The 51279-nt window shown below is 56.3% G+C and overlaps 1 protein-coding gene across 2 annotated transcripts; it reads left to right on the forward strand.

Moving 5' to 3' along the window:
* The first annotated feature begins 6340 nt into the window (after positions 1-6340).
* On the forward strand, positions 6341-48634 carry Tpst2 (tyrosylprotein sulfotransferase 2). 2 transcript variants are annotated; one of them, XM_026408530.2, is made up of 7 exons: positions 6341-6411; positions 32211-32282; positions 35351-36271; positions 38800-38998; positions 43467-43517; positions 46340-46388; positions 48147-48634. In XM_026408530.2, exons 3-6 carry the CDS (start codon positions 35430-35432, stop codon positions 46379-46381), a joined length of 1134 nt encoding a protein of 377 aa, XP_026264315.1. In that variant the 5' UTR covers positions 6341-6411; positions 32211-32282; positions 35351-35429; the 3' UTR covers positions 46382-46388; positions 48147-48634. The 2 variants fall into 2 exon arrangements, 1 of the variants encoding a protein (XP_026264315.1); XR_003302565.1 differs by lacking the exons at positions 6341-6411; positions 32211-32282 and having other exon boundaries at positions 35357-36271; positions 48147-48373; positions 48468-48634.
* The last annotated feature ends 2645 nt before the right edge of the window (positions 48635-51279 follow it).

Below are 51279 nucleotides of genomic sequence, written 5' to 3' on the forward strand. Positions count from 1 at the left end.
CCCTACTTGCTCCCTGGATTAGCAAGCATCAGAGAAGAAGGCCCCGCCCCCCATGCCTGATTCAATCAATGAAGATCGAACATTGTGTTGTGTGTGTGTTTGGTGTTGTTGAATCCTGCTCCAGGTTCTACCGGGAGCTATCTCTGTTGGAAGTCCCCACCAGTGGTTATTGACTCCTGTGTCAACAGTGGACAGTAACCATATATCCATGCAGGAAGCCTGGGGGGTGTTGCTATGGAGATCTCCCGGGAGGAGGGAGTGCGTCAAGGACCAAGTGGGAGCTCGCTTGGTGGAGAATGAGGAAGACGATACTCCAGGCCTAGTGAACAGCAGGTCCTTCTGCACAGATGATAGAAAAGATGTCTCGAACTCAAGACGTTCTACCGCCATCTGCCAGAAATTATTGGTATGGATCTGCATTGTCTAGAACATCTCTGTGGCACCTTGTACTGTGCCCAACTTGCACAGCTGTACTTGGCGGCCCTGCAGCACCATGTGTGAAAGGATGTGTGAATTCTCTTCCTTTGTTGGATGCTGGGAAGTGTCAGGCAAAGAGCTTCGGTCTCCAGGGTCTCATTCTTTCCATTGGTAAAGTAGCAGCTCAAATGTCCTTCTAGCCCCAGGACTCTGAAGCTGGGATTCTATGGTTCCAAAGCCCCACGAGTCTCTAAGACTCTGTTATTTAGCTCTAATCTTCTGTGAGTCTGGTTTTAAAGTCAAGCTACAAAAGATTCCCATCTCAAGTTTCCCCCCCTCCTTTTTTTTTGGTGTGTGGGGGTATTAAGGATTGATCTCAAAGGCACTCGACCACGGAGCCCTATCTTGTACTTTATTTAGAGACAGGGTCTCACTGAGTTGCTTAGTGCCTTGCTGTTGCTGAGGCTGGTTTTGAACTCGCGATCCTCCTGACTCAGCCTCCCAAGAGCCGCTGGGAAGACAGGCGTGTGCCACCATGCCTGGCCTACCCTGAATTTTATAAGGTTTTGAAAAAACAGAACTGTGCTTTTTGATCATCAGAACTTTTATTTTATACATCGTCTTTTAAAAAATATATATATTTTTAGTTGTAGTTGGACACCATACCTTTATTTTATTTATTTGTTTTTATGTGGTGCTGAGGCTGGAACCCAGTGCCTCACACATGCTAGGCGAGTGCTCTATGCTGAGCCACAACCCCAGCCCCTATTTTATACTTCTCAGAAGAACTATTTTGGACTTATTTAGACAGCACAGTTTTCTTTTCAGTGTATCAATCTGGCGGGTTCTATAAAAAGAAAACATGCAAGAAATTTCACCTGTTAACGTTAGTCCTAAGACTTCTTTGCCGTCATAGTACAGAGCTCCTGGATTGCTTTCTACTCAGGACATCTTCATTTTCTCCCTGGCGCTAACCTGGGAAAACAGGGGCCTAGCAGCACGGCTGACGCAAGGCGCATCGCTGGCCAAAACAAACAGCAGACAGGACCGGAGGAAGGAAGAAAGTCATTATTTTTTATTTAATGTATTGTTTTGATAGCAAGTTGACGAACACAGAACATGTTGTCATCAAAACAGAGAACGTTTAAAATTAGAAGCAAAAATAAGCAATAAACCTGAAAGAAACCAGTGAAAAATAACACATCCAAAGGCCTCAGTGAGTGTCACCGGGGAGCAGTACCCCTGCTGTCCCTGCCTCCGTCCCAGTTCCAACCAGCCCTCGAAATGGCAGCAGCTCGAAAATAGAGCCACCACATGACCCAGTTGGACCACTCCTCGGTATTTACCCTGGAGAATTAAAGTCACCTTACTACAGGGACACATGCGTACCCATGTTTATAGCAGCACAAATCATGGTAGGCAAAGTATGAACCAGCCTAGGAGTCCACCACGGGGTGAATGGATAAAGAAAATGTGGTGTGCATACACAATGGGGGTGGATTTTTTGTTGTTGTTGTTGTTGTTTTTGTGGTACCGAAGATTGAACTCGGGACACTGGACCACTGAGCCACATCCCAGCCCTATTTTACATTTTATTTAGAGTCAGGGTCTCACTGAGCTGCTTAGGGCCTTGCTGTTGCTAAGGCTGGCTTTGAACTCTCGATCCTCCTGCCTCAGCCTCCTGAGCTGCTAGGATGACAGGCATGGGCTACTGTGCCCGGCCAGAATGGGATTTTATTGGGCCATAAGGAAGCGCAAAATTAGGTCATTTGTAGCAAAATGGATGGAACTGGAGAACGTGATTTTGAGTGAGATAAGTCAGAATCAGAAAATGATCTTTATGGTTTTTTTTTTCCTCATTTGTAGAAATTAAGGAGAAAAAAAAGGATACCATAAAAGCAGCAGGGAGACCGTTATGATGGAGGAAGGGGGCAGGGAGGGAGAGGGCAGGGAGAGGAAGGCGTCAGGGAATTGAGCAAATGATGTTTTATGTAGATGGGAGCAGGCCGCCACGAAATCCACCATCTGTATAAAATATGGGGTAGTAAAAAAGGAGGGGGCCGGGCTGGGGCTCAGAGCTAGAGCACTTGCCCAGCACACGTGAGGCACTGGCTTCGATTCTCAGCTCCACATAAAAAAATAAAGTCATTTTTAAAAAAGGAGATGATACATTAGAAAAAAGAAATATGGGACCAGCTCCCCACCTGAAGCCGAGCTACAGAAACCAAACATCAGTAACATTCTTGCCTTAAACTAAAACTTCCAGTTTCAATTTCATCAGGTGTCCCACTCAAAACAAATAAAGTGCTGTTGGGGGAGACCTTGGAGGGAGAGCTGGGATTGCAGGTGCCCACATGTCCCCCTTCTTGGGAGCTTCATCACGGTGGTTTTGCCCGGGCAGGGACTGTGCCCTGGACACCGGCCTCAGAGCTCCAGGCTTGGGGAAGCTGGGAACCTGCCATGTCTCCAGGCTCTCATCCCAGGTCCCAGATCTTTGAGTGACAGGCCTCTGGGAGGATAAGGCATCGGAGTTACAGGACATCCGTTCCTCTCCATGGTAAGAGAAGGACACTCACAGTCTTTCAGGCACTGAGGTATGACCCAAGGACAGTGTTGCCTAGGCTACGGGGACAAGGGGACCACTCTCGAAGAGATCAGAGGCACCGACCACTGCTGAACAGACAGTGGATGCTGATAGACACGCAGCAGCTGAGTTTCAGGGGAAATCCGTGGTTCTGGGGTGCCCCGGATGTTCTAAAGGGATGGGCATCTTGTTGAGAGTCACGTTGCCAGGACAACCTTTCCCCTGGGGCTGATACCCAGGATCCAAGAGTGACAACCTGGATATCCAGCTAGGAACAGAGAGTCCACCTTCCTCTCCCCTCACCTCCTGCCCACAGTGGAGTCACCTCCTGCAGCCAATGTGCTGGCAACGGGGAGAGAGGCCCAAGTTCAGATTCGTGATGGAGCCTCTGTTTTTCCACCTGTTTGATGGAAGAGATGGTCATAAATCCTCAGAAGCATGCAGAGAAGAGTCAATGATCAAGTTGATCCTAACACTCAAGAGTCAAGTGCACAGTAACTGCATAAAGCAAGTGTAGCTATTGACACAGCATCTGCATCGTCTTCTCCAACATCCGAGCTGGGACGAGTTTTAGAATTGATGTGTTTTCTGCTACAGTGATGCTTCCTGCCTTTGACAAATACTGATCCAGGATCTTCTAAGTGCCAAGCGCTTCTAAGTGTCTTCGATCTGGAGAATCAGGTTGGGGGAGAGGACGGAGGAGGCCCCCATTCTGGGTGTCGCCGGGCTGGCGATGCAGACAGGAAGGAGCTCTTTCATCTTCCTTGAAGTCACATCAAATTCCTGGACTGTGTGGTCCAGGGTCTAATCCATGTGTGAGTGGGGGAGGTTAGGGTTCCTCAAGGAGTTGACAGGCAGATTGAGTCCTGCATGGTGGGCTGAGCTGGAGGTCTGGGAGGAGAAGCCCCAACTCAGACATCAAAGAGCCATTCTGGTCCACCTCTCTTTGCCCTGATGCTGACAGCTGCCTGTTCTGTCTTCCAGACATCTCTGGAACTAGAACACTTCAATCCCTCCCTGGGCTGGCTAACCTGCCCTGGATTCTTTCTTTCTTATCTATTTATTTGCTACTGGTGATTGAACACAGGGGCACTCGACCACGGAGCCAGGGAGCCACAATTCACAGTCCTATTTTGTGTTTTTATTGAGAGACAGGGTCTCACTGAGTTGCTTAGTACCTCGCTGTTGCTGAGGCTGGCTTTGAACTCGAGATCTTCCTGCCTCAGCCTCCTGAATCACTGAGATTACAGGCATGCATCCCCCCGGATTATTTCAACAACCTCCCAAATCATCTCCCTGTCTGCTTATCCATGCAGCAGCCAGAGGGGTCTTTGCAGAAAGCACAGCTAACCACACCCTTCCCTAGGAACACCTTCCCTTGTCTCTCTAGGCTGCAAGATAAAGCCCTAATTCCTTCCCCTGCCCATGAAGCCTTGCGGCATCCAGCTGTGCAGACCCCTCTGATCTCTTTTCACCTCTACCGCATCCTGTCCACTCTGCACTTCCTGCAAGTCCTCCTGCTCATCTCCTTCCTGCGATGCCTTTGCATCTGCATCTATCCACCCACACCCAAGCTCAGGCGTCAGCTTAAACACCCCTGGCTCCTTCTCCCTGGATCAGGTCCCCTGGCTCCAGCATCGACTGGTGCATGTACTCACTTTACTGGGATGTCTTGCTGGAGGATCCAGTTTCCCCCATTTGGTGGCAGGGCTCCACTCACCTTGTTATCTGCTGAATTTCAGCTCCAGCATCGAGGCGACCAGCAAATGCTATTACTGCAGTGCTATTAAACAAACACCCTCATTCTGACCGCTTTTCTTTGATCTCCATTTCTTTACCCACAAAGCAACATGATAAAAGGTTCCCTGTTAGTTTTTAAGTTGTGTGCCCATCGATCAGACCCAGGAAGTTGCTAATATGCTCTCAATAAATACAATATGATGTTGTTTTTATTGATTCCAGACCAATAATGACCTGCTTCATGGAGGCAGCGGATTTCATTTTGTCAACCTGAGCATCTCCTACATGGCAGGTGCTGTTTATGGGACACAGGAATGAGTTTGGACACATGATCAAATTACTATCTGTGTGCCTTGATTTTGTGTGTGCATGTGTGTACATGTTTGCTGTTTTATTATCACAGAAATTCACTTTAGGTAATATACACATATATGCATATGGTAAAAAAAAAAGTTAAAAGAGAAGAAAGGTCTACGGTGACAAATTAGTATGTATCCCTTTCTCTCCTTTCCATCAGGCATTCAGTGGATATACATATAATGCATAGACAAGTCTATTGTTTTCTCCATTTTGCAAATGGAAACAGACACAGGAGTTATAGATCTTAGGCTCAATTGAGATTTACCAGCCTGGATTTTATTTTATTTTATTTTTTTAATTTTGAATTTTTAACATTTATTTATTAGTTCTCGGCGGCCACAACATCTTTGTTGGTATGTGGTGCTGAGGATCGAACCCGGGCCACACGAATGCCAGGCGAGCGCGCTACCGCTGAGCCACATCCCCAGCCCCATGGATTTTTTTTTTTTTAAACCAGGGATTAAACCCAGGGGACTTAACCACTGAGCCTCATTCCAGCCCTTTCATTGCTATCTTTTATTTTGAGACAGGTTTTCTCTAAGTTGCTTAGGGCCTAGCTAAGTTGCTGAGGCCAGTTTTGAACTTGCAATCTTCCTCCCTCTGCCCAGCCGCTGGGATTACAGGCGTGCTCCTCCACGCCTGGCTAGCCACGAGTTTTATTTCATTCTTGCATGTCAGGGTTTCCTGAACTCTTGCACTATTTATGTTTTAGGCTGGAGAGTTCTATGTATGTGTGTATGTGCGTGTGTGTGTGTGGGGGGGGCTGTCTTATGCACTGTAGAAACCCAGGCTTTCTACCCTCTCCAAGTCAGTAGTCCCCCTTGCCACATCTCCAGTCGCAACACCCCAAATTTGCCAATCTTGGGGCGAGGAGGATGTTTGGGTAACGTCGCCCCTCCCTTGTAACCACTGATGCTATGACTACTCCTCTGAACCCTCCCTCTTTTATTTCTGTTTTACACAAACAGTGGCACAAACGCACCCTGTCTGGCTCTAGTGTTTTCCTCGACACTACTTTTTGGTGATCCTTCCCCGTCGCTGCGAGGTAGAGGCTCTGAGCGGGCTGCGGACGTAACAGCTTGCAGACCGGCTCCCAGGCCGAGAGGCCAGAGGCCCGCCCCTGACTCCTCTGCGCTACGCGCGCTCGGAAGGCGGGCTTGGGGCGTGGCTTGGACGTGGGCGGGGCCACGATGGGACCGCCCCTCGTGGCGTCACGGCGCCGCGGCCCCGCCCCGCGCGGGCGCCAGCCCCTCCCCGGCGGGGCGGCTGGCGAGCGGGGAGAGCGCGGCAGCGGCGCGGCGTTTGGCACGGTAGGTGGTCCCGGGCGGCGCTGGGGGCCCTGGGCTGCAGCGGGGCGCGGGCTGGTCGGCCTTGGGCTCGGGAGCCCCGTCCCCGCGGCTTCCTCCGGGCCTCGCTCGCTGCGGGGCTCGGGGCTGCGAGCCGGGAGGCGGGCGCGCGGGCGTCCGAGACTCCGCACCCGCCCGGCTCCCCGAGCGCCTCCCGCGGGGCGCGACACACGCGGGCCCAGGCGACCGCGCCCCCGCCCCGGAGAGACCGGGAGACGCTCAGCTCCGTGTGTGCGCCGGAGGGCGGGCGCGACAGTGGCGTGTCACCGCCTTCGGAGTCCCCAGCCCCGCCCCGGCGCGCGGGGACCCCCAGGCGGCCGCCGGGGCGCGTGGAAGTTAACTTGCGGCCGCCGAGTAGCGCGGCGGGGCAGAAGTGGAGGCGCGCGGGGGGCGGAAATTGCTGGGTGGGGAGCGGAGCGCCGAGCTCGGGGAAGGGGAGCCCTGGTGGACTCGGAGGTCACTCGCGAGGGGGGGCCCGAACTTGGCCCGAGGATCCCACTCCGTCCCACTCCCGGGGAGCTTCTCCCTCTCACTGTGAGCCGCACAGAGGTGCTTCCTGAAGGCAGGATTGGCGGCAGAGCAAGGGGGACACGGTCACCAAGGCTGGCATGCCTGACCTGGCAAAGTCATTTATTATGTGAGCAGAGATCAAGGTCTGACTTTCCCACTCAGAGGCCCATCCCCTCGGAGGGAGGATGGAATCCTTAAATGGCACTATACCTATCACTGTGCCCCATCCCGTTTTACAGATGGGGAAACCGAGGCTTGGGAAGATCACATGATTGTAGCCCTAGGACTCACAGGTAGGATAGAGAGAGGTGACGCTCACCCGCCGCCTCCTGACTTCTTGTGCTGCAGGGATGTTGGGAAGGGGGCTGGCGAACTCCTGCTCATCCTTCAGAAGCCCCTTGGACAACACAGCCTCCTGGAAGTCTCCTCTGGCTCTGCCCTGACATGTGCTTCCTGCTTTGAACCCCATCTGTGTAGAGGCAGCACATCCCTTTGCTCATTATCAGCTCCTTTGTGAGTCTCTCCTGGACTGGGCTGCGGACCCCCTTCCCGTCTCCTGTCCCATATGCCTTTCATTTCAGCCAGGTGGCCTGATGGTTAGGCCAGACCTCTGAGTTTGGACAGATCCAGGTGTGAAAACCTGGTCTAGTAGTATGTGGCCTGGATGAGTCATCCCCGTCCCCAGCATCGGTTTCCATGAGTGCAAAATTTTGTCGCCTCTTCTAAAGGAATTGTTCCCTCGTTTGTGCACCATTCCTCCCATCAAACCCCATTGGTGCTTTTATTTGCTTCATATATATAATACATACCATACAGTCCACCCTTTTCAATTATGCACTTGGCAGGTTTTAGGATATTCACAGAGTTGTGCAACCATCACCACGGTGTTATTTAACAACAGTCTCATCATCCCCAAAAGAAATGCTCTGCTTATCTGTCCTTATCTCTGGCAGCACGATCTATTCTCTGTCTGAATTTGCCTGTGCTGGACATTCCCTATAGATGGAGTGAACACTGTGTGGCCTTTTGGGATGGGTGCTTTCCACTTGGGATAATGTTTCCAAGGCTTATCCCATTGTGGCACTTAGCAGTACTTCATTGCTTTTCTTGTTTTAGTACTTTGTTGCTTTTCATGGCTGTATGATATTTCTTCATGTTGCTATTACCCATCTTTTATTTGTCCCTTTATCAGTTAACAGACAGTTGGGTTGTTCAAAGCTGCTGTGAACATTCATGTACAAGTCATTGTGTGTACATGTTTTCAATCCTCTTGGGTATCTAAACCTCAGAGTGGAATTGCTAGGTCATAGGGTGACTGACCTTTGGAGGGACAGCCACACTGTTTCCAAAATGACTGCACTGTTTTACATTCTTTCCAGCAGCATACAAAGTTTCTGCGAATCTTAAATAAATTTAGTCTCTTAAGCAGTCAGAATCCTTGACATTACTGACTTTGATGTGTTAGTTATAAATTACTTTCTAATTCACATTCCATTAAGTGCCTCATTAGCAGGATGAGGGATGTCCTGCCTGTCACCCAGAATGTGGGCCTGATGTCTGGCTGAAGCCTGTGCAGAGAGATTAAGTGAGATATGTGTGCGCTCCCATTCCTCCCAGTTAGAGCCAGTGCTTGCTCATTCTCGGGGAGGGAGCAAGGGCCTGGGGTACACCGTGGGAGGGGGGTGAGGGAACATGGGAAGTGCTCAGATCTCTTCTCTCCTGGTCATCCCAGGGTCCCCCGACAGCTGAGGCTTATGGAGACCAGGAGAGCCTTGCTGGGTTTCCTAGCCTGTCCTCTAAGTCCTGTCTCTCGGCCCTGAAGTCAAGCCTGCTCCTGCCTGTACCATAGGTGGACCCCCGTGCTCACTCTGAATGTGACTCCCCCGTTGGCCACAGGAGGTGGCTCCCATGAGGGGCCCACGTCTTGTTTCTAGAGGTGCCACCCCAGGCTGGAGATGAGCAGTTCCAGACACGTGTGTGTGGGCGCCGGCCCCACAGACCCCCCACCTCCCGGCTCAGGGCACCTGTTCCCCGCCAGTCCCTGTGCTCTTCCCGTCAAGTGAGGCGAGGAAGGGCTCAGGTCAGACTCTGCGTTTTCATGGAGGAACTAAGTTTCCTGAAGGTGGTCAGTTCTCCTGAGGGTCACCCTGCGTCAGCCGAGTCACTCACTTAAGCCAACACCCCTGTTCACCATCCAGGTTCCCAGCAGTCAGCCGGGTATTTGGGAGGGACACTGTGTCCACGCTGCCTGCTTGTATTCAGCTCTGCAATCTTGCCCTTTTGGAATCCTCAATTCCTGAGCATTATTAAGAAAATAATTGCTGGGCACGATGGCGCTTGCCTATCATCCCAGCAGCTCAGGAGGCTGAGGCAGGAGGATCACGAGTTCAAAGCCAGCCTCAGCAAATGCGAAGTGCTAAGCAACTCAGTGACACTCTGTCTCTAAGTAAAATACAAAATAGGGCTGGGGATGGGCTCAGTGATTGAGGGCCCCTGAGTTCAATCCTGGGTACCAAAAAAGAAAAGAATCAAGCCAGTTGTGGTGGTGCACATCTGTAATCCCAGCAGCTGGGGAGGCTGAGGCAGGAGGCTCCCAAGTTCGAGGCCAGCTGCAGAAACTTTGTGAGACCCTGTATCAAAAAATAAAAAGGGTTAGGGAATGTAGCTCAGTGATAAAATGGCCTTGGATTAAATCTTCAGTACCAAAAGAAAGAGAGAAAGAAAGGAAAGAAAGAAAGAAAGCCATGTAGAGTCTAGGGAGATGACAGTGAGGACGCCTGGGCAAGGGACTGCCTCTCTCTGGGCCTCAGTGTGTCCACTGGGGAATGGGCATGGGCCTGTTAGCGCTCAGATGTGAGGTGCCTGAGGACCAGGAAGGCCAGCCAAGTGCACTGTCCGTGGCTCTGCACACGAATTTGGAGCAAATGCACTAGGTCCAGTATGGCTCAGCCAGGTTTAGTGATGAGAATGTGCCTTTCTGGGTTTCCGGTGTGGCTTGGTGGCTTTCGCTGGCCATGTGGCATTGCGGAGGCTCCCTGGGAGGCAGCAGCCCCTGGCTGGCCCTCTTGCTGCCTGTTCCTGCTGCCCACAGGTCCCTTGCTGTGTGCAGACACATCTTCCCTCCTGGGAGGTTCCAGAGGTCACCGGGGGGCCCCCTGCTCGCCCTCTCCTAGGTCTTCCGCACCCCCGGCTGCAACCTGGGGAGGACTCATGGGGGTGATTCATCCAGAGCAGCCCGAGAGCCGGACCAGGCCCCAGCAACTGCAGGGGAGGGCTGGGAGGGCTGTGCCCATGCGCCCGGGAGCGTCTGGGCTGCTGGCCTCAGGGGACGCCTCATCCGATCCTGCCTGCTCTAGTGGCAGGCGGCCAGCCCGTCTGCCAAGTGAATTCTTGCATCGACCAGACTTTTGACCCAGGCTGCTGCTGTGGCCAGAGAGCGAGTAGGGTGGGTGGTATTCGAGGGGACGCAGGTCTGTGTTAGAACCTGCTGCTCCGCTCAGGAGCCCGCATCCCGCTGGGGGCGACATTGTTCTCTGCAAAATAGAGGTACCAGTACCTCCTGGGGATATGGGATGGGAGCAGACCGTGGCAAAGCGCTTACTCTGATGCCAGGAGGAAACTAAGGCCCTGGGGTCGGGCAGGCTCTTCGGAATCTTGAGCCTGTCCCTTTTGAGCCTCAGCTTCTCGCCTGTCAAAAGGCAGCCGCTATCACAGGGCTCGCTGGGTGCCGGGCGCTGGCCTAGGCACTGAGGTACTTTGTTTAGTTCTCCCAGCAGTCCTCTGAGACGAACAGACTGAGGCACAGAGAGGTTAAGTGATTGGCACAAGGTCACCCAGCTCGGAGTGAGAGAGAGGATTTGGAAGCCAAAGTCTTACCCATCATAAGGCCCAGTATGTAGAAACCATTCCGTAAATGTCAGTGGTTGTTACATTATTTATTAATGTTCTTCTGCTCCCTGTCTATCTGTCTGCACTCCCCCGATGTTCCCCCTCCCCACACTGCTGGAGTTGATCAGGGCCTCACTCTTCCTTCCAACACCCCCACCCCCGCCCCCGAGGGACCGGAGCAAGGTGCTTCCTCCTCTGAACCTCAGTTTCCCTACCTGCGAATTGGTTGCTTTGGCCTGCAGCGTGGCTCTTGTCCAGCCTGTATGTCCACCCCCTCCATAACCCCTGTCCTTCCTTATTGTCACATGCATGGCGGTGGCCCCAGGGCCCTCTGGCCTGATAGGGATCTTCAGGCTCTGAGATGGCCTGGGGTCACTGCAGCAGGCTCCAGTGCTTTCAAAACAACTTTTTTTTTTTTTTTTTGATCACCAATTTTGATTCTTTCCCAGAGCGCCTTTCCTCAGCCTTTCCCGGCCCTGAGGTGGTCAGGCCTGCCGATGCTCTATCTGCCACTGTGAACCCCTCAGGTGGCAGCTTGGCCTTCCCAGGCTCTTTGGGTCCCAGGGTCCCACCTTCCCTGGTCCAGGTCCCCACCTCACTCACAGGGAGATATTTGGGACCTGCCGAGGCTCCTCGCGTTGAGTCTCAGCAGCGGGTATGTGCGATCCCATCTGTCCCACCCGCACAGCCACCAGGACACTGTCCCCTCCCCTGCTCTGTCCTCACAAGCCAGCCGTGGGAGGCGTTTGTCACCCACCTGCCCATTTCCCAGAAGCTGAGGCTGGGGGTGAGCAGTCAGGTCACTTTCCTGAGGTCACCCAGGCCCGTTGGGACAGCACCTGGATTCTCCCCCTCCCCACATTTGTGTGTGCATGGCTGTCCTACCTAACCGTGGGGCTGCGTCACACACTCCGACGGACACGCAGGGTCACCATGTAACTGGCCACTGTCAGTCCCTGCGCTGCCCCTCCCTCCTGGCCTCCCGCGCCCTGGTCCCTTTCCTCTGTTCTGCTGACCTCCCCTGGATTTCCGCGAGAGCCCCACTTTTCCTCCTTCCTCTCAAGCTTCCGCCTGTGAGAGAAAACCCGGGACCCTTGAGCTCCCGAGCTGGGCTTGGCTCACCTGCGGTGTTCTCCAGTGCCACCCAGTGCCCTCCGTCTTCCTCTGTGGCTGGACCACACTACAGAGTGTACATAGACCACGTTTTCTTTATCCGTCGTCCACTGATGGCCCTCAGCTGCGTCTGCACTTTGGCTGCTGTGAACAGCAGCACCGGGTTCTGACCCCAGCACCGGCTCCAGCCGCTGCCTGCCTGTGGGCACCTGCACGCGGCCGTCCTGCAGCTCCGCAGCAGTGACACCCTCCCTAGCGTGAGCGCTCCCTGCTGTGCCCCGTGCACCTGGCACTGGGCTTGGACACCAGGCATTCGGCAGGCTTGTGGGTGAGGCCGTGGGCGGGGTTCCCGCCACAGGCTGGGGTGTGAGACTGAGGAGGCCGTGGGGTCGCTGTTCCTGTCTGTCTAAAGTCCACGTTGGAAACAGGACCTAGATTAGAAATCGATGGGTTTCCACCTTCAGTTTTTATAAATAAAGTTTTATTGGAACCCAGCCATGCTTGTTTGTGACATTTTCCCTATGGCTGCTTTTGTGCTACGACAGCACAATTGAATGCAGCAGTCCCCCCATCTGTGGTGGTTTCATTTTCTGTGGTTTCTGTTACCCTGTGTCAACCATGGTCTGAAAATACCAAATGGAAAATTCCAGAAATAAACACTGTAAGTTTAAATCATGCACCCTCCTGAGTCGTGTGATGAAAACATGTGCCCTCAGGACATGAATCATCCCTTTGTGCAGTGTATCCACGCTGTATATGCTGCCTGCCCATGAGTTACTTGGTAGGCATCTTGGCTATTCAATCCACTGTCCAGGTGTCACAGTGCTTGGGTTCATGCAGCCCTTGTTTTACTTGGTGATAGCCCCTCAGCACGAACTTTCATTACAGCAGGTTGTTCCATTTGATTCATCAGTTATTATTAATCTACTGGGCCTAATTTATAAGCTGAACTTTATCCCATGTATGTATTTATAGGAAAAAACATGCTGTGTATAGGATTCAGTACTAGCCACAGCTTCTGGTATCCACTGAGAGTCTTGGAACATATTCCCTTACAGATAAGGTGGGGAGCTACCCTAGTTATAATAGAGACCATCAGATGCATAAACTGAAAATATGTATTGCCTGGCCTTATGCAGAAAACGTCTGCCGGCCCTTGTTCTGGTCATCTCTGAGTCCCTTCAGGTTATGGCACGTCGTGGCGTGGTGGATTTCCAGGGGTGAGCATCGTCAGTGATGGCCGTCAGTGTCTGGGTGTCTCCTGGGTGCTCAGGTCCTCAGGGGTTTTCCTGAGCTGGCGCTGGCTCTCTGTCTGCTGCCAGGAGTTGGTCACACTGGCTCAGAGCCCAAGGACCATGGAGTGGCTGAGGCTGAGCGGGGCCAGGCCCTCTGATTTGTGTCGGGCAGGAGCTTCCGCCAGGAATATTTTCAGAACCCAGAGAGGGTTTTGTTTCCTGTTGGAGAGCAGGTGCCCTGAGCTTCTGCCCTCACCCATTGGCTCAGTTAGGCCGCACGTCTCCACACAGACCGCCCTGGGAGCCTGGGGACCGAGCTGTGTCCTGAGAAGATGTGGGGCTTGTAGCGGGGTCCCACCCTACCGTGTGGATGGGAGCTGTCACAGAGGGCTTCCTGGAGGTGGGGAGAGGAGGGCAGGCAGGGCTCTTCAGAGGGAGAGGACACAGGCCCGGGCGTTGGGGGAGGTGAGCAGCGTGGCCTGGTGGGCCTCGCAGAGTTCTTGGTGCAGACTGCTGGGTGGCGGGCACCGGAACCGGAGGCCAGGGAGCCACCGCAGAGCTGCTAGTGCCTGGCCAGGCCTGGGGTTTGCCCTGGAGGCGCCTCTTGCCCTGTGAAGTGTGAAATCCCAGGAAGAGTCCCCCACCGCCCTCTGATGACTTCCAGGGACAGTCTCTGGAGGTGCTCTTGGTCCTGGAGGCTGCTTCCTTGGGGATCATTTGTGGTGACTTTAATTAGGGCCCTTTGTTTTCTTTGAAGCCAGTGGTTTAGGGTGTCCTTTGGAATCTGTTTTAGAAATAGGGTTCCACTTAACAAAGTAAAGAGGAGCCCCAGGGTCTGGAGGCAGCTGGCTCTCAGGGTGGTCCTCGGGGAGCCTGAGGCAGGGGTAGGGCCAGCGGGGCCTGGCTCTGGATGTCCCGCCCCCTGAGCCCAGGAGCCTGGCGTGGGGACAGGGCTCTGCCTGTGACCTGGTGGAGCCCACTGATGGGGCCTGTGCTTTGACGGGAGCTGCCCTGCTCCGTCCCCTGCCCCTGTGTGTCTCTTGGTCCTGTTTCTCCTGTCCCTCTGTCACCCTCTCCTCTCCACCTCTGTCCCCCGGTCTGTCTCTGTTGGCCTTCATCTCTGTGGTTCCCTGGTGCTGTCACCCGTCTGTCTTCCTGGCCTGTCCCTCTCATCTGTCTCTCTGCTCCCCTCCCACGTCTGTCCCCATCTCTGTCCCTCCCTGTCCCTCCTCTCCTTCCTCCCCACCCGCCACTTCCCCTTCCTCCCACCCCAGCCCGTGCCCACTCCGCCCAGCGCAGCCCTTCCTTTCTCTATTAGACACCCATCCTTCCCACTTCCGTGAGCTCCTGAGTGACATCCGGTCACAGCCCGTGCGGGCCCTCATGTGTCCAGGAGGGTCAGGTGCCCCTGGAGGTGCGGGAGGAGGCAGCGAGGGGAGGCCCAGGTGAAGGCTGGGGCGGAGGAGGCCCTGGTTCTGCCTCCCCTGCCCCGGCCTCCCTCCCCTCCTGCCCCCGGGCTCTGGGGAGGAAGAGGAAGCCCGGGGGCAGCAGAGGACGCTGCTGCCAGGTTTGGCCTGAGGCTCTGGCCCAGCCACACTTGCAGGGTGGCCCTGTGTGGCTAGGGAGTCCCCAGCGCCCCTGGACTGTGTGCTTTTTTTTTTTATTGACTGATACTTTGGGGGGAACAGGGTGGAAAGGGGCCCGGCTCCTTCCTTTTGCAGGTGGGAAGCTGAGGCCCTGAGATGCCGGCCCTGCCCGAGCCCTGCGCCCAGAGCCCGCTGGGACTCGGGGCTTCCCTCACTGGTGCCAGCCGGGCACCCATGTCCTGCCCCTGGGTTCGAGTCTGGGTCTTGCCATTAAGCGGGGCCTGGCCTTTGGCCATTTTGATTTCTTTGCATCTTTTTTTTCTTTTTAAACGTTTTGTTTTGTAGCTGTAGTGGGACACAGTACCTTTGTTTAATTGTTTGTTTCACGTGGTGCTGAGGATGGAGCGCAGGGCCTCACGGTGCCCGGCCTTGCTCTCCCGCTAGCCCCCGCCCAGCCCTGCGTCTTCGTTTTGAATGGACGTCACGTTGCTCCGTGACTTCCTCTCTGGTCCTCAGTTTCCTCAGCTGGAAAACAGGGACCATCTGTGGGGTCTTGTGAGGACCCATCGGGTCTCGTGCTGCACACGGGGAGCGCCTTATGTTTGCAGGGCACTGGAATATAGCAGTGAGCAAGACCACCCTGTCCCTACCCTTAGGGAGCTGTGAGGGACACAGATGGGTGTGAAGAGGACGTGTGTGATAGATAGTGTCATTGTCCCTGGCGGAGGGACAATGGGGAGGGACAGGAGGTGGCCGTGGGGGGCGCTGGTCATGGTCTTGCGAGTGGAGCCCTTGCTGTTCAGTGACCTAATCATGAGGGGTGGGCGACAGGAGGGGTCCTGGGGTGGAGCAGTGGTGTCAGCAATCGCTCAGGGACCAGCAGACCTTGGTGTCAAGGTCAAGGTCAAGGTCACCGCAGCTGATGTTGACTGAGGCCCACACCCTGTGAGGGCTTCCTGGGTGCAGCTTCCTGTCTCCCTAGGGAGGCCCTTCCTCTCCCCTGGGTGGGAACAATTCGAGGAGCGAAGGCTCATGTGGGGTCCACCTTCCCGAGTCCCGGTCCATAGACAGCTGACCTGTTGCTCTGGGCCCCGGGCGCGCAGTGCCTCACGGGGAGGGTCCCTGAGGGGGAGGGCTGCTGCCCTCTGTGCTCAGGAGGGGTCAGGAGGCAGGGGGTGGGAATGGGCGCTCTTCCAGGGCACTGCCCGCTGCTGCAGGTCCCACCCCGTCAACCTGGGATGGCTGATGAGGTGGCAGCTGCACTAATCAAGTCACTTCCTGTTAACAGGAGCCTCTGGGGCCACTTCATATCCAAACCATGACACTGGCCACCCAGGAAGCCCGTGGGAGCTCAAAGCCTCTCCAGGGTGGGTGGGAGCCCCTCACTGCAGGGAGCAGAGGCCACTGTCCTCCCCCGGGTTCTGCTCTCTGGGACCCTCTTCACGTAGGACTGGGGACACGGAGAGCCCAGGAGAGGAGGCAGTAAGGACTCCAAGGAAGTGGGGCTGTCCCCTGCCCCGCAGCCTCTCTCGCGTGCCTCTGGCCACTCCTGAGCAGACGGGCGCCTTCAGGAGTCTGTCTTCTTGATGCTCTCGGGACCCACCCGGGACAGGGACCGTCAACAGGAGGCCTGAGGGGGTGGGCAGAAAGTGGCTTCCAGGTCAGACACGCGGGACCCGGGAGGAGGCTTCCCTCTCCTCAGCTTCCTGCCCACAAAGCAGGGCCATCTTGGCCACCTTCTCATGGACGTGGTGAGCGTCACAGATGCCACCACCGTGTGGCACCTGAACTCCTGTGGACTCTCAGTCCTTCCCAGCAGAGCGGCTTCTGTCGTTCTCTCGTTCCACAGATGAGGAAACCGAGGTGCAGACAAGCGCAGGGACCTTCCTCGTAGCAGCTGCCCCTGGGCAGAGACCAAGCAAATCTGTGGACTCAGCTTCCCCGGGAGAGGCCAGGCGCCCGAAGGCCCCGAGCCTTTAGGAAGAGGCCGTTGGTGTCTGCTGTCCATCTGTCCATCCATCTGTCCCTGCCTCCCGCTCCCGGGGCGCCTCTGTGGTTGGCTAAGTGTTGTTATTCCGAGCAGCTCTTGAAATCTTTGAGAATCTTGCTTTTCCTGTTTCCAGGAGCAAATGAGGAGGAAGAGGGCCCCTGGTTTGTGGGGGCGGGGGTGGAGGGGAAGACTCATGGGCGGGATCCTGGGGCCCCAGGGGTGCTACCCCAGGAGTGGGACCCACAAATCACACTCTTGAACGCACCTAAGTCCTGTCCCCCTCGATAGGAAACCCAGAACTCCACTGGGTGACAATCTAATGCCCCTGGCACAGACCACAGAAGAGGTGCCCCCTTTGGGAGTGCTGTATCCAGCAAGTATCTATTACTTGCTCACTTTCTTGGCCAAGCTTTTCACCTTCTGGTCCTGAGCCATTGAAAACCAGCCACAGCAGAGAAGTGGGCGCTCGTGTAATAAAAAAAAATCCATGAACTGCCACTGGGGGAGGGGAGGAAGAAGTTAGTCTAAGCCAAAAAATATCCAGTAACCCTCTGACCTTTTTGTAAAAAGATTCTGGAGCCAGTTTTCTGTGTTGAAACTCAAATTCACTTCCTTAGGGCAGGACTGACAGTGCTAGCTGACCCCAGCCATTGCCCCGGTTCTTCCAAGAAGACTTGGAGCTTTGTCAGGGCTGGTTTTTGTAAAAATCATGCTGGGGCCTGGGAGAAGACCTTTTAAGTGGTAAACATGCTCAAACCAGTAATAACCTACTATGTGCCTGGATTAGTCAGGCTGTGAGGAGAGGTAGTCTAGTTCAAGACAACTTAGGGTAGAAAAGAAAACAATTCATTGTTTCTAATCAATGGAAAGTCCAAAGGCATTTCACCTTCAGGTATAGCTGTATCAAGGTGCTCCTGTGTCTACTGTCTCTGATGGGCATTTTTCCATGGTAGTTTCATTCTGAGGAGTGCTCTGCAGTGGGAGGATCCAGAGAGGAGGATGAAGAGGATGTGACTTTTGTGTTCATAAGGTCACTCTGGCTGCGCCAGGGACATGGACGGAGGCGACGGGGAGAATCAGGGAGGCCAGCAGGGAGTCAGTGGGCACCGGACACCCCGCAGTGAGGCTGGAGGGGAGGTCCCCGGGCGCCTTGCTCCGACTTCGAAGGGGTAGAAGAGGGACCAAGCTGCCTTGAGGAGGTGGCCTGAGCAGGAAGGTGGAGGTGGCTGCAGCTGCGGGGACCCAAGGGGACGCCAAGGGCGGCGGTCCACCCCTGAGGCTGGAGTTGGGCCGCGGTGGTCACCTGCAGGGAGCCTCCAGGGGCCCCGGGGCTGGTGGGCAGGGGCAGCCGGGCCAGGAGCAGAGGCCAGAGCTGCAGCACCCACCCCCGAGCCGGAGAGACCGGCGGGCCCATGCCAGGAAAAAGCCCGTCAGGGTTCCTGCGCCAGAGGGGTGGCAGGGGACAGCAGACAGCCCCGCCCCGCCGCCGCTGGTTTATGGAGTGTGAGTCGGTCGGTGCCAGGAGCGGGGCGTGGGTGGCACCACGGGAACCGGTCTCCGTGCACCTTTAGGGCCTGTGCCCCCCCCCCCCGTGCCGTGGGGGCGAGGGGATGAATGGGCCGTGTGTTCCCACTGCAGCGTGGCGTCCGGGTGGCCCTGTGCCTCAGGGCCTGTCCTGGTGGTGGCTGACACAGTGACTCTCTTGGACTGACTGAAGTCAAACACATGCAGAAAAGCGCAGCCCGCAGGTGCGGGTGGCCGGGTGTCCAGGTGACCAGCGCTCAGATCTGAGCAGAGACACTGGCCCCGCCCCTCCTGCCACACCCGGGGGTGACTGCCACCCGACCTCCCTGCCAGGGCCATTTCTGCCTGCGCCTGCCCTTATACACCGGGCACCCACCTTCGGGTCTTGTGTTGACTTTTCCTGCTGCTCCTGGTGTCTGCCTGTGAGGCTCCGCGTCCTCTGCCCTGGCTGACCTCGAGGGGCAGGCAGCCATGTGTTCTTATCGACTGACACCCATTCTGTTGTGGGTGGGGGTCTGGGTGGTCCTCAGTGGAGGGCTGTTGAGCAGTTTTGACAGGTCCCCTTTGGGGGGAATCACTGGATTCCATGAAAATTTGCCAAAGAGTTTTCCGAAGGGCGGGGCACAATGGTGCACACCTGTCATCCCAGCCCATCAAGAGGCTGAGGCAGGAGGATCGTAAGTTCAAAGCCAGCCTCAGCAACAGCGAGGCCCTAAGCCACTCAGTGAGACCCTGTCTCTAAATAAAATACAATCCTGGTACCCCCACCCCCCCAAAAAAAGAATTTTCCAAAGGGATGGAGCCAGGTTTTACCCTCCCACCAGCAGAGCTTGAAAGTTTTCTATCCCACCTTTGCCAATGATTCTATTGTGTTTTGTTTTGTTTTGTTTTATTCAGATATATAGATCCCACCAGGTACTTCTAATTTATTTCCCTGATGAATAAGGAGATCGGACACCCTTTTCTTGTGCTTATTGACTACCTGGATACCCTCCTTTAGGAAGTATTTCTTCAGAATAGCCCACTTGTCTATTGCTCTGCTTGCCCTTTTTATTGATTCCACAGAACTCTTTATATATTGTGGACACAAATATCTTGTTAGACATGTATTGTGAATATTCTCCTTCCTGTGGGATTTTATTATGATCATTGAGAGAAGGAACTGGGAGTTTTGAGCCACATGATGATTGATTGGTGCACAAGGTGAGCCCTTCACCTGTGTGGGCCTCAGCTTCTCTTTTAAAACCCTGTAGGGTGCTAGCCCGTTGCCTAGTGTGCAGACAGAACAGTGACATTCATTAGCACCTTTGCTGATACGAGAAAGCCTTGAACTAAAGATGGAAAAAACTGACCAGGCAGCTTTTCAGTCTGCCATTCCTGTATTTCAGGTCGATTCTGCAAAGATCTATTAAGTACCTGCTGTATACCAATCAGGCTGGGCATTGACATACAGTAGTTCCTACCTTGAAGGGAGCTGCAGCAGGACGGGAGCAGATGCCCTGAGAGCCCAGGGGAAGCTCTGACCAGGCTGGGGCATCGTGGGAGGCTCCTGGGGAGTTGGCCATGGTGGGGCCTTGCAGTGTGGGGAGCGTGGCTGAAGAACTGAGCTTTAAAGTTTAAAACAGACACGGAGCGCCATTCTCGGGCACCTTTTAAGCAAGCATGGAAGTATTTGAGTCTGTGAGTCACATCTTCAATTAAGTCTTAAGAAATCTAAGAATAAACCGGGCGAGGTGGTGCACACCTGTCATCTCAGTGGCTCGGGAGGCTGAGGCAGGAGGATGGTGAGTTCAAAGCCAGCCTCAGCCACAGCGAGGCCCTAAGCAACTCAGACCCTGTCTCTAAATAAAATACAACATAGGGCTGGGGGTGTGGTTCGGTGGGTGAGGGCACCTGGGTTCAGCTCCTGGTGGTTGCTCTTTTAAACTCTGTCCAGCTTGAGTGTGGCCCTCACCCCGTCCAGGCTGCCGCTGCTCCCTACTCAGGTTCAGTGTCACCTCTTCCTGTCCAGCCCTGCTCTCAGTTACTTATCAGCTGTGTGACCTTGAACAGGTGTCTTTCCCTCTCGGGGGGCTTTGCAGGGCCTCCTGCATGTTGCACCTAGTGCTTGGAAGGGTCCACAGGTAACAGGTGTTTCCGGCTGGTTTGGTTTCAGGGGAGGCTGTTGGAGCAGGGGGTGCATGTGCTACTTTCTGTGTGTGGGGACTTCCCCTCTCTAGTTTCTGTGTCCCTATTTCACACTGAGGAAGCTGAGGCTCAGAGAGGTGAAGCAGCTTGCTCAGGGTCACACAGCTCTGCAGAAGCAGAGTTCCAATGAGATGTGCTGACTTGTGGGTCCTAGGCCACCCGCCTGTGTACCTCTGTGAGCCTCAGTTTCCTCATCTGTCGAGTGGGGTGCGTAGCAGTGCTGATCACAGCCTGTGGCTGTGAGGCTGCGGGACAGGTGGGGGCTCTCTGTTCACCGATCGGCCCCTGAGTTCTCCCTCCCGCCCTGCAGGAGTGCTGTGGCCCGTTTTCCAGGAGAGGAGACTGAGGCCCAGATGTGCAGTGGTGACAGCAGTGCCTGCTCCTGTCTCTGAGCCCCTTACCCCGGCGTCCTGTTGTGCTTGGAGGCGCTGTCCCTGTGCCAGGCCAGGCCTCCTTCCTGCTTGACTGGACACGAGCAGGCAGGGGGGCAGCCGGGCGGTGGTGCCCCGGTCCAGCCCCCAGCCGTCCCTCTCCGGGAGCCTCCCCCGGGGGCCAGGTAGCCGCCTCTCCCCACCTCCTGCCCCAGCCGCTCTGGCGGCCAAGGAGCTGGGCAGGAAGTGGCCGGGAAGACGCTGCGGGGGCGGCTCCCAAAGGCCCGAGCTGGGGGCGGCCCTCGAGGTCCCTGGCCCTCCGTGCTGGCAGCAGGGACACCTCACTGGACCCCGATCTCCACCTGGGGAAGATGAGAGGAGACGCCGGCTCGGCCAGCGGAGCAAGCCCCGACCTCACCAAGTGGGTGCCCGGGCTGGCAGACCGTGCGGAGGGGCCAGGGCTGTGCACCTGGCAGGGTCCCCAGTGCCCGGGGAGCGCGTCGCTGGCCGCTGACCCTTCGGCAGCTCTGCAGAGCCCGGCCACTATGGGCTCTGGGCGCCAGGGCTCTGCCTGCATCATTACTGGGTGGCTCTGGGGTTAGTGGCACTGAGTGATGCCTGAGCAGTGGGTGCCCGGGGCGGGGGCGCTGGGCTGCAGAGGCCAGGGCCGGGCTGCATGGGGGCTGGGTGAGGCTCTGAGTTGTGACAGCCGAACCTGTCCCCAGACATGAGGGCCGTTGGAGGGGCGAGGGGCCCTAGGCAGTCCCTCAGTGTGTGTTTGGCCTTGAACTCCCAGGGCATGCGGCGTGGGGGCTCCTGCCCGCTCCGTCCACAGGGCACCTATGCTGAGACGTGGCTGCAGAGACTCTCTAGCCTTTTCTGTGCCCTGTGACCTGGCCGAGCCAGGCCACCACTTTGAAACGGGAGCAGAGAGGGTGGGTTCATAGAGGAGCCGGAAGCTGCCCCTGGGGCACTGCATAGGGCCAGGCTCCTGGGCCACACAGCCCCGGGCAGCCACTGCTGTCTGACCCTTCCAGCACCCCGAGACGTACAGGCAGTGAGGACCCGCTGTGCCATGGGCAGCCTGGAGCTCAGAGAGTGAAGGGACTTTGCCCAAGGTCACACAGCAGGGTAGAAGCTAGCCTTGGGGTCAGTGTTCCTGGCTCTGCCTCTGTCCCCTATGGCGCCCCTGCGGGCTCCTGGCCTCCGGGTCATGCGCCTGTGCGCTGAGGCCACACGGGCTGCCCCAAGCCCCGCAGCATGTGGCCTGCTCGGTATTCACAGCCTGGCACCCAAGAAGCAGGCACAGCTGGAGGTGGGGGTGGAGTGTGGCCGTGTCCAGCGGCCCTGGAGGAGTGCCAGGGACAGGAAGCCCGTGGAGACCTTAGCGGAGATGCTCCAAGGTGGGCACTGGCCCCCAGCCCCGCGCCGCCTCCGAGTCGTGCCGTGTCTCCTGCTCCAGACCCGCCAGGCGCCGTGGCTCCCTAGGACCCGTGCTCACCTTCTGCGCCTGGTGGGCATGGCCCGTCCCACGAGGGACACTCCAGGAGGGAGCCAAATCCAAATGCAGGCTGGGTCTCCCTTGTCAAGAAAGGCCTGCAGCCAAGGTGTCTCGGATTTCTCTTTTTTCCCCAGATTTGGGAATATTTACAGAGATTTTAGGGGTTGAGCATCCCTGACCCAAAACTCTGAAATGCTCCAAAATTGGAAGCTTTCTAAGTGTCACATCGGTGCTCAGAGAGGTTCATGCGACTGATTTTCAGGTTGTGTTAGGGACATTCCACCTGCACTCACAGCAGTGACAGTGACGATGGTTACAGGACACAGAGTGTCTCCCATTGGCCCAGCCCGGTCCTGGCAGCTCTTCCTGCAGCGTCTGTTCAGCCCTCACCAAAGCCACACACTGCTGATGGCCCCATTTTACAGACGAGGAAACTGAGGCTATAGAGGCCAAGTGTCCTGTCCAGGGTCACAGAGCTCACGGCCCAGTCGGGACCTGACCAGAGCCACATCCGGCCTGAGCTGGTCCTAGCATGCAGCTGGTGGCAGGAGGCCAGGCCTGTGACCTTGCCCAGGTTACCCCTCCCGCTCGCTCCAGGCCACCACTGACTCAGCCCTCCAGGGCCCAAGGTCCCAGAGCTGCGTGGCCCTTCTAGAAACCCCTCGGTTCCTTGCCCCTTCTTTGGTCTGGCTTCACCTCGCCGTCTGTGAGGAGACTGGGGGCGGGGTGGGTGCAGCACGAGGCCCTAGTTTATTGTAGGCGTTTCTCTCTCGGACTTTTTGGTCCCCACGTAACTAATGGGACTGAGAGCCCCCCACCACCTGGAGTCATATCCCGTGACTTACTGGGTAGCGACTCCTATTCCACGTTGGGTCTGGGTTCATCATGGCTGGACTGTGTCACTAGTGGCGCTCTGGAGACGGCGGGAGGTCAGGAGTGGCAGGCACCTGGCCCCTCTGCCACGCCCTGCCCCAGCCCTCTGAGGCATCCAGCTGAGCCCATTTTACAGAAGAGAAAACGGAGGCTGCTGGTGTCCACCTGTCCCCGGTCTCCAGGGTCTCGAGGGTCTCGAGGCTCGTCCCTGACAGACCTTGCCCCAGCTCCTCAAGCCCTTCACCGTGCCCTCAGTCCCCAGGTCACCTTGCTGAGAAGCCCCTGCCTGCAGGAGTTAGCTGGGACCCCCCGGGGAAGTCCAGACTGGGGCAGCTGGGTGAGTCCTGAGCCTGGGGAGCGTAGAGAGCCGAGTCCTCTCCAGTGGGGAGGGTACCGTGGGACACACACACTGGGGACGCTGGGGATCCTGGGGACAGGGTGTTTGGAATGCCAGGTGCCTGCTGCCACCCTGAGTCACCAAGCCCTTTGAACAGCCTGGTAAAGCGGGTTTTCAGGTGGGAACACTGAACTGCAGGGCGGGGGGACACCTGCACCGTGGGGGTCCCGACAGCTGTGGGCATTGGCGCTCCAATGTCTGGGGCATGGCGTGACCGGGGCCCCCTGGGCACTTGGACCTGATGTTGTGCCCCTCTCCATCACCCACGCAGCCTGGAGGAGCTGAGCTGGGGTGGTCCCCGTGGACAGATGTGGAAGGGACACTGTCTGTGCTCTTTAAACCGTCGGCCCCGGGCTGGGAGCATGGCTCTGGGCTGGGGGCTTAGCCGTGGGTGCCCCCCCCCTTGTGCCCAGGCCCCAGTGCTGCAGTTCCGCACCACAGAAATGAACACCTGACACTCAGAATGTGGCCACACTGGCGCCGCCACCTTCCTGGGGACCTGCCGTAGGGGCAGAGAAGGTTCCGGCTGCTGAAGGTGGTGCCACCCAGGTAGGCAGACGGAGCCCAGGCTGCCCTGGAAGCCGATCCCGGGGGCAGGAGCGGCCAGGCCTGGGCACCTTGGGGGGGCTGCAGTGCTGCTGGGCTCTGCCCGTCCCGTCTGGCCATCCCTCGGGGCCTCAAACCTGCAGGTTGGCCGTTCGCACAGACGAGGCCAAGTGTGCCCACCGCCTTGGAGGGGAGGCTGGCACTCCGAGAGACGGGCCTTTGTCCCTGCAGGGGGCTGTGCCTCTGGTCGAGGAATGGAACTTCACGGCCCACAGCCTCGTCTGTAAGGTGGGACATTGTGCACCCCCTCCTTTATGGCACCCAGGGTCAGATGACACAGTGCTCATGACGCCCTTGGGTGTGTGTGTTCGGGGGTCACCCTTGGTGACAGAAATTGGCGGTTCACCAGTGATTGCCACTGTCTCCTGGAGAACCAAGGCCCAGAGAGGCAAGAGAATTGCCCTGAGCGGCACAGCCAGGGACAGCAGAGAGAGCCCACCCGGGTCCAGCTCCTCCTGTGCTCATCCCACCCTCGCTGCCCTGGCGAAGAGCTGCAGGGACCCCCAACGCCTGCCCTCGCCACTGCCCTCTGCCCCCCCAGGGGGGGTGCTGCTGAATCTGCTGCCCTGCTGGTGGGACTACTGAACCGTCAGACAGATGAGGAAACTGAGGCCCAGAGATTGGACGTGGCACTGCAGGGTTTCTGGGGCAGAAGTGGGTGTATACCGAGCCAGCTGACCCCCCACCAGGGCTCTGTCCCCCGACCTGGGCTGCTCCGGCCCACCCTCCTGGGGGCCTGTGTGTGGGATCTGTGGCCAAGGTCACCCTCACTGTGGTCCCTGCTGTTTCTGTAAACACCCAAGGCCACTGGCTGGCACCCGGTGAGCTGAACGGCAGGCAGGCGTGTTCTCTGCCCAATGGCTGTGGCTGTCTGCGTTTGCTTCTTAAGTAAAACTGAAGTGTCCCAGCTGGGCTCAGGGTCTCCATGGAGCACTCCCAGGAGGAATCCCTGCCGCTCTTTTGTTTTTGTTTTTTGGTACCTGGGATTTAACCACTGAGCCCTGTCCCCAGCCCTATTTTGTGTTTTATTTAGAGACAGGGCCTCACTGAGTTGCTTAGGGCCTCAAACCTCCTGCCTCAGATCCTCCTGCCTCAGCCTCCTAGGTCCCTACCACTCTTGAGTGTGTGGCCAGGGTTGGGAACAGGCAGCAGGGGGCTGGAGGAGGAGGCAGGACCACAGCTGCTGGTCCCGAGGCTGTAGGAATCAGATCCCAGCAGGGGTTGTTAATTGGGGGCTCCGGAACTTGGGAGAAAAATCGCCTTTTTACTACAGGTGACAAATGTCAGTGGTAGGGCCGACAGCGGTTTCCTGGTCACATCTCGGTTGTGGCGGTGTCTGTCTCACAGCGCCCATGTGAGTGCGAGGGCAGTCCCTGGACGTGCCTCCAGATCTTGTCGCTGCTGCTTTAGTGGAGGCGCACGCGGGCGGCTGTCACCAGGCCTCTTAGAGCTGTGCTCTTGGCCAGTTGGCCACACTGGCCCTTCTTCCCTTCATAGTTCAGTTGACTCCATTTAACAGTGTCACTCTGGGAAGGAGCCTGCAGGTATCCCCAGACAGCCCAGTGCTCCGTGTGGCACCCAAGGCCAGATAAGCTGCAGACTGGGACACCACTGCCCCCCGCAGCCCGCAGCCAGTGGAGCCTGGAGCTGCCCCCGCCCCTGGCTCTCGGGCTTCTTCTTCTTTTTTTTTTTTTTTGGTGGGAGGGGGCGGCGGGTACTGGGGATTGAACTCAGGGGCCCTCCTCCACTGAGCCCCATCCCCAGCCCTTTTTTGTATTTTAGAGACAGGGTCTCCCTGAGTTGCCGAGGACCTCCCTAGGTTGCGGAGGCTGGCCTTGAACTCAGAAGCCTTGGCCTCCTGAGCTGCTGGGATGACAGGCGTGTGCCGTCGTGCCCAGGTGTCTGGGTTTCTTATTGGTCACCTGGTCAGGGAGGTGCCCTCTCTCCACGGGTTGCTATGGGAGGTTAGTAAGATGCTGGGTTCCGTCTGCTGCAGGGCCCGTCTGTCTGTCCGCTGTGTGTCACCTGGTATTCTGGACAGGACCTGGCAGAGGGGATGCTCTGTGTATGTCCCCACAGCCACCTGCACACCTCCGTCTTGCCATCCACCCTGATCTGTGTGCTCCCCGCGGGCAGGATCGCGTCCCCATGAACGTCGGTGGCCATGGGAACTGACATCACCAAGCTCGTGCTGGATGCCAGCCTGGTGACCAGCCAGCTACTGTGTCCACACTCATGTTAGAAATGAGGCTCAGAAAGGAGAAGTCGCTGGCTCGGGGTCACATAGCTGGAGAACGGTCAAGCCGAGGACACACCTGCGTCTGTCCAAGCTGCACCCTCCTAGGACATGCCCGCGGCATTTCCCAAGCCCAGTCTGGGAGCGTTCCTGGTGGGAACCTTGAACGCCGGGTTCGGTTCCCAGAGGAGGGAAGGGGCGGCGCCTGCAGACCCCCGGGACCCGCTTAGGTCTCCAGGTCAGAGCCCATGGCGCCCCCGTGATGATGGGCGTGTTGTGACAAATGTGTGCCTGAGTGACTTGTTGCGCTCAGATCCCGGAGCTCCTCTCGCCAACCCTCGGACTGTGGGGCAGATCAGTCTGTCCGCGTGGTCTCTGTGCAGGCAGGAGGAGAGAGCCAGTGCTCATCTGTCATCCCTGCAGCTCAGGAGGCTGAGGCTGAGGATCCTGAGTCCAAAGCCAGCCTCAGCCACAGAGAGGCCCTCAGCAGCTCAGTGAGACCCTGTCTCTAAATAAAATGCAAAATAGGGCTGGGGACGGACGGGGCTCCGTGGGTAAGCACCCTGGGCTTCAACCCCCAGGACAAAAAGAAGAGACTGGGGGTGCTGGTGGAGGAACCCCGCACACTGTTTTACCATAAACTTGTTTGTAATGAGTAGAGGAGTCCACTCAACATAACCATCAGATGCGCAGTGGATATCAGTGCCAAGGGACACGTACCGCACCCGACTGTGGGTGCTCCACTTCTTTCATTTTGTGGTGGTACTGGGAATTGGACCCACCACTGAGCTACATCCTAAACCTTTTTTAAAAATTTGAGACCATGTCTTGCTAAGTAGTTGGCCTCAAACTTGTGGTCCTCCTGCCTCAGACTCCGGTGTCCCAGGAATGATGGGCGCGCGCCGTGACGTTGCCATGGCCAGGGCTGGGGAATGGTGACCTCAGCTCCGCTGTAGGTTTACAGATCGCCGTCACGTCTGTGCCCTGCTGTTGGGTCTCCGAGCCCCATTGTTGACCTAAAGACCCTTACGTTTGGGGACAGGCACTTTGCCGTCCAGGGCCCCCTGAAGCGCAGTGAAGAGTAAGGACCCCCTAAATGGGAGGAACTGATGGGCCCACCAGGGCCTGTGCAGAGCACCAAGTCAGGCCGTCTGTACCAGGGGCGCAGGTGTCACCTGGCATCCGGACAGGACCTGGCAAGGGCGGCTCTGTCCCCGCCACGCCCACGGTGCTGCTCTGGTCAGCAGAGCAGGACTCGGGCCCAGGTGGGGGGACTCCTCACGGGTGCTCAGCACCTCTGACCGCTTCCTGGCGGAGGAGTGGAGACAGGATTCTGTGGCCAGAGGGGGCGAGGACCGAAGCTGTTTCCTGTTCGCCTGGTTCACTGGGCAGAAGCTCCGTGTTCCTCTTCGAAGCCCCACAGGGGCTGCGCCAGGTACGGGGGTGGTGCCCGGGGTCGGAGCCGCCCCCGCCCAAGCAGCGCCTCCCCAGGGCACACAGCCTCTGCGCCTGTGTGGGGCGGGTCCGGGGAGCGCAGCAGAGCCTGGGCTGCGGCGTCAGGCAGACCCGGGCTCCAGCTCAGGCCCAGGTACTTAGCAGCTGAGTGACCTCCGACAAAGTGCTTCACCTCTCTGAGCCAAATAAGGCTAAGGATCTTCCTAACCCCTGCGGTGGTGTTAGCACCAACACGTGCAAAGCTTCCCGGCACACACACGCCTGCCTGCTCCAGGCCTTAGGCACCTGCGGGCTGGCTTTCTGGAATTCTCCACGACTCTCTTACTCACCCCAGACTGGCCGCCTGGGTCCTCCCAGTGGTCCTTCTGAGACGGGCCCAGATCAGCCTGCAGGCTGCGTGCTGCCCGAGCCTGTCCATGGTGTTGGCAGGGAGCTGGCCAGCCAGAGCCCAGGACAGGCCCCCGCTTGCCCTCTGGGCGCATGAAGTCGCTTCCCTGGAACTCAGCTGCACATGTGCAGAAAGTCTCCCTCGGGCCTCTCGGGCTCCGCCAGCAGAGTGGAGGGTGGAACAGGTGTCCCCTCCGTCCTCGCCCGTGTGACACTGACGATAGGCCCAGGTTAGATGCCAATGTGTGTGGACCTTGCAAGTCCCGAGGGAGCGCTGCTGGGAGGAGGGTATGCAGGCAGAGCCTCCGAGGAGGGACCCTGCATGTGATCTCCCTGCTCCTCATGTCCCCGGGGGAGAGAGGCTGGGTGGCACTGGGGTTGGGGGGAGGCCACCCTCAGGAGCGGGGGCTCTGGAGAGAAAGCAGTGCCGATTTTCTTCTTGGCCTCCAGACCAGCCTGCTGTGTGGCCTTGGGCAGGTTGTCTGACCTCTCTGAGCTCCAGGAAGTGGATGGTTAATGGGGTCAGTACCCATAAGTGTAAGCTAAGGCCTCTTGGGCAGCAGGCCAGCAGCCTGCCCCTCCCCCTCCCCCAGAGCAACTCTACGTGCTCTTCATGCCCCGCGTCCAGGGCCTCGGGATCACTGTCCCCTTCTCTCACATCCTTGGGTTCAGAGGTCACTGGTCCCCGGGGAGCTCCAGCCTCCCAGCTCTGCAAAGGCGAGGCGTGGGGTGCGGTGTGGAGCCCGGGTGGCCCTGCAGCGGGGGCTGTCGCCGTGGCAGAGAGGAGGAGGCAGGGCCGGGCTGAGCTGGGCACATGGGCACCCTCGGCTGGCCTCGTGTGCTGGCACTGCCCCCTCCCGCCCCGGCCACTGGTTTCCTGGGAGCCCCGTTAGGGCTGAGCTTGGAGCAGCGAGGCGGGCTCAGAGAGGGACAGTTCCCAGCCATCCTCGGGCCTCTTCCCCCTGGGAGTGCCCCCGCTGCAGTGTCCGCAGCGTGACAGGAGCGGTCCTCGTCACCCTGATGACTCGCCAGCAGGAGCGGAGCTGGCGCGAAGTGGGTGCTGAGCAGACAGTCGTGGGCACCGCGTCTGGTGTCGCCAGCCTCGAGCCTCCTGCCTCCCCCCTCCCTAGTGCCCTCAGCGGGCAGCCCTGGGTCAGGGGGCAGCCCTGGGCCGGCTGCAGGACCCTGCAGCCCCCACCCAGGAGCCGGTGACACCACAGCGCATGGCGTCTCGCGTTTGGAAACTGGCTTCTTGTAGTCACATCCATCGTCCCCTGGAGCCGCGGCCTCCTCACTTACCAAACCCAGTGAGAACCTCCCCCCGCAGGCTGCTGCCCAGGCGGCGTGGCTCTCTCCCCTCCCCTGGACCCCAGAGACAGCTCCTCCTGGCGCTGGCCACGTCTCCAGTGCCTGAACCCTGTGCGCACCTCCGAGGAGGTATTGTTGTCCTCCTCATGTCACACAGATGGGGAAATAGGCTGACAGACAGGCTCAGAGACGTCAAGCAATGTACCAGGGACACACAGCAAGAGACCTAGGTTTGGTGGTAAATATCAGTGGTGTTTAATAAATGCTGATGACCTCCTATCAGAAGAGGAGGGTTTGTTGGCCCCCACCCCTGCTTGTCACCTTTCCTGCGTGAGCGCAGTCCAACAGAGCCCTGCTGTGACAGGGACCTCCCAGAGCCAGGGTCCTCTGACTCAGTGTCCCGGGGTCCTCTGACTGTGTGTCCCGCAGCAGCTCTTGGGTGTGGAAGCTCTTAGGTGCTCACCTGCAGGGCCTCCTCTCCTCCCTCCTTCTCCCGGTGACAAAGCGTCTAGCTGTCCCTTGGCACACAGGGCTGGTTCTGGGACACCCCACCTCACCGTTGGTGCCCATCCCCGCAGGGGCTCAGGTTCTCGGGTTTGCAGTGACCCTGGGCACACCCTGCAGTGGCCTCGGAGCGGCCTCCATCCTTCTGACGCCTGTGCCCTGTGAGGGCCTCTCTGCACCCCGAGGGCGTCTTCCTGCAGGGAGGGCCCCTCGTGCTCGGCACAGGGCGACTTTTTCCCAAATATCCCCTCGGAGGTCGGTTGAGTCTGGGACACAGAGCCCCGAGGCAGAGGGCTGGACGCGCAGAGCACGCTCGGCTCCGGGGCCACCGGGCTGGGCTGGGCTGGCCGCAGCGTGTCGCCTGCCAACTCCCGCTCTAGATCTGTGCTGTCCCGTGCAGTGGCCCCTGGCCACTCAGAAGCGAGGCTGACCGTCTGTCCCAGGCTGGACTTGGGTCTCAGTTTCCACCGGCTGCTGGTGGGACCCGCCCGCGTCTCGGAGAGTCCCGAGGCCCTGGCCAGCCGTCCCCAGGGGAGGGGCGGCCGTGGCCGTGGGAACCCCAGGCTGGCGGGCGCCGCGGCTCACTGGCATTTCAAGGGCCGCCGAGGGCAGCTGGGCCGCTGCCATCTGCCTCCGGAAGAGCTTCAAGTGCGTGGCCCCGTGAGCTCCCTTTGTTCCAGGGGCGCAGGCCTGAGCCGCTGCAGTTGGTGGGGGGCTGGCCGTGGACGTGGACCCTCTGTCTGCTGGTGCTAGGTGTGCTGACTGTCCTGGGGCTTCAGGAACAGGTGAGGAGTGGGCAGATCAGAGGCAGGACAGGGAGAGGCCAAGAGCCACTTCCAGCCAGATTCTTTGTCTTCTTTTTCTTTTTGGTGGCGGGGGTGGGGGTACCAGGGATTGAACCCAGGGCACCCGACCACTGAGCCCCATCCCAGCCCTGTTCTGTTCTGTATTTTATTCAGAGACAGGGTCTCACTGAGGGCCTCGCTGTTGCTGAGGCTGGCTTTGAACTTGCAATCCTTCTGCCTCAGCCTCCCGAGCTGCTGGGGTGACAGGGGTGGGCCACCGTGCCCGGCTTGGGCCAGTGTGTTTCTGTGGTGGCCGACATCATCATCATCGTTGCTGGTGTTTGTAAGTGCTTGCTGTTGTCCCGCCCGAGCTTCCCAAGAACCCCTTTTACAGCCTGGGAAAGCTGAGGCTCTGCGGAGGGGTGAGCTGCTCAGTGTAGGCGCCGTCCAGCTCGAGGTCACCTGCCCCCAGAACAGAGCTGGGCTCAGCGAGTCTGGAAAGCCACTTCCCCTCGTGGGCCTCAGGGGTCCCATCTGTTCACTGGGGACAGGTGGGAACTAGACTAAACGTTGTTCCCACCCGAGGAGCCAGGACGCAGCCCAGAGGTGCAGGTGCGGGTCCCCTGGGTCTCATGGGAGCCAGGGCCTGGCTGTGCCCCAGGCTCCTCGTGGAGTGGCCTTGTTCCTGTGAGGTGGCGGAAAGTGGGCCCCGCGTCTCAGCTCAGGGTGGGGAAGCTGGTTGGTGTCATGTTTTGTTTTGTTTTGTTTTTTAATCTGTAAAATTGGGAACAATGTCCTTTCTTCTTCTCAGGGTTAAAATGCCACAAGGTCCTCTTCTAGTAGGCATTTGGTTCGTGTTGGGTGGTAATAGCAGGACTTTGGCCAACCCCAGGAGCACCATATTTGTCACAGGCTGGTACACAGTATCTTTGGAGTTGTGCAGTGCACAGCCCTATCCACTGTGCCCAGAAGCCCCGGGCGATAGGGTCTCGCCGTGATCGTTGCTTATTGCCGTACTCACGTTTCCTGGCCTCCAAACTCCTAAGAGAACAGAGAGGCCTACCTGGCAGCCACCTGGGGCCCACTGAGGCCACAGTACTCTTGGTCCACACGCCTCTCTGCTCATGGAGTAAGCCAGTTTGTTCTCCATAGGAGCGGGTGACCCTGGCTGCAGCATCTTCCAGAGTCCCTTCCACAAATGTCACTTCCGGGTGCCTCAGAGCCTGAAAGCCCCTCTGCCTCCCCCAGGGGCCGGGCCCCCCTCCTCGTCGCCTGTCCCTGATGTTGCATCTCCTTTGCCTCCGCAGGGCTGTGCCGGCAGGAAGCCTTGGTGAGCAGGCGCGCGGGCTGGGCCCCAAGGATGACAGCGCCCAGGAGAGGTGAGTGCATCCCGAGGGGCCCCCAGGGAGAGCCCGGCCCAGCGTCCTCTACACCCGGCCTCCAGCCTCAGCCTCCATTATCACCCGGCCAGCCACACTCCCCGGCCAGCTCCCTCTCTGTCCAGCCATCTGGCCAGAAATCCAGTATGAGAAACAGGTCCCCAGCAGCACGGAGAGAGCAGTCCTCTGCCCTCCTGTCTCTGGAAGATGGCACAGAGGAGGCTGCGTGTCTGCAGGGAGGGGGTACCAGCAGAATCCCAGCCGCCCCATGGCCCCCGCTGCCCGTGCCTTCCAAGTCCCTGTGCAAGACTTCCTTGATCCTCGAGAACAAGTTGTCATTATTCCTTTTTCTTGGGAGAAAGAAACACTCAGAGAGAGTTGCCGCTGGGGCGCCAGTGGCTTTTCAAGCCGTCTCCCAGGTCTTTGTTGCCTCTAGTCACATCCACTCTGCCCTCGTGGACCTGTTTTCTCCCAGAGGACCTTGTCCCATCAAGGCCTGCCACTCTGGCTGTGTGACCTTGGATAACTTGCTTCCCCTCTCTGAGCGCTGATGGTGCATGGAAAACCCTTGGCGGAGTGTGCGCTCTAAAAATGTAAAAGCAAAGCTCAGCTTTTACCAGATGTAAACTTTGGAAGCCAGATGGTCTGTACGAAGCAAAACTGGCCAGTGGAGAAGGTCTTCCTGGTCCTGTGTCTGTCCTCTCCCAGGACTTTTCCTTGCGACTTACTATCTAAATCTCCAACCCCAAACACGCTCATGAGTAAACACACACACACACACACACACACACACACACACACACGGGCTTGCACACTTATCCACCCTTTCTAGAAGCACTTTCAGTTTCCAGCTCACCTCCCATCTCCACCTGTCACCCGGCGCAGTCACTGTTCTTGTTCAGCTAAGGGCTGACTGACAGCTCCCCAGGACTCCTGCACCCCCTCGCACCAAGCGTCAGAATTCTCATCTCAGCTCTAAGGGGAGAGGCTCACTGAGCCCTGGAAGGAGCTGAGGGCCCCGCTAGGGAATTCTGGGTGGCCTCAGGTCCTGTCCATCCTGCCTTCCCCTGGCAAGTGGCCCTGGAGTTAGCTGTCCTGGTGGTGGACCTTGAATTGAGGCCACCAGGGAACCCCTGGCATCGTCAGCAGAATGGAACATGTGACCCCGTTTTTCCGGAGGAGAAGGAGAGCCTGCGATGGGCCTTTGATTTATCGGCCACGTGTGGTCCCCTCCCAGCCGCTGAGGTCTGCCAGTCCTCCTGTTTATTTTGCAGAAGAAGAGACTGTGGTTCAGAGTGGGGAAGTGACTCTCCCAGAGCCCACAGCTGTTCTGTTCCAGGCCTGGGGCTTCATCGCCTGGGCTCCTGCCCCAGTATTGATTTTCCATTTGCAGCCCGCAGAGAAGGCGCAGGCAGCCGTGCCCTTGGGGGTCAACTGGCCCAGCTGCAGAGAGGTCCTTTGGTGCTTTTGAGTTGAATCTCATACCCAGAAAAGAGTGCCCTCCCCCAGGCCCTCCGCGGTTCCTGGCTTGCTAAGCTGCCCCCGGGCACGCGGTGTGTTTTCCTTAGTGGACTTAAGAAGTGGCTGTCCCCTGAGGGGGGAACCTTCTTTACTCTCCACCTGCCTGTTTCCTCTGCACTAGTCAGAGTTCAGGGCGAGGCCAGGCTCCTGCAGAAGGCCTCTGTCACTGCTTGGGGGACCTGTCACTCCGTACAATTTCTCACCTCCATAGGCCAACTTCTGCTACAAATAGGTGCTCATTAAAAGTTGGAATCACCCAATAGCCAGGGATCGCAGGAGAAGGCGTGAGTAGGCTCTGGGAAGCTGCTTCTGTGCCACCTTGGATGCCTGCCAGGTGGAGGGTCCTGACCGTCCTCAGTGGCCCTCTCAGGCTGACACTTTGAGGCCCATTTTACAGATGAGCTCAGAGCAGTTAAGTCTGTTGCCCCACCTCACACAGCCAGGAAGGGGCCAAGCTGGGATTCCAGCCCAGGCTCCCCGACTCTGAATGTCCTGGGACCCAGGTTTGACCTTGATTGTGGAAAGGGATGGGAGGGGCAGATGGGGAAACCATCAACGGAGCCTCCTGACTGGCCCCGGCCTCCACTGTGCCCTGCAGGCCCCCTCTGGCTGCTGCCCACCCACACCTCCAGTCCTGCCCTCCAGCCCGCAGCTCCCCTGAGACTTCCCTCCACCGACTCCCACTGCAGGGCCTTGGCACGCTCTGTTCCTCTGCCTGGAACCCCTGGGCAGAGCGTGGTCATCTGGATTGAAGGCCAGGCCTCCTGGGCTGGGTGCGAGCTTGGGCCCTGCTCGGCCGCTCCCCAGACTCACAGCTGGGGCAGCCCCTCGGGCCCTAGTTTCCCCTCCCTACGATGGGGATTCCATGGCAGGCACCTGGCCGGGTCCAGGCCCTGCCCAGTCCAGAAGGGTTTAGTGAGCAGCTCCTAGATGCACAGCCCTGTGCACAGCTGGGGGATACATAGCCTTGGACAGAGGTGACAGGAGGCCCTGCACCCTGGGACCAGAGGTGCTGGGAGTGTGTGGTCATATTCTGGGAGTAAATGTTGCAGTTTTGATAGTAAATATTATTGGGGGGGGGTCCCAGGGATTGAACCCAGGGGCCCTTGACCACGGAGCCCCACCCCCAGCCCTACGTTGCATTTTATTTAGAGACAGGGTCTCCCTGAGCTGCTTAAGGCCTCGCTGTGGCTGAGGATGGCCCTGAACTCGCGACCCTCCTGCCTCAGTCTTCCCAGCCGCTGGGGTAACAGGCGCCGGCCACCTGCGCGGCCACAGTGACCCTTACAGAGGTCCTCACTGCCTACCTGCAGATGGAGACAGCGGGAATGTCGGGAAGTGGAGAAGGGAGGATTGGAGTCCAGGCAGTCAGGCCTGGACTTTTGGGTCCTTTTGGGTCTGTGGGCTCCCTCGGGGTGACAGCTCTTCCCGTGAGCGAGGAGAACCCAGCGCGGCTTAGGAGTTCTGTCTTAGGTCCTGGCGCCGCATTGAGAGCCACCACTTGTAGTGGACAGGGCTCGCTGACGGTGGTGCCCCTCTCTCCCCAGATGCAGGCTCTGCGGGCCGCCGGCTGACCTGGCGCTGAAGCGGCCCCCCAGGCCGGGCCTGCCCCGCCCGCGGCCCAGCATGCGCCTGTCAGTGCGCCGGGCGCTGGTGGCGGCGGGCTGCGCGCTGGCCCTGGTGCTGGCCGTGCAGCTGGGCCAGCAGGCGCTGGAGTGCCGCGCGGTGCTGGCCGGTCGGCGCAGCCCGCCGCGGGCCATGAGGCGGGAGCAGGAGGAGCTGGTGATGGTGGGCGCCGACCGCGTGGAGTACCGCTACGGCCGGGCCATGCCGCTCATCTTCGTGGGCGGGGTGCCCCGCAGCGGCACCACACTGATGCGCGCCATGCTGGACGCACACCCCGAGGTGCGCTGCGGCGAGGAGACGCGCATCATCCCACGCGTGCTGGCCATGCGCCAGTCCTGGTCCAAGTCGGGCCGCGAGAAGCTGCGGCTGGACGAGGCGGGCGTGACGGACGAGGTGCTGGACGCCGCCATGCAGGCCTTCATCCTGGAGGTGATCGCCAAGCACGGCGAGCCGGCGCGCGTGCTGTGCAACAAGGACCCCTTCACGCTCAAGTCCTCCGTCTACCTGTCGCGCCTCTTCCCCAACTCCAAGTTCCTCCTGATGGTGCGGGACGGCCGCGCGTCCGTGCACTCCATGATCACGCGCAAGGTCACCATCGCGGGCTTCGACCTCAGCAGCTACCGGGACTGCCTGACCAAGTGGAACAAGGCCATCGAGGTGATGTACTCCCAGTGCATGGAGGTGGGCAGGGACAAGTGCCTGCCCGTGTACTACGAGCAGCTGGTGCTGCACCCGCGCCGCTCCCTCAAGCTCATCCTGGACTTCCTGGGCATCGCCTGGAGCGACGCTGTGCTACACCACGAAGACCTCATCGGCAAGCCGGGCGGCGTCTCCCTGTCCAAGTGAGTGCAGCCCCGCGCCCTTCCAGGGTGTCAGGCGGGAAGGTGGCTCTGCTTCTGCTGAGCTGTGTGGCCTTGGGCAAGTCTCTGCACCTCCCTGAGCCTCAGCCCCTCTGTTACAGTGGTGGAAGATCTGGCTAAGAGCAGAGCCTTGCCCTGGATCTCCCACCTCGTAGCTCTGGCATTGACTAGGTTGCCCTTGCTCTCAGCCCTTTTCATTCTCAAAAAAGAAAAAGAAAAAAAGGAGGTGTGGGGGACAATCACTCTTTTTTTCCAGGAGAATCAGCAAACTTTATTATGCTTTGTACTGGGGCACTAAGGAATAGGCCAGGCACAGTAAGGACACAGATTCTAGAACCAGGCTGTCTGGGTTCAAACCCCAGCTCTGCCACCTCCTGGCTGTGTGACCTTGGACAAGTGACTCAACCTCTCTGCATTTCTGTTCACTCACCTGTAACAGTATCATCTGTCTTGCAGCCACCTGTGAGCATGTGATAGGTTAAGGGTACTGTCATGAGCCTCACTGTCACTACCATTCAGTGAGTGCCTGCGAGGTGTCAACATTACATGAAGCCCCTAACAGGCCTAGTCTCCTTTGATCCCCATGGGCAGGATTTGGGAACTACCCTGATCCCCGTCTATGTGGATGGCAGAGAGAAGTTACAGGCCCGCGGGCACACAGCCAGCGACCCTGGGCTGGGATGGAACCCAGGTCTACTGGCTGGTCCCTGCTGGCTCCGTCCCCACTGCTCTAGGGTCTGGAACCGAGCTGGAGGCTCGCAGCAGCTTCTCAGGTGCAGTGGGTGCCCGTGAGCCAGGGGCTCCGCTGGTTGGAGCAGGGCTGGGATTTTGTAGGTGATGGGATACAAAGATCAGATTGCCACAGGAGTACTGTTTATTGTAGAGAATCAGGAATATGCAACAAACAGAAAGGTCTTCCTGTGTCTGTTGGTCCTTTTTAGGGCAGACAACTGGAATCCTGTTGAATACGTTCTTCTTTTCTGCTTATATATGGGACCACTTACCCATGGTACCCAGAACTCTGCTGTGCCATCATTTTGAATGGCTGAGTAATATTCCACTATAGATGACATGTTCTGTGTAACATCCCCTATTGTTGGGTACTTCGGTTAGTCCCAGCCTTATTGGTGTTATCAAGCATCATTCCCACTCATGTTCTGGGATGTATCTGAGTTAGTTCCGTACCCTAAAGTCCTGCAGACATGAAGGTCCAAGCACACGCCATGTGCGTATTTGTGGTCTCTGGCATCCTGGTTGGTCCACAGGCCAAAGGAAGGGTCTTCCCTCCAGCCCACACCCTCACCTTCCTCGTCTCTCTCTGCTCCCAGTCCTGCCTTCCTTTTGCTACATCTTTCTGTCCTCTTCCTCACACCATCTCTTAGTTGGGGTGGAAGCAGCTAGAAAAGTGCCTTTGATCCTACGGGTTCCCCACCCCCCATCCCACAAGGCCTTGGAATTGTAACTGGTGACATCTTTGTGTTCTGATGACTTGGCAGACCTATTGCCAGGAGAGTCAGGAGCGTGTAGGAGATAATGGTTGGGCTATTATAAGAGCAAAAAATTGAGAACAACCTGAGTGTTCATCTTCAGGGGAGGGGGCAGAATAAGCTGTGGCTTGTTCCGACTGTGGAATGCTACTTAGCCAGTAAAAAGAATGAAGCATCAGGTGAAAAATAAGTTGTAGAGCAATGCATATGCATTGGTCATTTCTCTTTTAAAAACAGCAAACAAAAATCATAACTTTCCCCTGTGTGTCAGAGAGAGCTAACCTGTATTGATAACCATATACTCTATTAAGAACTAACTTTGTATCAATTCATTTATTCTTCAGAAGAGCGCAGTGAGGTGCGTACTATTATTATTCCCATTTATGAATGAGGAAATTGAGGTTCAGAAAGGTGCGGTAACTCTGCCAAGGCCACACAGCCATTGTTGATACAGCCAACATTTGAACTATAAGTCTGGCCCTGAGTCAGCTCTTAACCATTCTATTTAAAAGTTCAGAGAAAGAATTGAAAGGGTGTGCTCCAGATAGCTAAGACTAGCACCGGTATGAGGCTCTGACTGGGGGCATTTTTAGCTTTACCATTAGTGTTCCATCTTTTTTTAATTATTATTATTTTATTTTTTTTATTTAAGGAAAAAATACCCGTGTTAGTCATAGACATAAACATTAATTTTTTTAAAAGTCAGAGAAAGGCTGGGGATGCATCTCGGTAGTGCTTGCAGAGCATGTGTAAGGCCTCATGGTTCAACCCTCAGCATTGCAAAAACAAACAAATAAATAAATAGATGATAGAGAGGTCAAGGAAGCAGGATTTATGCACCAATAGTATGCACTGCTGTTTTCTTCCGCCTCCCACCACACACCCTGCCCCATTGCACAGAGAGGTGTGAGGCCACGGGTCTCACCTGCAGGCTCACAGTCGAGGGGGTAGCCCTCTCATCCTTTCCCCAGAGTGGCCGAGCAGGGCGCCTGCCCCTGCCCTGACCAGACTGTCCTCCCCCAGGATCGAGCGGTCCACGGACCAGGTCATCAAGCCTGTGAACCTGGAAGCGCTCTCCAAGTGGACCGGCCACATCCCCCGGGACGTGGTGAGGGACATGGCCCGGATCGCCCCTATGCTGGCCCGGCTGGGCTACGACCCGTATGCAAACCCACCCAACTACGGCGACCCCGACCCTATCGTCATCAACAACACGCAGCGGGTGAGTGTGCCTGTGGAGACGCGCTCCTGGGCTTCCGCAGGAGTGGGGGCGCCAGCCCCTGAGGACGCACTCCCTCTGTGATTCCTGAGCTCTGGCTTGTTTCTGTCTAGGGACGTGGTGAATTCATGACTGCTTGTATTTCCATTTTTTCTTGGGCTGCAGGGAAGCTCAAAACCAACCGGTAAAGCCAAGCGCTGTGGCACCATCTTGTAATCCTAGTGACTGGGGAGGCTGAGGCAGGAGGATTGCAAGTCCCAGGCCAGCCTCAGCAACTTAGCAAGTTCTTGTCTCTAAATAAAAAAAAGTGGGGGTCCCAGGGTGTGGTCAGTGGTTAAGCACCCCTGGGCTCAATCCCTGGTACCAAAACTACAACAGCAACAAAAACCCCAAAAGGGAGCCCTTCTCCCACCCTGCAGCTGAGAGCGGACGCATTTGTGTGCTGGTTGCCTCTCATTTCTCCACTCTTCCTCGCCCTTCCCTTCCTGATTCCCGGCTGTTTCTGTAGCATGCCAAGTCTTTGTTGAGTGGGCATAAACAGATAAACTATGGGTCCCTTTATTGTCCTGTAAGGCCTAATGTTGATTTCTCAACACGTGTGAGTTTACAGCTACTTAAACTCCTTTTTTTCTTTTTTCTTTATTTTTTTTTTCCAGCAGTGCTGGGGATTCAACCCAGGACCTTGCACTTACTTGCTCTACTGCTGAACCACCTTTTTAAAATTTTATACTGATTGAGTCTCACTTAGTTGCCCAGGTTGGCCTTGAACTCCTGGGCTCTAGCAATCCTCCTGCCTCAGCCTCCCAAGTAGCTGGGACGATAGGTGCACCCCACGCCCAGCTTGCACTAAGAGTCTTCAGTGTCTCAGTTCTTGCTAATCTCCCCCCCCCCCCGCGCCCCTTTTCTTTTCCCCTTTGGTACCAGCGATTGAACTCAGGGGCACTCAACCACCAAGCCTCAAAGTCCCCAGCCCTTTTTATGTTTTATTTAGAGACAGGGTCTCGCTGAGTTGCTTAGTGCCTTCCTAAGTTGCTGAGGCTGGCCTGCAACTTTCGGTCCTCCTGCCTCAGCCTCCCAAGCCACTGGGATTGCAGGCGTGCACCATCACACCTGGCTTAATTTCTGTTTTCAACAAGGAGCAGTTTACTAACACTGATCTCTAGACTTTCTGCTCTTGGAATCCAAAATATAAACCCATCTGTGGGGCTCCTAGGGTGTGCGAATTCCTTCTCCCCAACTTCACTTGATTTTGCAAAACATTTACAGAAACACTCAGAGATCCAGTGAACGCAGCCAGCCTGTGCTGCATGGTAGACTTTCACCACTGGATATGGTGCATTTTTATTATTTTCTTGTTATGAATATTTCTTGATTGATTTTTTATTTAAAATAATTTTTTTGTAGTTGTTGAAGGACAGCATGCCTTTATTTTATTTATTTTTACGTGGTACTGAGGGTTGAACCCAGTGCTTCATGCATGCTAGGCAAGCGCTCTTTAACTTAACTATGGCCCCAGCCCTTATTGACTTTTATTTTGTTTTTTAATTTTTTATTACTATTTAATTAGACTTCATTTAAACCCTACCCATGTCTTCATGTACTTTTCCATACACATGCTCTACCTCATGACAAAAAAATCAACTGTCAAGACATTAAACTGTACCCCATAAGTACATATTATTATTATATGCCAATTAAAATAGGATGGGCTGGGGGTGCGGCTCAGACGTAGAGTGCCTACCTAGCATGCACCAGGCCCAGGGTTCCGTCCTTGGTGCTGCAAAATACATACATACATAAAATGAGGTGCCATTTTGCCATAGTCGTAATTATTGACTGAGTTATAAAGAAGAGTATGGCGATGATCTTGAAATCCAGACCCTCTGTGCTTCCTAGAAGTGGGGGCTGGAGCAGGAGGAATCAGTAGCTCCTCTGGGGTCTCTTTAAAAGATGAAAGCCCTTGCCAGGTGTGATGGTGCGCACCTGTCATCCCAGCAGCTCGGGAGGCTGAGGCAGGAGGATTGAAAGTTCGAGGCCAGCCTCAGCAACTTAGCAAGTCCCTAAGTAACTCAGCAAGATCCTTTCTCTAAGTGAAATACAAAAAAAAAAAAAAAAAGCTGGAGATGTGGCTCAGTGGTTAAGTGTCCCTGGGTTCAATCTCCAGTTCCCAAAAAAAAAAAAAAAAAAAGGTGGCCCCTGGCTTGGCCCTGGCTGTGCGGCACAAAGGCTGGACTTTGTGTATTTTATTGGATATAAATAATCCTCATGAGCACTGGTGGCTAGGATCCGCTCTTTGGAGCTTTTCTGTTTTTGTAAAATAGAAGATGTCCCAGGATTTCTTGCACAGAGATTGCTTCTCGGGGGGTCTACAAGTCCCAGCAAGGGCCAGACACCCAGCTGAATCCTTTTATTTATTTATTTTTAATTTTGTAGCTGTAGGTGGTCACGATGCCTTTACTTATTTACTATTTACTTATTTTTCTGTGGTGCTGAGGATGGCACCCAGGGCCTCACACGTGCTAGGCGAGCACCCTACCACTGAGCCCCAGCCCCCAGCTGTTCTTCACGGTGGTTTTGCCGTGTCTCTGAAGTCCCCTCGTGAACAGCGGCGTGAGAGCGAGTGTGCTGCAGACGGTCGGTCGGGTCCTGGGTGAGGAAAGGCCCAGTGCTGATAAGATCGTCTGGCCCCGATGCTGTCCTTCATAGCCACCGGCAGCCACGGGCTCTGATGGGTCCTGTGGCCTGAGACTCGCCGGAATTGAGGGGTGCTGTGGGCACAACGTCCACACTGGAGTCTGAAGTCTTGGGACAAGAGAAAGGCTGTGAGCGGCCTCACTGACTCATCCTGTATAGAGTACGTCACATTTTCAATCCATCGGGTTACATAAAAGGTGTTATCAGCAGTAGTTCCCGGGTCTCATTGTATGTTTTAACCCGATAAATCCCAAGTGTTCAATTCTGCAAGCACAATGAATATTCAAATGGGATCTTCTTTTTCTTTTCTTTTTCTTTTTGATACTGGGGATTGAACCCAGGGTCACTTAACCCCTGAGCCCCCTCCCCAGCCCTTTTTGTATTTTACTTAGAGACAGGGTCTCGCTGAGTTGCTTAGGACCTCACTAAATTGCTGAGGCTGGCTTTGAACCCACGATCCTCCTGCCTCAGCCTCCCCAGCCGCTGGGATGACAGGCGTGGGCCACCGCGCCCAGCTTCAAATGTGGTGTCAGGGTCCCCATTAAGGAGTATACTTGATGCTCCAGCTAAGGTTTTTCAGGTTCTAGATCTGAGATGAAATGGGCTCCCGTGGCCACTAGGGAACTGGACGTGGTGCCAGGCTTGGTGGCACATGCCTGCCATCCCGGGTGCTCGGGAGACTGAGGTGGGAGGACAAGCTCGGGCAGCCTCGGCAACTCAGCAAGACCTTGCCTCAAAATAAAAAGGAGTGGAGATGGGGCTCAGTGGGAGAGCTCCCCGGGTTCAGCCCAGAACTCAAATAATAATAATAAAAAAGGAGGGGGGTGGGAGGGAGGGAGGAAGAAGAAGAAGAAAACTTAGAAGTTCCATAGTTGATTCACATTATGTTTCTTTTTGTTTTCTTCTGAGGCATAATTGAAGTACCATAAGATTCACGGATCATAATGCACGACTGTTTTAGCAGATTTATAAAGTTGAGGGCAGAACAGCTTTAGGACATCTCATTCACCCCCAAGCATTCCCAGGTGCCTGTTCACAGTTAAGCCCGCTCCCCTCTCAGCTGCAGGCGACTAATCTACCTTCACTGTCCGTGGGTCTGCCTTCCCTAGGCACTTCATTAGGATACACTCACACAGCCAGGGGCGGTGCGCACACCTGTCACCCCTGTGGCCTGGAGGCTGAGGCAGGAGGATCCTGAGTTCAAAGCCAGCCTCAGCCACTTATTGAGGCCCTAAGCAACTCAGTGAGACCCTGTCTCTAAATAAAAATATAAAAAAAAGGGCTGGGGACGGGGCTCAGTGGTTACATACCCCTGGGTTCAATTCCTGGTATCAAAAAAAAAAATAGACTCCTCAGGTCGCTCCTAGCCACTTTGTTCGGGGTGACTCTGGGGGCTCCTTGTGTCCCTGTTTGTGTTGGCTGTTACTGGGTACCATCTGTAGTGCCACCTCGGCACGGGAAGTTCCCAGAGAACAAGAATCTCCATCCTCTGGCTAACATTGTACCTCCAGTGCTTGGGATAAGAGGAGCTCATAAATGTCGGATGGGTGGACAGGTGGATGGATGGACGGACAGGTAGATGGATGGACAGGTGGACATATGGATGGATGGACAGGTGGAGGGTGGGGAGAGGAGGGAGGGAGGAGGAGGAATAGAGAGAAGGGCACATTGATTGGTGGGTGGGTGGATGGGGAGATGGGTGAGGGCAGATGGAGGGATGGCCCGACTGTGCCCCTTGGTCATTTCCACCGTGGTGACACTGCTTTTCTCTCCCTAGGTCTTGAAAGGGGACTACAAAACACCAGCCAATCTGAAGGGATATTTTCAGGTTAGAAACCCTGGGGCCACCCCTAGTTCTGCTTTCCTGGCTGGGCCACTAGCTTGTGTGTGCCGTGGACACGTCCCTGCTCCTCGCTGACGGTCTCCCCATCACAAACTCGGGTGGGGACTAGTGGGCGGAGGGGCTGATGCAGCTGGGGCCCATCGCAGTCTGCCCGCCCGCCACCCTCGCCACACTGCGAGTGCCGTGGAGGGTCTGGGGGGACCTGCTGTGGCACATCCCTCTCGTCTGATTGAAGGCAGGGGTTCCAGACAGCCCGGGGGGATTTTCCTCCATGCCCCCCAAAGAGACAGAGAGAGAGAGAGAGGTGTGTGTGCGAGGGTCGTACAATGCATGTGTCCGTGCAAATGGAGATGTGCCCACTCCTGCATCCCTGCGTGTCCCTGTGACGGTCTCCCAGGTGTCCCTGGCGTATCCGCAGGGGTGGCCCATGCTTTATGTCACTGTGGGAAGGGACGGGCCTCAGCACACAGCAGGGACAGCCCTTTACCTCTGGAGCTGCTGTTCTGGTGTGGCAGTGCCACCTCTTTGACACCTATTAACTCCATCTCCCCAGGTGTGGCTTGTGTCACCCAGAGCAGCTTAGAGACCCGGTGGGGTTGAAAGAGCTTTCCCCTGTCCACACACGCTACCCCGTGTGTTCCAACTGTCATGAAGCTGTTTCAAAACACACACTGCACGCGTGTTTGACACAGAGCTTCTGTGATCTCAACACCACAAACACGGATGGTATCCAGGGTGGAAAGTGTCGCTGGTGGGTGACGCTTCGCCCACCACCGATCCCTTCATGACGTGAGCGAGAAGGGCAGCCAGAAACGCTGGGAAGTCTCCGTTCTGAGTCCCCAAGGGACCTCTCAAATCTCCACGTAGTGCAACAGACATAAATCACAGTGCGTTTCTGGAGTTTGGGGTGAAAATGTCAGATGCCTAAGTATCTTGGATAAGGAAAGTAAAACAAAGATTTGGGTTGTACACAAAACAAAGGCGTCTTGTTAGTCACTAACGGCGCCTTCCTGAGAATTACCAGGCTTATAATTTATTGGTGAAAATACCCGCATTTAAGTGAAGGAGTGTTGCTAAAATTACTAGTTTTAGTTTGTGCGTGTGTTTTATTTAATTTGGCAAAATAAAGAGTAACCCTAACCCTATGGCGGTGGGCTTTAATTATCTAGTGAATGAGGGCTGAGCACCTGGGGGGGAGCCACAGCCTGAGCACTTCCCCGATGTTTGGGGAGCGGGTCCTGCAGGCTCCCTGAGGGTCACAGATCTGAACTTGCCACTGTGAGCAGTGTGGCCAGAACTAGCGAGCACTAGGTACTGTCCCTTAAACCCAGATGAAGAAGTGAGCCCGGCACTGGGGTGCACGCTTGTCATCCCAGCAGCTTGGGAGGCTGAGGCCGGAGGACACGAGTTCAAAGCCAGCCTCGGCAACTTAGGGAGGCCCTAAGCAACTCAGCGAGACCCTGTCTCAAAATAAAAAATAAATAAAACTAGGCTGGGGAGGTGGCTCAGAGGTTAAGCAACCCTGAGTTCAATCCCTGCGACCTCAAAGTAAAAAAATAAGAATGAAGCAAGAACGAGGGACGGAAACAGACGCGGGGGTCACCCCCCACCTGAAACCCTCCCACTGCTGCAGATGCTTTAGCAGATGGCCCTCTGTTTGCTCCAGCAGATGAGCTGCAGTTCTGTTGGGTGAGCTGCGCGTGGCCATCTTCAGGTCCCCAGCTGTACTCGGGCCGTCTGGGACAGCTGCGCAGTGTTCTCTGTAATGCAGGTGCCACAACCTCTTAGCTGTTTCCTTAGGATCATCCCCGGTTCCTGCAGCGTCCCCATGAGGTCCGTGCACACCATGCCCCTGCTTCCCCCCTGCACCCCACCCCGTGCCTCCCAGACCCCCCTGGTGTTGCCCACCGTCTGTGGGGCATCTGTGGGGCGAGGGGTCCATCTGATCATCCACTCAGAATTCACTTTTAAGGAGTAGCGTGGGGTGGAAGGGGGTGGTATTTTGTGAACTCTTGAGGAGCACTTATAACATTTTACCAAACTGGCTGGGTGTCCAGTCCCCTGCAGCGTTGGCGGGCCCAAGGCAGCTGGCAGAGCCGGGACTGGTCTGGGTTGCTATTAGGAGAAGATAGGAAGGGTCCATCCCTGCTCTCTGGCCTGGCCTCCCCTGTTGTCCCCCACGCCATCCAGGGCGTTGCCGAAGCTGGAAGGAGTCAGGGCAGCTGCATGTTGGTGGCGGACAGTGCCGTCCACACAGCCCTGGGTGCTTCCCTGCCCGCTGTCAGTCACCAACCAGGAACCCCCATACCTAGGCTCCGGGATGAAGTCACTGGCCCTTGGGGGTGAACTTGGCCTCCAGGCCCTCTGACCTCCTGGGATCCTGGGGATCAGCTCAGAACTCCAGCCCTCTCCTCCTGCTGGGTCTTTCTGGCGACCACCCTCGAAGCCACCAGGGCACTCGTGTGATACAGGAGATCCCAAGGAGGGTGGGAGCTGTGTGACCAGAACAGGGACAAAGACCTACCTACCACCCCCAGATCCGATGTCGCCTGGTCCCCTTCCTGAGCCCCACGCCCTGTGGTGTCACCTGGGTTGGTCTTTATATATGTGTGTCTGAGGGACTCTGCCCCCTGCCAGAGGGGACCCTCCACTCCGTGAGAACAGGCCCTGGCACCTAGTGGGTGTGAGGGAATTACTTGAGAGCTTGTGTGTGTGTGTGTGTGTGTGTGTGTGTGTGTGTGACTAGTGATGCTGCGGGTGGGCCTCACCGGCCACCTGGTGACCCCTCCCCCTGCTGTCTCCCCCAGGTGAACCCGAACAGCACCTCTTCCCACCTGGGAAGCTCGTGATTTCCAGGTAGGTCTGCCCACTTCCGGGCTCCAAGGCTTCTCCGCTCAGGAGCCACCATCCCCTGGGAGCAGTGTCCACCAAGGTGGGCTGACCCAGCCCCCTCAGGTTTCCATGGTGACAGGCTGGGGAGCTATTTATAGAAGGGAGACTTAGTCTCCTAGCTCTGGATCAGGGCTGGGGGAGGGAGGCATCCATGCTGAACCAGCCCTGGGGAGGGGGTAGGAGGGACCAGCCTGCCCGGTGGCATCCGGTGTGGCCCACAGCAATTAATGATCTAATAATAGTTGCAAGCAGTTCCATTCTAAGAATAACACCCGAGGCACCGGGCCAGGTACGTCTTTGTGTTCCTCATTTAATCCTCCGTGGCCCTGGGAGGCGGGGGACACAATTCTACCATTTTTACCAAGGAGAAAAACCCAAACACAGAGAGGGCCTTTGAGGTACCCAAGGCCACACGGCCACCCAGTGGCAGAATCCGCCCTGAAGTCCTCTCCCCCAGTGTGTGCTCTAGTTTGTGTTCTTCAGGGCATGGTCACCCATCCTGGTTTGGCTAAGGGGCAGGGAAAGGGATTCTGAACTTGGAAACTCCCATTCATGAGAACACCAGGCGTCACCTCTCTGGGCCTCCAGTTCTCATATCTGGAGAGTGGGGACTCATCAGTGTCCACCTCTGAGGGACAGGGGAGCTGGCCCAGGTGGGAAGGCTCACAACTGTAAAAGCAGTGGACCCTCCCCATGAACTTGGGACGGGAGTCCAGGCTCCAGCAAGTGAGCTGGCCTCCCGACACGCCCCCGCCCCAGCAAGGAAAGCAAGGGGGACCCCACAGAGAACCCCACACAGAACTCAGGACCAATTTGTACTTTCCTTTTTTTTTTTTTTTTTTTTTTTTACAGCTTTGGGCCAGTGCTTTACCACTGAGCTACACGCCCCCCGCCCTCCCTATTATTTTAATTTTACTAATCTTATCCTACTTTTAAATAATCAGAATATTTATGAGTGTGTCTCTAAGTCTGCTTCACACCAGCCTGCCCGGCTAGGGACACTGGGGCTCTGTCCTCCTCAGAGGTCCCACCTTGAGTTGTGCTAAGATCCCAGAGTTTAACTCCACAGAGAAGAACCTTCCTGTTGAAAACAGCTTCCCTTCCTGCCATCCCAACTCGAGTCCTCTTTGCTGACTTCCTGTGGATTCGTTGGTAGAATCCTGGACCTTTTTTACGAAACCGGGTTTATATACGTGGTGCAGTAGCTGATCCTGGGCCGAGTTCACCTTGAACAAATGCTCATCATTCCCTGGCCTCTATCCCCAGATCACTGCCATTTGGTCTTTATAATTAAGAAGAATGGCCAGGCGCCGTGGCCCACACCTGTGATCCCAGCCACTCCCGAGGCTGAGGCAGGAGGGTCATGAGTTCAAAGCCAGTCTCAGCAACTGAGCGAGGCCCTGAGCAGCTCAGTGAGACCCTGTCTCTAAATAAAATACAAAAAGGGCTGGGGATGGGGCTCGGGGGTTAAGCGTCCATGGGTTCAGTCCCTGGTTCCAAATAAATAAATAAGTGCATCTTGGAGGTCAGGTGGGAGCAGGTTGACATGCGGGTGAGAACCCAAGGAATGTTCTCAAATCCTCTCCTGCCACCTGGGATGCGTGTATAAACCTTGCACTCTCACGCCATGGAGGAGGACTACACCTCACACAGACGCAAGTGTAAATATAAAACCTCTGTTTCAGGCTGTGACAATGGGCTCAACGCAGTCTTCCCTTTCAGATCTCTGCAAATGGCTTTGTTGCCGAGAAAAGAAGAAGCTGCATTCGAGTGGAAATCGGACCCTAATCCAAGCATATTGCTTGCTATTAATCACCAAAACAGGACTGCCAGGGAGGAATGTATTGCATATGTTTGCAAAAACAGAAGCTTTTGACACTGTCCCTTGACACTCTCTCTGGACGTGGCAGGGCCAAGAGTGTGGATGTGCTCTGGCTTTTGGAACTTAGGTATTTTGTATTTTCCCCTGTTTTTTTTTTTTGTTGTTTTTTTTTTTTTTTTTTTTTTTTTAATGGATCTGCTGTCCTCCTCTGTCATTTGCAGGACTTCCTCCGTGGCTTTGTTTGTTGGGACAAGATCTACAACCTGTGCCTCTTCCTTTTCACCCTTACTTTGAATTTCAAAAAATCTATTTAAGAATTTAATATATGAGACTTTCTTGATTTCTCTCCCACTTCTACTCCGTTTAACAGAGAAAAAGAATTATTTGAATAAAGTGATCAGAGTCTCATTTGTCAATGCCGTACTTCACCAAGTGAACAGATTTCTGTGCCCGAGTTGAGTTGTCACATGGATGGGTGACAAGCAGAAGACGGAGAACTTGTCCATACGAGGGACAGCTGAACACCCCATGTCAGGCTAGTGGTTCGCTGGGACTCAGAGGAACTGTCGTAGTCATGGTGGTTGGTGAGATACCAGAGAAAAACCAGGTCAGGGAAAAGCCACACAGAGGCCAGGCTGTTTCTCTCTGCCCTGTGGAGTCTTTTTTGGTACCTGGGATTGAACTCAGGGGCCCTCGACCACTGAGCCCCATCCCCACATCCCCAGCCCTGTTCTGTGTTTTATTTAGAGACAGGGTCTCACTGAGTTGCTTAGGGCCTCGCTGTGGCTGAGGCTGGCTTTGAACTTGAGATCCTCCTGCCTCAGCCTCCTGAGCCTCTGGGATTCCCTGCAGAGTCTTAATAGACCACCTGCTCGACTGTCCCTGTAAGGATGCGTGACAACAGAGATGAAGCATTGCCGGCCAGGGAGCTCACCTGGATAGGGGACAGAGGAGAGTGCTGGGAACGTGAGGTCAGGGAATAATTCTATAAAGTGGGCCCACTGTGCTGACCCCACCTGCTCTCTTTTCCAAGAAGCAATTTACCTGTAGCCCTGTCTGGCCCAAGCAGACAGGACGTGTCACAGTCCTCAGCAAACTGCCTGTTATCTTCAGGAGAAGTGCAGACCCAAAATAACAAGGACAAGAGGAACCCAGGTGACCCTGCAGGGGGAGAACTTTGTAACCCCTTTTCAAGGACCAGATCCTGAAACTCAAGGTGATAAGGATGATCCCTCCTAACCTCAAAATCTACAAAAACCTATGGTTAAGAATCCAACCAGAAGCTGGACGCGGTGGCCCACGCCTGTCATCCCGGCAACTCAGGAGGGTGAGGCAGGAGGATGGCAGGTTCGAGGCCAGCCTCCGCAGTTTTACGAGGCTGTTAGCAACCCATTGAAACCTGTCTCAAAATAAAAAGGGCTGGGGATGTTGATCCGTGGTCAGGCACCCTTGGGTTCAATCCCTGGTACAAAAAAGAAAAAAAAAATCCAATTAGAACCAGTCAGCATGGGCCAGAGTGACCTGGATCTGTCATGGCAGAAGGGACTTGAAAGTCTGATGTCATCTTGCTGTCACTCAGAAACAAAAGGTGGGCCCGGTGGGACTCTGGAAACTTCTCTGGGACCCCCACTAAAACTGGGCTGCAGGAGGGGCACGCTGTCCCAGCCCTCTTTGAGAGGACCCACTCTGTCACCTGAGGGTGTCCCATCCTGTTTCCTGTCCCTTCAGCCCACTGTGCCCGTCACTCTGAGCCACATGTCTGGGATCTTTCTGACTGTGAGAACTGGGCTCTGGCTCGCGGTCCCCCCATCCCAGAAGGCCCGGCTGTGACGTCCTGACCCCGAGGGCTGTGCTTCCTGCTGGGTTGAAACACTGGGGCCACAAGGAGCCCAGCGATGGGGACGGTGGGCGAGGCCCACTTGACTTCTGCCAGAGCATGCGCACCGGACAGAGCTTGGTGAGCCAGGGCTCCTGGGCGGCGTGAGCCCCGCGCTCACCTGTCGAAGCCCAGAGGATGAACCAAAAGACCCCAGGAAGAGGAAAGAGCAAGGCTCTCAGGACGGCCTGGCAAGGTCAGGTGTCTGGTGCTCAGGGACCCCCAGTTTGGGGACAGCCAGTGTTTTATCCTGTGAAGTGCAAGATCCCCCCTGTCCCTCCTTGGCTGAGAACTCTGGGGTGCACCATCTTCCCCACCGTCACCGAGGTGTCGGGGTAGCTGGCGCAGATATCCACAAGGGACCCATCTTTGAGTCGAGCCAGGTTTGTTGACAGAGAATCTCCTCCAGGCCGCCCTCTGCAAGGGGCAGCAGCCTGCCCGGAAAACCTCTTAACTGTCCAAACTCTCCAGTCATGTACAATGGAGTGGTTAAAAAGTAACCCGTCTGGTCCTGCGACTGTTACTTGTCTGTCTTTGGTGGTTTCGGTAGTTAGGAAAGGTCATGCCTGGGTGGGCAGGTGCTGATTTTCAAAATGGAGTTACTTTGGCCTGAGAACCTAACACTAGGTTATTTAAAGAAATATACCTTCAGCCTGCACGGTGGTGCACGCCTAGGATCCCAGCAGCTGGGGAGGCTGAGGCAGGAGGATCACGAGTTCAAAGCCAGCCTCAGCCACAGCGAGGCCCTAAGCAACTCAGTGAGGCCCTGTCTCTAAATAAAACACAGAACAGGGCTGGGGACGGGGCTCCGTGGTCAAGGGCCCTGAGTTCAATCCCTGGTACCAAATAAAGAAAAAAATATAAACCTGTAGTTGTCCCCACTTCTGTTGGTTCTCTTGAGCGGGGAAAGTCCCCCTGTGGATCCGGGCCTTTAGCACACACATAGTTTATCTCTGTCGGCCAGGTGGCCCCTTCCTTCTGGCCTCCTGTCTGTCAAGGGCTGTGGATTTTCACTCTCTTGTGTTAACTGCTGGCAGCTGTTTATTCTGCTCCCCTCCCCAGGCCTCTCCAGTCCCAAGTCGCTCAGCATTTCAAGCTGAGCACTGCATGGTGCAGTGGGCCCAGGGCCTTCCACTCCTCACAGAAGGCAGCCCCCT

This window comes from Urocitellus parryii, chromosome 3, assembly GCF_045843805.1.
Source record: "Urocitellus parryii isolate mUroPar1 chromosome 3, mUroPar1.hap1, whole genome shotgun sequence".
Lineage (NCBI taxonomy): Eukaryota > Metazoa > Chordata > Mammalia > Rodentia > Sciuridae > Urocitellus > Urocitellus parryii.

Bases quoted from the DNA above. Each gene is read 5' to 3' on its own strand.
- Tpst2 (XM_026408530.2), top strand. From the start codon at position 35,430: ATGCGCCTGTCAGTGCGCCGGGCGCTGGTGGCGGCGGGCTGCGCGCTG. The intron at 36,272-38,799 runs GTGAGTGCAGCC...GTCCTCCCCCAG, and splicing joins GGCGGCGTCTCCCTGTCCAA to GATCGAGCGGTCCACGGACC. The intron at 43,518-46,339 runs GTTAGAAACCCT...TGTCTCCCCCAG, and splicing joins ATCTGAAGGGATATTTTCAG to GTGAACCCGAACAGCACCTC.